Source organism: Pieris napi, chromosome 5 (genome assembly GCF_905475465.1).
Source record: "Pieris napi chromosome 5, ilPieNapi1.2, whole genome shotgun sequence".
NCBI lineage: Eukaryota > Metazoa > Arthropoda > Insecta > Lepidoptera > Pieridae > Pieris > Pieris napi.
In genome coordinates, this window is record NC_062238.1 from 10,054,979 (window position 1) to 10,127,067 (window position 72,089).

At 33.5% G+C, this 72,089-nt stretch overlaps 5 protein-coding genes and 1 pseudogene across 6 annotated transcripts; 3 read left to right on the forward strand and 3 right to left on the reverse strand.

The window, feature by feature from the left end:
• The first annotated feature begins 1,675 nt into the window (after window positions 1-1,675).
• Window positions 1,676-3,642, forward strand: LOC125049693 (probable nuclear transport factor 2). The gene is made up of 4 exons (XM_047649115.1): window positions 1,676-1,924; window positions 2,135-2,206; window positions 2,280-2,378; window positions 3,302-3,642. The coding sequence occupies exons 1-4, from the start codon at window positions 1,817-1,819 to the stop codon at window positions 3,413-3,415; spliced, it is 393 nt and encodes a 130-aa protein (XP_047505071.1). The 5' UTR covers window positions 1,676-1,816; the 3' UTR covers window positions 3,416-3,642.
• Window positions 3,643-4,168: 526 nt separating this feature from the next.
• LOC125049601 lies at window positions 4,169-11,030 on the reverse strand. The gene is made up of 7 exons (XM_047648990.1): window positions 10,705-11,030; window positions 10,359-10,498; window positions 9,931-10,093; window positions 8,762-8,980; window positions 7,670-7,828; window positions 6,253-6,387; window positions 4,169-5,499 (listed from the first exon to the last, which is right to left on the reverse strand). Exons 1-7 carry the CDS (start codon window positions 10,843-10,845, stop codon window positions 5,347-5,349), a joined length of 1,110 nt encoding a protein of 369 aa, XP_047504946.1. The 5' UTR covers window positions 10,846-11,030; the 3' UTR covers window positions 4,169-5,346.
• A 416-nt stretch (window positions 11,031-11,446) lies between these two features.
• On the forward strand, window positions 11,447-32,287 carry LOC125049488 (transcription initiation factor TFIID subunit 2). The gene is made up of 19 exons (XM_047648823.1): window positions 11,447-11,637; window positions 11,709-11,763; window positions 11,834-11,997; window positions 12,074-12,290; window positions 12,469-12,701; window positions 13,364-13,541; window positions 14,158-14,427; window positions 16,980-17,120; window positions 18,511-18,791; window positions 20,303-20,542; window positions 21,907-22,156; window positions 22,762-22,924; window positions 23,966-24,135; window positions 25,429-25,642; window positions 27,118-27,319; window positions 28,349-28,601; window positions 29,739-29,882; window positions 31,114-31,242; window positions 32,011-32,287. Exons 1-19 carry the CDS (start codon window positions 11,567-11,569, stop codon window positions 32,227-32,229), a joined length of 3,594 nt encoding a protein of 1,197 aa, XP_047504779.1. The 5' UTR covers window positions 11,447-11,566; the 3' UTR covers window positions 32,230-32,287.
• A 7,268-nt stretch (window positions 32,288-39,555) lies between these two features.
• Window positions 39,556-41,897, reverse strand: LOC125049690. Its single transcript, XM_047649112.1, has one exon. The coding sequence runs from the start codon at window positions 41,413-41,415 to the stop codon at window positions 39,688-39,690; it is 1,728 nt and encodes a 575-aa protein (XP_047505068.1). The 5' UTR covers window positions 41,416-41,897; the 3' UTR covers window positions 39,556-39,687.
• A 1,637-nt stretch (window positions 41,898-43,534) lies between these two features.
• On the reverse strand, window positions 43,535-46,202 carry LOC125049692 (annotated as a pseudogene).
• A 5,099-nt stretch (window positions 46,203-51,301) lies between these two features.
• LOC125049691 (kynurenine 3-monooxygenase) lies at window positions 51,302-69,893 on the forward strand. Of its 2 annotated transcripts, none has more exons than XM_047649114.1 (10): window positions 51,302-51,320; window positions 53,879-53,948; window positions 58,252-58,445; window positions 60,400-60,448; window positions 60,724-60,811; window positions 62,048-62,219; window positions 66,342-66,593; window positions 67,463-67,693; window positions 68,778-68,939; window positions 69,708-69,893. In XM_047649114.1, exons 3-10 carry the CDS (start codon window positions 58,350-58,352, stop codon window positions 69,774-69,776), a joined length of 1,119 nt encoding a protein of 372 aa, XP_047505070.1. In that variant the 5' UTR covers window positions 51,302-51,320; window positions 53,879-53,948; window positions 58,252-58,349; the 3' UTR covers window positions 69,777-69,893. The 2 variants fall into 2 exon arrangements, with proteins under 2 accessions (XP_047505070.1, XP_047505069.1); XM_047649113.1 differs by lacking the exon at window positions 51,302-51,320 and adding an exon at window positions 52,594-52,744.
• The last annotated feature ends 2,196 nt before the right edge of the window (window positions 69,894-72,089 follow it).

Sequence of the window (72,089 nt, forward strand, 5' to 3'; positions counted from 1 at the left end):
GTTCTCCTTATATTTAAGATGACCCATTTTAAAATGATAATTGATATTATAATAAATTAGGACGTCTGACTTAATCCTAGCCATTATCTATGTTACGTTACAGTCTACAGATTATAAAATCCATCTTAGGCTGTGGAATTTATATTGACAGTTGAAGTTGTCTGATGACTATGGCATCACGTTTTCATTTTTAGAAGTTGATGTCTCAGTAATTTGTCAAAATTTTAAGATACTATCAGCTGTTCACATAGATAGTTATAACCTATTCACCGATTTTTAGTCTGTGTTTAACGTACAGTATTGCTACAATAAGACATTCGCATATTTTACAGTAACATTACTTATTGCTGTGAGATGGGAAATCGGTGCATGGTTTTGGTGGGAATCGCTGTAGAAGTGAGGTCAAGTATGCCAAGAAATAGCGGAACACTAATGTAAGCAGAACCCCGGCCAGTCCAAGTCGCCCATATCCTAGACGTCCACCCTGGGACCTGCTGCAGCTACGCTCTCGGATACCCACTACCCATAGCTACAGCTGATCTAAGGATGCAAGGCAAAAGGCGAATATTCTGCGCCTTAAAACAGAATCCACTACCTAGGGAGGACACTCGCATAAACCAAGCTTGTCTGGAAACTCTAAGGTCTCAGCTCCACTACCGGACTAGCACAATCCTTTTTAAATTAAATTACCTGGAAAACCTATCTGGCACCGTCGAACCTATCCTTTGCATAGAACAACCTGTCTTTTGCACAAATTAACACTCTTCGTATAATTCTCGAACATGTATCAGAATGGCTAAGGAAAATTTATGTTACGTTTTTTGACTTTCTATTATATATAGTGGCCAAAAAGTCGCAAATATAGATGAGGTCATCAGCTGCAAAAAATTGTTCTACCGGAGGTCTCTAAGCTTAACCCCAGAGTTGCAGAGTTATAATTTATTTTGCGTTTTTATAAGAAAATTGACTTTTTTTACTAATTCTTATTAAAATTCGAAAATGTATTCATTCTGTATCTTTTTCATAATATCCACTAGATTGGTACTGAGATGGCTGCTGACATGAAGCAGCATGGTCGCAACTCTGTTACATATTTTGTTTCCCGCTGAAGATGACCAACCTAGTAAAGGCCATCTACAGGAATCATTATTGTAGAGTGATTAATGGTGGCCTCGTCTCAGACACATTGGGTGTCGATTAATGAACAAATTAATCAACATCTTAAAATACTTGGATGAACTTCTCCTAGATCATACGCACCGCGATATGCCACCCAAGCTGGTCAGCCTGGAATGCGAGGCGGGATACAGTTGCAGATGAGGGAAAGAGAGGAAAAAATTGGAGCGAGGTGAAATATGAGTACGGATGTCCTCTACCCCATCTAGAAGTCATAGGACATTAAATAAAAAGAAAAAAATCTTATTACTGTACAAGATAAGTTATTAAGTATATTATCTGGTGAAATTACAAGTAATAGGTATATTTTTATTTAAAATATACGGTAGATATACAGTAGATAAAGGTTGTTTTTAGTTGAAAAATTACAATTTTGTTAAATTTAGGTATTTCTTGAAATACAAGAGTTGGTTTTCTATAAAAATATAATTTCGCCTGTAACAAACAAAATATGACAGCTTCCACGGAGGAATATCCGTTAGACACTCGTAAAGATTGCAAATCGACACATTAATGATGGCAACATTGAGGTTTGCTTCAAGAAAGTGAAAACTGGGGCCCATCAAAGGCCAGAAATATACATTACAATTGCATTGGATTTCATACTTTTACCCGCATTTTCATTATAAAATACATCTAAATGGCACTCAATCCGCAATACGATGCTATAGGAAAAGGTTTTGTACAGCAATATTACACTTTGTTTGACGATCCGGCACAACGAGCAAACCTGGCTAATATGTACAATGTGAGTAATTTGAAATAGTTTATAAACGCTTAACTTGTTACAATAATATAATATTTAATAGCAAAGCCTTGAAGGGTTATATCACAAAACATTTTATTAATTTTAAGGTTAATATTTCCTTACCTACACTAAGCTCCCGCCGAAAAATTGTGGTATTGCGCATTCTACTTCTAGAAAATTCCTATCTGATGTTGGTCTTATTTATTTTAGGTTGAATCATCATTTATGACCTTTGAAGGTGTCCAACTTCAAGGTGCTGTTAAAATAATGGAAAAGTTGAATGTGAGTAGGATTGATTTTATTTGTTATGCTTAAGATATAGTGCTAAGGCTAACAAATAATGTTTATTTTTCAGGCTTTAACCTTTCAAAAAATTGGTAGAATAATAACATCTGTAGATTCACAACCAATGTTTGATGGTGGTGTTTTAATTAATGTGCTCGGCAGATTGCAGGTTAGTGACTTAATAATTCATTTCATAATTGTAACATACAGTTTAAATTGTAATAATATACAAAAAACATAATATGATTAGTATATTTTATATAGACAGATGACGATCTTCCTCATGGATATTTCCAAACATTTGTATTGAAGCCAATAGGAAATTCTTTTTATGTTGAACATGATATGTTCAGACTGGCTCTTCACAATGTATAATAATTTCAACTAGTAAGCAAAATAGTTACCTTTTTATATGCACTGTGCCATGTTTGTCACCAATAATTGTATTCTTACCTTAGTTCTGACTCAAATGTTCATAATTGCTAAGAGCCTAACACAATCAGAACATTATTATTGACTAGAATGTGTTTTTCTTTGTTATGATTTCTTTTAATTTGATATTGTTAGTGTATGGTAGACATGCATGTTATGTAGTAAATAATAATAATTTGTATTATTTAACTTAACTACAATGTACATACATGTATAATATTGTCTTGTACCTATCATATTATGAGACAGCTTTAGTCTCAAGGTCAAATACACCTAAGGTTTGTTCTATTTGTGTATGGTAAAACTTAGAATATACATACATAATACAGTTAAAATCTGTTATAACAACATCATAGGGACTACTCATATTTGGTTGTAAAAACCGATAGTTGTAACAGCCGATGGCGTTGTTATTAAGTACCTAATACAAAAGAATTTAGCCGGGACCTTTGATGTTGGTCAATATAACCGGTATATGTTCTTTTTAAAAAAGGGAACGGTCTTTTTAACTAGTAATAATATTATTTTAGGCATAATCATTGTTTGAGCTAGATTATAATCCATATAGTCTTTTATTCTTTTCATAGCTTTAGGAAAAGCTTTTGACAATTTTCTTAACCTATATGATTTCTTTAAATAATGAAGTAATTTTTTTTTCAGTGTGATGATGACCCACCCCACCCATATGTGCAAACATTTGTCTTAAAGCCACTTGGGGACTCATTCTTTGTTCAGCATGATTTATTCCGTCTTGGCATCCATGACATTGCTTAATTACTTTATTAAATCAATGCGAACAAACTCATGCTGTATTTGCTAACTATAAAGGTATATAAGATTAATTACTGCAATCATCGCCTATGAAATTCAAAAAATTGTATATTTCCCCTGAATTTGGTGTGATATTGGCTTAGATAACCTTAAAGATAATGTAGTCAATGAATGGCGTACTTTTTCAGTTAAATGTATACATTTTGTAATAATAAACAATTAATTTTTTAGACATTGTTTTCATTTATCTATATATATATAAATGAAACCTGTTTTCCGTTGTCACGACATAACATGAAAACGGCTTGACCGATTTGTCTGATTTTTTTTATAATATTCCTTGAAGTACGAGGATGGTTCTTACGTACAGAAAAATTAAAAAAAAATTGAGTGAAAAAGTCTAAAAACAACACTTTTCTATATTCCCATACAAAATATTCGTAATAATACTTAAAAGTCAATTTGAACTTTAATACCATATCACAAAGTTCAAATGTTAGTGGAGGGGTTCCGGGAAGGTACATTTTTATTTTTTGACATAATGTATTTGGTGTCTTATCAACTTTCTTTTTTTTTATCTTACTAACTAGATCATTCCCGAATAGCAGAATAAGTATTTAAAAAAAATTAAGAATCGACTGTTAGGCGGTACGATGTTCGCCAGGCCAGCTAGTAATTCATAAAAATATACAATGTGGTGGTGAATTTTGATGTATAATGAGTTTAGGTCCTATTTGGGAAAATAAAACATATGTAGACGCTAAGACAATCATGTATTAATAAATAGTCAAAAATAACAAACGAACCACTGAAAACAGGTACATTTTACCAATCTCAGAATTCAAGACTTGCTCTTAAAATCCTTAGACGCTACGAACGCTTAACAAGTTACTTGCACTACTACAAATTACACCGAGCCGCGTTCAGCCAAACTCGTCTAAGTGTATGACTAGGTTGCAGTGAAACGCTCCATCGCGGGCCAAGAGTCTCCGGCTTTACAAATCCAATACTAATTTTTTTTTCAGAAGGGCACTCACAATAAATACCGCCTCGGAATACTTAACATTCGATGACGTACTCGTCTAACAAATGTATATTAAAGCAATTATCAGATGTTTTAATAATATCAAATGTTAAAAACTATTTGATCCTCTAAGACTACGTAGCAGAGATCAAATTAAAATTAAACATGGCAAGACCAAACGGTCAATTTATATGTAATATTTGTACATAGCCATTATAGCCTCTATTGACAGTACTGTTCCATTACTACATATAACACAACCAGTCAGCGTAGCATCTTTCACAACACGAAAACAACTTTGGGATCATACTAACTTAATACTATGTATGAAGGGCGGAAATAGGTTTTATATGAAATAACCAGTTTTGACAATTGACAATGTTCCAAGCCGCACTCATACATAGTAAAATATTAAAACATCAACAGATAACTAACAAAATAACAAGTTTAATAACAATAGAACAGTACCACAATTTACATTCTTACCCAAACGTTAGGCGTTCAACACATATTTTTCATTTAGCAAGCGAATCTTAATTTTCAAGGATTTTGGTTTACGATCTTCAGCAAGTTGATACGTCATACTTATTACAACTTTCAAAAATTAATTCGTTCCCATAAGATCCATTTACAAAGAATTCAAAAATCTCCGTACATCACTTTGATATTATCTTAACGGCCGTATATTACATCTTCAAAGCATTCTTCGAGATTCCAATCGAATTAATTACATACAATTATAAAAACAGTTTTAGAGATAGTAATTAAGTTAATAGCAACTCATTGGATTTCAATTTGTTCAACAAAATAAAAAAAAACAGATTAATTCTACAATAAGTACATATTTTAAAGTAATTTTTGGTAATTATTTTGAGCAACTTGCCGAGATCGTAAGAAGGTGCGGTGGGGTTTAAGCCCCGCCCTTTTTACGTCCGCGTGATCCGACCACGCCTCGCAAAGATCGCATGGCCATGGCGCGGTTGAAATGACGCTGCGTTTTGTGATCGTCCGCCTCTCCTCCGCTGTCCACTGATGATAGGATCACGAGTAGTACTCCCATCACCTAAACAGTTTAATTATATACGTATAATGAAATGATTGGCGAAGACCAAAACTTAATATATATAACTAGCCGTTTCCCGCCCGGGCGAATTAAAATAGGAAATAAATAAAATTTTATGTGTCATTATTATTATTTTTCATATTTTTATTATTATTCTTTTTAACTTCCCGCTAAGAAAATTGAAAATTTTCGAAAATCTAGTTTTTAACAGATGTTGACGTTTTGAGGTTCTAGGAAGCCTCCCCGAATGTTTCCGCGGTGAAGTCCGTATGTATATATTTTCATAAAAGTAAAACAGCAATAAAAAAATGAAGGAACGTTGGAATTTAAAAAAAAATTTGCCATAAACCATCTAGGAAAAATTTCGCATCGAATGGTGGTAGTTCCATGTCGATACGATCAGTGGTTTAAGCGTGAAAGAGCCTCAAACGAACACCATTTTCTTTTTATATATATATATAGATATAGATAGAAGATAGATAAACCAGTGCGCCCTGACCGTTCCTAATTATAACTGGCCGTTCCATACTCTAATAGTAACAGGAATATTCAAATATTAATCACATTCAATTACCATTCCTTCTAGATTAATATAGTTTGCGATGGTGAAATAATTTCCAAATCGATTCATTACTTCCGGATATATGCCTAAAAATAGGCTCATAAACTATACCTCAGTTTTAGACACTATTAGATAGAGAAATATTTCTGAATCATAAATGTATATACATAATAATCTTATTAAAAACATACCAAACAAACAATAATAAGTAAGGTGTACACATGTACTGTGGCTTCAGGTATATTCTCAATATCCTTAAGCGCAGTCAGTGCTGGCTCAAAGTCTGGCCTGAGATCCAGAGCATGCCTTAAGTGAACAGCAGCTTCCTGAAACATGAATATGTCATTTATTTTCCAAAGATTGGTGAAATTAAAAAAATCCTCACAGCTCTAAATCTGTGTATATTCGAACTCTTCGGGAGACGCACGCTTAAGCTAACACATATTTGTAGTATCTAAAGCTTCATTCATATAATTACACCACAATTTAAACATATAAATTATTCCTTTTCTTGCTTATCTTTGGAGACAAGGTTACGCTAATAATAATAGATATATTATCCGCATCGTAACGTTTTACAAAAGGACCCTCCCAAAATACGTTACGTAATACTTGAACGCTCCCTTACCTATTTATACAAAAAATATAACAAAGTATATATTTATAATCAATTCTAAGTTCTAAGATTCATTGATCATTATCATATATATTTAATATAAAGGAAGAATAACAAAGCCATTATTAATAAAAGATACCAGTTTTTTTAATTATTTAAAAAAAAATTTAGTTATATATTTAAATATATCTATTTGCTGGTAATTTACAGTTACATTCAGCTTTGGGCCATCAACCAAATAGTTATTTTATATGAGATTATTTTACGGTGAAATTTCACTGGCCAAAATTAACAGGTTACAAAGTTTCATCTAACCCGGCACTTTAAGTGCTCGTTCAGACACGACGGGAACCGCGCGATTGTCAGATCGTGCGGTTTGAACCGCAAAAATGTCGACTGTTCAAACATTGGCGGTTAGTTAGCGATCAGTTTCTGTGGTTGATACAGAAAATAAAGAAAAGGCAGATTCAGAGAGAATCGACTGACACATGGCAAATTTGTAACACTATATCCCAATTTAAGAATGTTTGAGAGAATTTTTTTTGACTATTTGAGAATGTCAATAAAATCTTTTGATGAACTCATTGAACTAATCAGGGAAGATATTTCAAGCTCTGAAACACATATGAGGGCAAGCGTGTTACCAGAAGAAAAACTCTCCACTTCATCAATAAATAACTCAGTGTCGAAGCGATAGCGAGCTCACGGTGCTCTTGTTATGACGTGTTAATCGCGCGGTGCCCGCAATGCTAATGAACGCTGAGTAAGATCTTCATAGTAATAGAAACGCGCGGGAGTATCGCGATTCTATTTTCTGCCGGTTGGGTTGCGGAAACCGTGCGGTTATATTAACCGCGAATAATTACTTAATAACTCATACAAATAAGACCCGCGCGATTTCCATGCGATTCTGAAATCGCGCGGTTCCCGCCGTTTCTGAATGAGCACTAAGTGTACGGCAGAAAACCGCGGTACATATAATAACTAAATACCTGATAATGTCCATATGCCTTGAATATCTCTCCAAGGGTAAAGTACTGTTGCCACGCACTGCGATCCGGCGGTTGTACTTCGAGGGAGCGTCGCGTCAAATAGATCGCGTCGTCTAAGTACTGGAGGGTGAACAGAACGCGTCCTAGGTTCAGCAGTACCTAAAATCATACAGATATATTTAAAAGTTTAATATGAATAACAAAATTATTTAGTATTTTCCTTGGTTTACAAGTACTGGCTGCCAGCCATGTCAGTCAGACCATTAAAATTGAAAAGCACTTCGATTTATGTAAATTTTGTAATATGGATTTCAATATCCATAAAAAAATGTTTAATGAAAAAAAATACTTAGATATCATATGGTTCAGTTGTTCGTTGTCGTCTTTGAGAGATACAAAAATTAGATAAATGGTTTTAGACTTGTTTGTGTGCACGGTATTTAAAGAATCAGGAATTTTTATAAAGGGCTCGCTTAAGAAAACAGATATATAATCCTAAAAGGTTTACTATGTCGAACAATTTACTATAATGACGTAATTACTTAAAATAACTTTTTACGTAAAACCCTAATATACTGTAATTATTTATTTTTTGATAATGAAAATAATTCAGTGTGTTTAGAACCTTTATGAGGGTTAAATTTTATAGGTTTTGGTCTCATATTTTGTCGTTGCAGTGTACACCTGCTCGTTAAGTGTGTACTTGATTTTAAGCTATTGCATAGCTTCTATCGCGGGCTTCGAGCATGGAGACCGAATCCAGAAATTCCGTAACGAAATAAACCTTACGCGTTAGAGCGGGACAGAACGCATACTGCGTATTCACATCTCTCTGACGAGATCGGTGCAGCCAGTGTGCGTTATAGTGAGACTATATTATAGGCGAGTTAGTCTGAGTCTGGTACAGTGGTAGATTGAATTAATTTATCAAAGAAAAAAGTTGAATTAATATCAAAGAAAAAAAAATACTGCATAAATAAATAATTAGTGCCACAAGTTTTTTTTAATTCTATGTGCTTAATATTGGTATTTCTAAAGTAAAAAATCAAAAATTCTTCTATATACACAAATGTCATGGCACAAATAACATACCTCTGCATTATAAGGAGAAACTGCCAATGCTCGTCTAAAACATTCAATTGACAGTCTTGTATCACCTTTGATTCTCCAGAAGTTACCAATCTGATTGTACAATTGCACTGATTTAGGTTTTTCTCTTTTTGCTTTTTTAAGACGCTTCTCAAGTGTATTAATGTCTAACTCGGTTACACCGTTTTTGTATGTTTTTTTCCTTGTAAATATAAGGGCGATCTGTAATTATCACAGTCCAATTAATTACATAGTATTAAGGTTTGGTAGCATAGATAGTTCACCTGGATGGGATCCAACAGAAATATTTAGATTTTTTATAATTAGTAAATTGTGTACTAATAGCTAAATAAAGATGTCCTTTAATAAAGAATTAAATCACAAATGAGAAACAACATTAACCAGCTGCAGTTCCCAAAGTAAATTAATTATTGTGGGAACAGAATAGACAAAGAATTTTAGTACTGTCTATCTCAATCAAGAGATGCAGCTTTCTACAGATTGGTCTAAGATCCCGCTATACCACGACCTTCACCGAGATGCTTATTTAATGAAACTTATTTTATATATAATTTAATATGTCAATAAATATAATCCATATGGGTTGCCTAGCAAATTTCAGTCCAGAGTATGTTTAATTAATTAAAAAAAAAAAATTTTTTTAAACATTTCACCGGTATGATTATTAGATAAATTCTATACCAATCGAAAGTATGAAGCCCATAGAATATGCAAACGTTAGGTTGTTTTTAATCAATTAATTATTTATGTGTATTTTTTATGTGACACTAAAGTATGTATACATCTTTAGTATAAAAGAAGGTTATAGTGATACATATATAATACTACCCTGATTAAAAATATTGATTGAAAAAAGTTCAAAAAATTTACTACATGCAAATTATAAAAAAAAATTTTTTTTTTAATATTAATTAAACATACTCTGGACTGAAATTTGCTAGGCAACCCATATGGATTATATTTATTGACATATTAAATTAAATATAAAATAAGTTTCATTAAATAAGCATCTCGGTGAAGGTCGTTGTATAGCAGGATCTTATACTAGATGATAGAATATTTAAAATTGGTTCAGTTGTGCCATAGATACCTACATAGCTTGTCTGTTAGCTATGGGTGAGTTTGATTTATTCAAATACTTAATTACTTACTTGAGGTTCAGGTACATTTGGATGTCTATGACGCCTAGCCACTCCAACCAGGTTGTCATAATATGTAAAATTGACTGCTTTTCCACAATCTAAGTATTCATCTTCAGGTTCACCAGTATTGGTGTCTGGTTGATTAATCTCTTCACTATTATCAGAGGCACTTCTGTAAAAAAGAATAATCTATGGATGTGTCCAGTCTAGTCATTATAGTTAATAATCAATGAGAGAAAGCAAAGTTTTAATTTAATAAAAACATTTTTTTAAATCATCAACTTTTTTGAAAAGTAACTTTTGATTGACAATATTTAATACCCCACACTCCATGCAAGTCAGTAAAAACAAATACAATTAACAATAAATCATGAGTAAATAGCCCAAAACAAACCAAATACTATTGTTAGAATATTGTGTGCTACATATTAGTGTACCTCTGTTGCTCATACATCTGGCAGTCAGTGCAGAACATATCAAAACTGTGCTTTGTCCAAGTATTGCCATAATATACAGTTGATGTTATTATATTGAAAACAACATCTTCTTCAGTCATTTTAGCTTTTTCAGAGTCATCCTGTGTGCAAATAAAACAATTTCATTATAACTCATATAATATAATATTTTTGTAATAATAATAAAGTGAGTTTTTGACAATAAAGTTACCTCATTACACACAGAAAATAATAAGTTTGTTAAAATTAAACTGCAAGCCCTTCATTTGTAGCCGTAAGTGCCTTGAATATTGATTATATAAAACACATGAAATTAAACATGACAAACCTGCGATACTGTAGTTCCGTCAATAATCTGACCTTGTTCAGCATCTAATTTCCAAATATTTGAGGTACGGGAGTTAGTGACAATAATTTGAAACGAAAATATGTACAATACCAAACAGGTCAAATACGGCGAGTCTCCCATTTTGACTTGTTTTGTTAAAAGCAAACATGAAAGATATTTTGTTATATAATAATTTGCAATAACTTTCACACACAAATCTTTTTAGGGCACAGTAAGATGAAAAAGCAATAAATAATAATCGTAATGTCCTCTAGATCTTCCGTCTTTATTTTGACAGATGAAATAAAATCACAATAATCCATGAAGGCTAAAATTTAGTATTGCCATATCTATCCACTACAATTTTCGGGTCCTATGACCACTCTTCACATTCAAAGTGGAGAATTAATGCAAACTAAGTCAAAAATCATCACGAATCACGATCCAATACGTTTTTAACATACGAACTCGTATTTAACGTTGAATTGTCATTTTGATTCTATCCGCAAGATATTTTGCGAACGATGTGAACCACCATCTTTATAAAAAATCTAAAATTTTATTTGTAGAAATAATAGCTAAAATAATAATAATAGCTAAAGCTTTAACTTTGATTTTACACATAACATATATGGGATTATATCGTTTGCTGGCTCTAAAACGTGAAAATTAATGATCGTGGAAGGTCACATTCTACATTGTACTACTGTTTAGTGTTTACCACTACGATTATTCAATTGTCAATTGTCATTCGACTTGCTTGTAGCATATTTGTTTAGAATTTTTATTTTGAAATAAAAAATACTTTAATAAAAGTATACTCGACTTAGTGTAAAAACTCGTTTAGAAATGACCTAGCAAGATGAATAAAAAAGTCAGTGGAAATACTGCGAAAAAAGAGCGGACTGGTGATAATTGCCGCCCATTCAAATTATAAGTATCCCGATTATAAGAAAAATATCTAATTGCCCTACATAATTTTAATAAAACGTTTCTACTATTACAGCTCACCAGATATTAAGTTTAACAGGAATAAGTTTCGAGAGAAGAAGTGTAATTGTATGTAATTTTACTCCTTATAAAATGCAACCTGTCTTTAATGTTCTTAAAAATATGTTCAATATTTCAGGGTTTTGTTGAACTCACCATAGTGCCGTTAAAGGATAATTTAAGGTATATTCGTTTAAACGCTAAACAGTGTCGCATATACAGAGTGTGCCTAAATGATCAATATGAAGCAAACTTCCAGTATTTTGATCCTTTCTTGGATATATGTCAAAATGATCCCAATACGTGAGTGCTTTAAAGTGTTTACTAAACATTAGATAAAAACTCAATTAAATTCTTACTCATGTATGGATAATTTTAGGAGATCTTTGGAAGTTTTCTCCCAGTTTCATCTATCAGCAGCTCAGAAAATAGACCCTGATCACAATTCTGGCGAGCTTCACATCCAAGTACCAGATGAAGCAGCTCATTTGGTTGGTGAAGGGAGGGGACTCAGAATTGGTATTGAGTTTTCTTTAGAGTCTCCTCAAGGGGGAATGCACTTTGTTGTTCCCGAAGGAGAGAGTACATTGGTTGAGGTATATTACCATAGAGCTTACTATTATCTTTTTTCATATTTTTTAATGAGAATCTTGGTAAACATATTTCTAAATAATGTGTTTTACAAGAAATGCATCATTAATTTTCTTTTTAATAATGTTATTTTAATTGATTAATGTAGCCTTTGATATAATGAGTTCTGTGAATTGTTTTCAGAAATCTGCTCACATGTTTACATACGGCCACTCTGCAAGACTTTGGTTTCCATGTGTTGACAGCTTTGCTGAGCCATGTACTTGGAAATTAGAATTCACAGTAGATGAGTGTTTAACTGCTGTATCATGCGGGGAGTTACTTGATGTAGTCTATACACCGGATCATAGACGTAAAACATTCCATTATGTAGTTAATACACCTGCTTGTGCTCCGAATATTGCATTGGCTATTGGGTGAGTCTCTAAATATTTACTTAAAAATAATATAGTAGGAGTGAACTGACCCTCTGGTTAAGAGATCATATGAAATTTAACTTCTGAGAGTTATACTTACTACCAAAGGCCTTAGGTAGTCAAGTATCGTCCGAACTCAATAACCTATCTCAATCCATAATCCACCATCTGATATAGTAATCTAAATCCAAATGTTGTAAAAAGTGTGCCAATAACCAATCGACGGATTGTAATAGCCATCTGTCGATACAAGCTATCCATGAGAGGTTGTATCGGTGTCTGTGGATAGACCTTTGTATGTAAAATCCCGTTGACGAAAGCTCGATTTCAAGAGTTAATTAATATATATATATAATAAAAACTGTTTGTTATGTTTTAAATATACACATGTGTATTTTAATTTTATTTGTACGGTTTTATTTACTTTATTTGGTTTACATTGATTATCAAATATGAGTGTAAACTCGGTAAAATGGAATGGCAAGGAGCATTTTATCCCTTGCCTAAAATTGATTGTCTCCGTAGGGTTTAGTTATTGGGATGTAGATAGGAGATCCATTGACTGTCACGGTCCGATCTCAGATTGTCTTAATCTGAGATTATGGATTGATTATTGGGTTCGGGCGTATGAGAGTACTACACATACATATTATCTTTTACAGGCCATTTGAGATATATGTGGACCCACACATGAATGAGGTAACACACTACTGCTTACCAAATTTGCTTCAAATATTGAAGAACACGGTGAGATACCTGCATGAGGCATTTGGATTTTATGAGGAGACGTTGTCTACAAGATATCCATATCCATGCTACAAACAGGTTTTTGTTGATGAGGTTAGTACTCAAATTTTTGTTTTTCTAACTAAAAAACTAGTATTTTTTTTTGTAACATAAAAAAATATATTTATATAATCTCATTTGGTAATATTCTAATTATGAAACACAGACTTTTAATGGCATATTTTATATACATACTTCTTTAAGAGAATTAAAAAATTAAATTACAGCATTGTTTTGTTAGGAGAATATTATTTTAATTATTAAAGTACAATGTGTCCCGACCAAGGAGGTTTTAATTCAATTTAAGTACACGTACTCTGTGGTGAGCGCGCTCGCAACGCGCTGCTTCCAAGCCAATAGACCAATAACAGACTTTTTCCATTGACGCTATTCGTATATGTATGTACATTGGGTAATATTTTGTTGGATAAAACTTTAGTAGCAAAAATGTCAAGCATTACCGACGATACTGATTACGATGCGCGCGCACACCATCCCAAAAAACCTACACCCTGACGTTAGCTATAGTCAACATTTTAGTTTTTTCCATTGTTAGTGTCGTTTTTTCAACAAACGTCGAATTTTTTGAAAAGATTTTTATCTTGTTACGCAAAAGAAGTATAACTTCTAACGCGTGTACATAAGAACATACACTGTATTTATCTTTCAGACTGAACATGAAGCAACGGCCTACACCACAATGTCAATACTGAGCACTCACTTACTTCATTCGATTGCAATTATTGACCAGACATACATAAGCCGAAAAGCTATGGCCCAAGCTGTAGCCGAACAGTTCTTCGGCTGTTTTATAACTATGCAGAATTGGTCAGATCTGTGGCTTGCAAAAGGTATTCCGGATTACCTATGTGGACTGTACTCAAAGAAGTGTTTTGGAAATAACGAATATAGATATCGGATTCATCAAGAACTCCAAGAGGTAATGATCTATGGATGCTGAATTTTCTATTATAAGTTTTAATGTTATGTCGGATAGAATTGTTGAATTTTGAAAATGTTTGATCAATTTCGGTATCAAGGTGAGATTTTGAATTAATATAGAGTATCAATGGTGTTATTTCAATTTTTTTCTTAATTTGTTGTAAAAAAGTGTATGCCTAGTTTCTATTTCTCATTGGAAATATGTAAGAAAGGATGTGGTAAGTAACAAGACAGTTTCATAATTTTAAAATGATTTAATTTAATAATTCAATTATTATTTTGTTGATGGGGTTTAGTACTACAATATTCTGTATAAGGTCTATCAGGATGATTAAAATAAACGTGTGGCACTCGGGGACTGCCGCGGTAAAGCTATTGCATAGCATTTTTATCAACTTATGCAATTATTATTTTTATTATTTTTTGATATTAATTAAATCTACCACTCTACCAGACTCAAACTAACACGCCTATATAGTCTGTCTCACTCTAACGCGTACCGGCTGCACCGGCCGCGCTTACGCTACGTCACGGATCTCGCCAGAGAGATGTGAATACGCAGTATGCGTTCTGTCCCGCTCTAACGCGTATTGGCCGCACCTGTATTACATCGTGTAGTTTTTTCTTGATTCGATCACCGCGCTCAAAGCCCTCGATAAAAATCTATGCAATAGCTTAAAAATATATTTAATTGCATTTAAAACCCGGTACTATGAGAACATATATATAATTAGGATGGTACCGGTTTAGGGCATCGAAACTCGGTTCAATTTTGAAAACCCGGGTTTTCGGGTCTAAGAGTAATCAAAACCGGGTAGACCGGTTTTTTCGAGCATTTCGGTCTTTTTATTGATTTTTAAAAAAAATGCACTAATCTGCGTTTATATATCGATTTCCTACAATGAATACAAAATATAAAGGATGAGGAAGAATTTAAATAAATGAAACAGTACTTTATAAATTACAAAAACAGTTTTAATGTTTAAAAAAGTGATAAAATTTATTTTTTTCTTCAGAATATCTTAAAACTTAGTAAGTAATCTAGTCTTTTTTAAACCACAGACTTGCAGAGATTAGTTTAAACATTAAATGAATTATTTTGGTAACATTCACTTATTGTATTTAAAAGCTAATACAAATAAATTCTTCATAAGACATTTTTGTAGTATCACAATTAATTTTAATATTAATAAAGCTCTTCTTCGCATTAACAATTAAGTAACGAATAATTGTAGTCTTCTATTCTACTATACTTTAAATTGCAGTCGTTTGCTTAATAATTAGGTCTTTATATAATTAACTAAAATACTAAGTAAAAAGTAGTTATGCATTTGACACATTATTTAAACAACATAGCCATAAGACATAACCTCTGACAATCTGACCACTTTAGAAAAAAGAGAAGAACGCTCTCGCTGTCGCGTACCGCCATTCTCGAAGAGTGCTATTTCTACCCTCACAGTAGTAAGCTAATCGTCTGATGGTCAAGCTGATCCAGTTTCAGGAGCATTATTATCAGTAGCAACAGCTTGACTTAACTGTGTGTTCAGTTCCTCTTCATTTGTCGAAGTAGACAACTGAATGTCAATTTCTCGCAGGTCTTGGTCTGGCGCTGGTAAATTTTCAAGAGGTATATTTTGTTTTTTGGTTGTGCGTCTAATCAGATTAACAATTTCGTTTAGCATTTCATTACCTGTAGGCCGATAAAAACAGTTTTATCTTCATTTTGAATGTTCTCAAAATATTTACCCGGATTTGTCAAGTACTGTAGTGTTGCTTGAGTAAGTATTTTTTTGGCGTATCGTTTGTTCGATGCAGTTGCCATTTTGTTACTTAGTGGTGTCTTCATTTCATCCATTTACTTCAATGCAAATTTTAGGGAAACATTAGCTGTAAGTAATGTTGCATCGCGTCGACATAGCGCCTCGACGACAGTTTTAATAACATCCAATATTTTTTGGATCTCATCTTTATTTCTCCAGTCATCATCAGTAAATACAATATCTGTTTTTAAATCAATTAAAACTTTTAATTAAAAAAAAATTATCACCTGCAACACCCCGCACAACGCGCGACGAGCTTCGCTACACCCTCACCTCTCCACTGCTCCACACTTCATTCTATGAATCACGTCTTGAGATGGACGCGCGGAACGCGAATTTAACTTGCAAGGCTTGTTTTATTGGTAGGAACGTAGCAACCAAGCTACTTTTTACGTTTTAAATAATAACTTATCAAAGCGTCTTTTTATTCAATTTACTTATTATTGCATTCGAAGTGAATAAATAGCAATAACAAAAGTATTAAAAAAACCCGAAAAACCCGAGTTTTAAAAATTAAACCCGGGTTTTTTTGAAAGCCTCAGAACCGGGAAAACCCGGGTTTTTTCGGTCCGGGTAAACCCGGGCTCGATGCCCTATACCGGTTGGCCTTATTGCTTTTAAGCTTCCAGGCAGTGTAAGAAACAAAAATAATTTTGTATGTGTCAAATAACAAGACACTTTCATAAAATATGATTTAATTTGATAATTTAATGTGTTATTTTTTAAGGTCGTGCAATACGAAGAGCAATATGGTGGTATCGTGTTGGATCCTTGGCAGCCGGCAGCGAGTGGCGCACGCGTCGAATCCAAAGACGTCTTCTACTTCCCCGTGAGGAATGTCAATACTATGTCACCGCATTATACAGAGGTACTTCACTACTGCCTTTAAAATTAATGAATAAAGCGTTTATGACTTACATTTTAAAATATTTATGGTTACAAATAATATATATATTACATATACATATATATATATACAGTCAAACCTGGGTAAGTGAGAACTGGATAAGTGAGAAAACTCTATAAGTGAGAGTAATAACCGGGACCCGTCATTTTAAGCTCCCAAAACCTCTATTAGCGAGAAACAGAAACCTCTGTAAGATAGAGTCGTTTTTCCCTCATGCACCTCCGTAAGTGAGACTGCTACTTATCTTTACCTCTATAAGCGACAGTCGGGCTTTATTTATTTATATTATGTACTTTAAATGCGTTGGAGACGGTCCCCAGTACTTTGAAAACGCGGCGCGGCGGTTGTTGATCAAGCAATATTCGACAAAATTTATGAGTAAGAGATAAACATTCAAAATACAAAACAGAAACCCAAACGAAATTGACGGTATTTTTTAGTGTAAATTAGTTCTAAATAAAATCTATATGTACATAATATGTTGTGCACATTATGCACATAATTTTATCATATTACATATTTACTACATTCGTACTTAATGCTCCTCCTTACCTCTATAAGAGAGAAACGCTACCCATGTACCTGCATTAGCGAGAAACTCGGGTTAGTGAGAAACCTCTATAAGCGAGAATGAGATTGTTCTCCCTTGAACTCTCGCTTATCCAGGTTTGACTGTATATGATATATGTGTAATGTGTATATATAATCTTATAAGTTATAACATATTTTAATTTTACCTACATTTTTGATACTTCCTTCCATTGGGTAAATGTTTGCGCCCATTCTACTTATTGATTTGTATATATAGAAATTATATTGTTTAGTATTTTTTAAATTTTTTTTAATAAAAAAAAAAAGTTTATCTCAGAAATTGTATGTTATACAGTGTAAACATCATGTAACAAATTGTCCTAAACGCGGAAATAGTTACTTTGATTGGTTCTCCAGAGTATTTTTTTTTTATTTATTTTTTTTATGGCTCTGGCACAGTTTGTGCATTAGCCAGCGTCAAGTATGAGATTTTTATAATTCGTGCTTTTTGCCTTAGAAATTCGACCATGTCCTCCATGTACGGTTTAGGCACTCGCCCGATGCCGCACAACCCTCCCAAAGGCCGAGAACAAATTTAAATTAAATTAAAACTTGCCCTCGAACCGGGAATCGAACCCGGTACCCCTCACCTAACTGCCACTTAATAAGACCGCTAGGCTATGAGGCCCCCTAGAGTATTGTTACTTTCCATATACCGTCAACTTTTTTACGCTTATAAATTTCCCAGTGTTGCCATGAAGTATTTACACTGCATATAAGTTTGCATATTTAGTTTGATGTTGGAACCGTTTATTTTCAGGTTATGCGTAAAAAGTCCCATTTGGTTCTCCGTATGTTAGAACAAAGGATAGGCCAAGAGTTATTACTGCAGGTTTTCAATAAACAATTGTCGTTGGCGACAAATGCTGCCAATACTAAAATAGGCAGTGGCCTCTGGGGTCACTTGTTGCTGTCAACTAATTTGTTCGTGAAAGCTATTTTTACGGTGACCGGAAAAGATATGGCCGTGTTTGTGGACCAATGGGTGAGGACGGGAGGGCATGCCAAGTTTCAGTTGACCTCTGTTTTCAATAGGAAAAGGTATTTATTGCTCAAATTTAAAATATTTTCTTGAAAAAAAATATTGGTTGTTTGTAAAGTAGGTTTACGATCGAGATGTTTACGTGATAACGTCTTATTGGTGATATAAGTTTTTGGGAAGTAAGGAATTAATGAAGATAACAATTTTTTCAAATTTTAAATTACATCTATCGTTTTATTCACACTTTTGATGATAAATTTCGGGTGTAAAATGACAAGTTTACTTATTCGACTATGATATACATTTTTCTTCATACATTCACGGAATGACTGGCAGCGCTCGAGATGAGACGGGAGATCGGTCCGTCTCTCTCTCGTTATACCTGCGATCGCGCTCGTGAGGTTTTGGTGTGACACAAGTTTCTGAACATGTCACCCGACTAAAACGATTTTAAAGACGTTATCACGTCAAAAACCAGAAATGTAAATAACAAGAATTATTTTAAAATAATGTTTTGTTTAAATATTTAAATATCTGTTGGGTTAACGATATGTTAACAGATAAAATCCAAATTTAAAAAAAAAAGAAAATTAAGTTCGTTCGACCTCGACTTGACCGAGTTTATTGTAGGGTCAAAGTAATTGAATAACAATTCCTCTTTTTAGCCATATAATAATCATTTCCTTATGAATATATATTATATTTTAGCACCCCATACCGGCGCTGATGAATATTTATGTTTTAAATATTTAAGAAAAAAATATAGCACTTGTTACTCAAAGATTAGGTAGCATACTAATGATGAAGGAATTTGTAAAACCGGTCCAATTGTTTTTCTGTTTATTAAAAAAAAGGGTGCGTGTACTTATGTACGCGCGTAAGAAGTTAGTATAACTTCTTACGCGCTTCTCTTTGGCATTATCAAAAAGAGTTTTTGATTGCATAAAATAATTAATTACAATTAAATAATCAAAGACTGGAGTCATTATAGTCAATAAAGTTCAGTTTACATTTGCAAAATTAAATAAATAAATCTTTATTTATATTATACTTATTATTATTTTCTAATATTAACTAGTATTGATTTAAATATTCAATTTAAATCACTTCTGATTATAATTCAGACGCACATATACAATTCGCACTTATATAATAAAAACAAAATGAAAACACGTGTTTTAAATGTAGAAACTCAAAGTATGTGGATAAATATTATAAATATAAATACACAGTGAACAGAGGCGGGGTGCGTGCTAACATGCGCCACTAACTTCATTCTGTTAATTTTGTGTCACGGTGCGCGCGCATCGTAAAATTTCACTCTCATCAATTTTTCATAACGCGCCTAAAGAAGTATATCTTCAAAAATACAAATCATTTTTCCGTATTTAATATACAATTATACAACTTATAAAATAATTAATATTTAACAACACACCGCTGGCCATAAACATCCATAAATCCTGGCCATAAATCGATTAAATATCTAACACAGTCAATCACAACTGAGTGAAACAAAACAAGCATTAATAAACATTTAAAAAAGGCTATAAGAAATTTTTTTTTTCAGAAATACAGTGGAACTAGAAATACGTCAAGACTCCGTACACGAGCGCGGTATACGTAAATATGTCGGTCCGTTGCTCGTGCAGCTACAAGAGTTAGACGGTACATTCAAGCACACATTGCAAATTGAGAATACAGTTGTGAAATCCGATATAACGTGTCACAGTAAGAGTAGGAGAAATAAGAAGAAGAAGATTCCTCTTTGTACCGGAGAGGAGGTCGACATGGATTTGTCAGCAATGGAGTAAGTATTTTTACGATCTTGTGTAAAATGCTTTATTACGCGAAACAAAGCCTTATAATATAAAATTAAACAGTTTAGACTAAATTAGACGTAAAATAATGTTATCCAGCATTACATTATTGAAGTGAAACTTCTTTATCCACGTATGGAAGAAATTTTGTAGCAAAACGTCACGTTTTTCGGTTACGCGCCATGTTGCTTTTTGAAGTCCAACTTCTTTATCGGCGTTGGAAAAAAAATTACCGTCACATTTTTCGGTTACGCGCCATCTTTTTTATTTATTATTTTCTAAATTCAAAACGTATTAAAAACATAGACAACGGGTGAATGTGTATGCTTTGTTAAATTTTATGTCCAAAATTAATTGGTTGGTCAGCTGGTATTCAGTGTGACAATAAGTGTGATTTTGACATAATGGAGTCATAATTTGAGCTGTCTCTTTCTAACTTAGCCTTTGAAAATCATGACAGCTACAATATATGCTACAAATGCTCGTCCAACATGCCCACAGATAAATATAGTATAGCAGAGTATATTCTTCGAGATATTTAGGATTGATTATACAGTAGAACATCTATAACTCGAACATCAAGACTCAAATAATAAAATATATAATTTTCGACTTATGGAGGTTAACATTTATTCTTACTAATTTGAGTAAGATAGTTGAAATGAATAAAAATTCAAAATACATTTACATATTCTTCGAACTATGGTCGTAATAAGTTTCATATTATCGAGCTGTAAAGGTTTTAAAATAAAACATTGCTATATTCGAACAGAAGGAATAGAGGGAAGAATATGTTCTAATGTAATTGATGTGTATGTGTGTTAAATTTGTGACGTCATATTTTCTTTTAGGCACACAGTTTTTGAACGTATAAAAAAATAAAAAAAAGAGGTCCAATGAAATTTTTTCGAGTTATAGAGGGAATATACAGGGTGGCCAAAAAGTCGTGGATCAAACGCAAATAGGGGATAGATGAGGTCATCAGCTGCAAAAAATTGTTCTACGGGAGGTCTCTAAGCTCAACCCCTACAGAGTTATAATTTATTTTGCGTTTTATAAGAAAATTGACTTTTTTTTACTAATTCTTATTAAAATTCGAAAAAAATCTACATTCTGTATCTTTTTCATAATATCCACTAGATTGGTACTGATGAGTTCTTGCGTTAGACATCTTTTTGATCACCCTGTATAGTGTATATACCAAAAAGGTTTGCAGGGACTCACTGAATGTTTCGACTAATAGAGGGTTGAGATTTCGAAGAATTGGGGCTTGAAGGAAAGGGGCAATTTTTTCGAGTGTTGGAGGTTTATGACCTAAAGAGGTTCTACTTTATGACTACAAATACTTTTTCAGCGACTCCCCGGTACTATGGATTCGCTTAGATCCCGAGATGTCTCTTCTACGTAGCACTGTCATATCGCAGCCGGACTACCAATGGCAGTACCAATTACGTCACGAGCGTGACGTCACGGCGCAGAGTGAGGCGATCGACGCCCTTCATAATTACCCAGAGCCAGCTACGAGGATGGCCCTAACTGATGCTATAGAGAATGAACAGACTTTCTATAAGATTAGGTGTAGGGCCGCGCATTGTTTAACTAAGGTATGTTTTTTTTTATAACTCATAAATGTATACGATATATTTGCTTTTAACCTAACCGATTTAAAAAAAGAAGGTCAGTTTTAATATTTTTTATTATTTATATATATATATATATTTTTTATTTTTTTGGATGAACTGGATCATCGTCCATCTAATTAATAATCAAATATTTAAGTTTCAATGCAATTTGCAAAAAATTCGTATGTCCACAAATATCTCAGATGATTCTATCTCTCTATGATTCTTTATATTATAATCAGATTTATTCCAAATTACGAAACGTTCCTACTTTTATTTAATTTGTGTCAGCAGCATTTCTGTATTATATTCGTAGATACAGATACCGGCAAACATCTTGAACAAATGTCCTGCGCGATTTTTAGGTATCACTGGGAGTGGAGGTGGCGGGATAGTGAGGTGTCGATTGCGTGATTGGTAAATCTGTTGACGTTTGTGTCCCAGATGCGCAAACTTTCCCCCCACTCCTTTGTTTAATGCTCAAGAAGTTTGCCGGTATCTGTAATGTTGACACGTTTTCTAAATTGGTTACATACAGAAGCCTCAATTTTGAATTTTTATTTAGATTAAAAAACATTTCTGTTTAGGTGGCAAATGCAATGATAAGCACATGGGCCGGTCCACCCGCGATGCTGACAATATTTCGTAAAATGTTTGGTTCCTTCTCCGCACCTCACATCATAAAACAGAACAATTTTGACAATTTACAACATTATTACTTACAAAAAACCATTCCAGTTGCCATGGCAGGTTAGTACAGTGTTTTACTTAATTAATTGATAATTTAAGTTAGCCTGTGCACACATATTCAATTGTTTGGCCGGAAATTGAACCTGCTATCATTTTATAAAAAAGAATAAAAATTAATATATGGACTGAAGAACTTGTATCTTACAAGTTCTTCAATTTAAAAGTTTTTAAAATCGTAATAAGCCTTTAATAATAACAACTAATTATACAATATAATTCTTATTTAAATCAATTGGCGGGAAAACATTGAGATGACATTTCAAGATCCACAGACTATGAATTCTCTCGAAACGTCATTGCTGCAAATATTATAACAGGCTGTTTATACTACTTTAAAAAAATAACGTATTGCAACGTATTTCATTGAATTTAACATTCATATATATTTTTAACAATTTTATTTAAAAGTAATCGACCCGTACAGGCTTCGCACCGGTAACCGTGACTCGTAAACCTTGAAATATATCTAAAACATTTCTTATGAATCATCATCTTGATATTGGTGAAAACCGTAAGAAATTACGTAAAGTGATTTTTTTCACATAGCTTCCTATTGGTAGTGCAGATTGCTAACACACCACATCAAAAACTTTACCTGTTTATAATCTTTAATATATATAAATTACGCGTCATATTGTTTGTCCGCTATGGACTCCTAAACTACTTAACCGATTTCATTAATTTTATTTAAATTTGCACACCGTGTGCAGTTTGATCTAACATAAAAGATCGAATAGCTTACAGCTTAATTTATACCCGAAATATACTTACAATATTACAAATTATTTCTTCATTATTTGATATTCACAATTCTAACAGATGGCGCTGTGTTTGAAAGTACCAACGTTTCACACAAGCTACAATTTAATGGCATCTGTGTAAAAAAGCATGGTGGTCCCCATGACTGGTGTTATCCTAGCATTTCCCTTGAATAGTTTACTACTATGTAATATAACAAAAACCTTAGCCACAGCAACGCTTGACCGAGTCTGCTAGTATTAGTATATATTGTTATATCACGATTTGACACTATTTTTCCAGGTCTAAGAAATATACACGGCATATGTCCCCCGGAGGTGGTTCGGTTTCTTCTGGATCTGTTTAAATATAACGACAATTCGAAGAACCACTTCTCAGATAACTACTATCGCGCAGCTTTAGTTGACGCGTTGGCTGCTACTATCACTCCAGTCATATCAGTTCTCCAACCGGTAATATTTATTTTCTAAAATAATTAACCTAAGTTTTCATGAGTTTTTTTCCTTTTTCGTATATTTGTGTAATTTTTTTATCTTTTAAGGTTTTTTTTCTTTTTTAGTAATTATTTAAGGTGACTTAAACATGACAGTTTGGTTCTAGATTCAGAGACGAGACATAACTAAGTACATGAAATTCAACTTTAACTAATTATACAAATTATAAGATTTAATATGCACTAATTAGGATTATAAGCATGTGTTATTTTTTGGCCTTACGAAAATTGCGCCATCTATGATTACCACTAGGTAACTAGATATCGTCTATCGTCTAAAAAATAATAATAATAATTCTTTACCGATGAAGTTGGAGATTTGTATGCAAGATTTGGTATGCTGTTTTTATTTCAGCTAATTAAAGTACTGGCCCAAATTATCAATATAATTTTGTAATTTTGATGGCAGTTTATTTATCAGCTTGGATCCCCTTCCAATCTCGCTTTTAATCTGTCAATGTCAATGTCACTGTCAATGGTTACAGGCCGACCGCGAGGATCGTTTAACATAAGATTTAAAACGATTGAACCGGACCGTCTTAATGCAGACAGTGTTGGGCCCGTACACGTCGCATCGTTAGCGTTTCGTGTTGTTAGCGCAGCGATATTTCGTAGGAACGCATATTCGAAAACTGTACCTACTGTATATAATAAAAAACTACCACAAATTCACAAAAACAGATGAATTTAAAATTAAAACACCCTTGGAAAAAAAAATATTTTTTTAAATTTATAATTATATCGCCATAGATAATTAAATCTGTCAATGCTGGTTATAAAATCTCTAATTACATAGGTATTATTTATTCATATAGTTAACATAATTTACACCTTTGTTCGCGATGGTATTTATTTTAATTATTAGTTAAAGAATAGTTATCTGGATGGATGCGAAAGATACTCAAACTTTTTTTTATCACAAAACCGAGCAAGCACATGAAATTTAGTTACAACACTGTAGTAGAAAAAATAGCTGTTCACAGAGTCCAATTAGCAATTTCGAACCCAATATGGAATCCGGACTTCCTCCAATAGCAGTGATAGTAATGCGTTCAATAATTGTCGCACGCCTGTCGAAAATATGACAAATAATTTTAGTATTGACGCTTAACACAAGCACTGCGTGTGTGTATGATGGGTTTTGTTATACCTAACTAGCTAATACTACGGAAAACAATAAACGCTGAACTCTATAATAACAATAGTACAAATTACTTTTAAAATAGTTTTATGAGATTGATTTTATTTACAGGGTGCTCCTATAACTGCTGACTCATTATCAGCAGACACAAAATTAGTTTTAGAAGAAGTAACTCGAGTACTCAACTTGGAGAAAGTGTTGCCATGTTACAAAAATACGGTGTCAGTGAGCTGTCTGCGTGCGATACGTCGTTTGCAGCAGTGTGGCCATTTGCCGAGTATTCCCACTGTTTTTCGTGCGTATGCTCAGTATGGACAGTATATTGGTAAGTTTTTTATTACTTTTTAGCTTTTTTAGTTTTTTTTAACTTTTGAAAAAAAATTGATTGTATTAGTTAAGTATTGTAATATTTTTTTTTAAATTATGGCTAATTACTCCAATTTAGGTATTTTTATTAAATATACTATAATTGTTTATCAGTCCAATTTTTATTACTTAAGTTTTCGGTCGCAGCGTGTAATATAGTCCAGAGTTTCTAAGAATCATCGTGAGACAGCGCGCTGAACCAAACTACGATATTCTTCCTGTTTTTCAATATATTTCAACAATTTTCTTATTATAACAATTTTTTCAAGACACTATAATATCTATGCTCAAATCAGTGATGCGAACTCTTACAGAATGTTCCTCCTTAAGGACTAACATCAAATACCCCTAAATGTGGATTTAAAAACCCTACCTCTTTGAGAGGTAAATTCAAATATGCATTAAAAATAGATTCGAGAAGTATAAAATAGCTTTATTTTTGTTATTTCGATCTTGTATTATTTTAGCTTTTTGATATTTCAGTTATAGCTTATTTAGCCAGCTATGCTTGAAGTAATATTTTGGTTTAGTTTGTTGGTTGGGTTTTAGGGATAATATAAATTGTAATTAATCATGCTTCTTTTCAACAAAATAAAGTACCCCCTAAAAACCCTGGACAATATATTCCCCCTAAATTAGGCAAAACCCCCAAGTTGGCATCACTTGCTCAAATAGTAAATATAATCAATAACTGAACTACCTTAAACGAACGTCTATAGAGTCAATTATATTTTTGACGTGACAACGTCTTATAAATCGATGGAGCCGGCTGCACGCACGAAAAAACATGACTCATGCGGCGTTACCTCGCTCTGAGGCGTTACCTCGCTCTGAGGCGTTCCATTTAAAATTGACAAAATTTGTTTCTATGCGTACAAATAAATGTAACTTGTAATTCAATTGTGATTTCCATTTACCTCCTCTATACCCATACAAATACCTATCAAACAATTTTTTTTTTTAAATATGCAACCATCCCATCAATATTTTTTTATGACGTTGTCACGTTCAACTATCGTCAGTAAACCGACTTTACAGACAACCGATTTTTTGACGTGATAACGTCTTTAAAATCGTTTTAGTCGGGTGACATGTTCAGAAACTTGTGTCACACCAAAACCTCACGAGCGCGATCGCAGGTATAACGAGAGAGAGACGGACCGATCTCCCGTCTCATCTCGAGCGCTGCCAGTCATTCCGTGAATGTATGAAGAAAAATGTATATCATAGTCGAATAAGTAAACTTGTCATTTTACACCCGAAATTTATCATCAAAAGTGTGAATAAAACGATAGATGTAATTTAAAATTTGAAAAAATTGTTATCTTCATTAATTCCTTACTTCCCAAAAACTTATATCACCAATAAGACGTTATCACGTAAACATCTCGATCGTAAACCTACTTTACAAACAACCAATATTTTTTTTATTAGACGTGAGGTTATCGGCTTTTGAATGTCTCGTGGACTTTGTGCGTGTGGATGGAAAGCCGGAGGATCTGTCGAATTTACTGACAGCTGTCGAAAGTGATCCCGATCCGGGAGTAAGGCATGGCTTGGCCAGATTGCTGGTTTCGATGCCGCCTTTTGAACGTGCGCAAAGACATCGACTTGATACAGAAGCTGTGGTACACAGGTATGGTCCCCTATATTGAATAAACTCTCTCGGGTGTGGGCATATTATAGATTAGGGGCCGTTCAAGTATTACGTAAGTACTATGGGGAGGGGGAAGGGGGGAGATTTTCTTATTTGGTGATTACGTCAACAGTAATTATTTACTTTTTTACACATATTACCCACACATTGTCTTTGTTTGAAAACGAGGCATTTTCGAGAATTCCCACAAATAATGTTATTTGCGAGATGCGTTTATGTACTATTATTTGCGAGAGCTTTGCTTACTTTAGCTGACAAGAGGAGAGGGGGGGGGGGGGATAAATTGCAGTAAATCTGCTTACGTAATACTTGAACGGCCCCCTTTAGGCAATAATCAGCTAGTTAATAGTAGAAATAAGAACAATGTCACAGGTCAATTTTTTAATGTAAATGTAGGCAAACGGACAGAAGGCTCGCAAGTGCGTAGCCGGCCTTTAAATAAATGGTACCCAGTTGGCAGCTGGTTCCACATACTGCTAGTGCGTAGTTAGACTGATAAGGTTATTTAAAAATGTATGTCCATACCTACTAGACATTTTACAATTTACGATAAAAATGTAACAATGAAACAAACCTTTTAATAGAGCTAAATAAGAGCGTATTCTTCTTTCAAAAGCAGGCAACGCATCCTGAATCAAAATTCAAATGTCCATGGGTTTTTTTCATAGTTTCCAATCAGGTACTCGATCAGGCAGAGCCGAAAGGCTAGGCAGAAGGGGAGTCTCAAATCTCCCCATTCCTAAAAAGTCCTTGAGCTCCTTAGCTCACCTTATTATTTTTTATTTTTTTTAATATAATAGGCGGGCAAACGAGCTTGCGGGACGACCAAAAGGGGCAGTCTACGCAGCCCATAGACACCCATTTTTAGTGGGTGTGTTGCCGGCCTTTGAGGGAGGAGTAGACTCGCTTTTTAAACATTTGGAGAATTTTTTTATAAAAGAAATAACTTCAGAAAGAATGAAATTATGATTTCCAATTGAATAATTAATTACAATTTAATTTTTACAGATTGTGGAACAATATGAACAGCCATCTCTCAAATGATGCCAGGTTAAGATGTGATTTAGTAGACCTCTATTATACTTTATACGGATTGAAGAGGCCCCTGTGTGTACCCCTACCAGAGATACAGGCGATGATGAAACACATGCATAGCAAAGAGAGGGAGAGAGTCGAGAGAGAAAAAGAAAGAATTGAAAGAGAGAAAGAGAAGCAGAGGGAATTGGATCTAAAGGCCGTTATCAAGCAGGAGATTGATGATGTAAGTTTTTGTCATGTCATTGATGGTCTTCTGGACGATTCCTTTCGCCTGATGTTTCTCTTCCGACTTAAAGGAAGGATCCCTTTGATACATTGCCCTTTTTTTGGTATCTCCCTGTTGCCAGTTCTTCTCTTCCGTTCTACGCCCTTGATTTCAGAACTGGCAGTAAATGTAAACTTAGAAGTATTTAATGTATATTTCTTTTTTGGCGTTCATAAGTGTACATTGTGTTACCTGCATGAGTAAATAATTTCTTATTATTGGCCTGAAAGGCCGTGAAAACTCGGCGCGGGCTGTTTTGGCTTGGCCGGAATGGGCTTTTCCCATAGATTTATATCGTTAGATAGGCCCTTACCGCAGTGAGACCGCGCCGTGTTGTTCCAAAGTCGAAGTGAGTGAGCTCATTAACCTGGGATCGTTGGGATAATGTTCGTTCCCATACTCTTTCGTAACGGCTCGACCGATTCCTATGAAATTTTTATGCATAATTTTTTATCATACCTTAATTATGTACTAAGGCCCGTATTCTTGAACGTCAATCAGACTTAAATCTAGTTTCAAGAGCTGCCAAACGTATTGGACGGCGCTCAGGACTCTTGAGATACAAATGAGAATTAACCTCAATCATTTTTATAGGCATCTGTTTTTAATTATTCTAAAACCCGTTAAAAGTGTGCCATTTATAGTTTGTTGCATTTGGTCTGAGCTTTATGTCAGTTTCTTTACTTTTTTTCTTAATAGACAAGTACGTCAGATTTCTGTCTTCTATGCCCCATTCCTAACAATGTTATCCGAAAGTAATTAAATATTATTATTAGTGCTAGACAGGCTACTTCTAATTAATTTGCGGTATTTGTTTTAAAATAAGTGTTGTTTGATGATTTGCCATTTTAAAAGAGTACCGAGAGTTTTTTACGCCGGCTTTTTCTCCCGGCCTACACCCTCTGTCGTCTTTGCCGATGAGTAGGGATGCCGACAAATTCAAATTTAATGACGTGGAATAAGTGATACATGTATCTTATGTTCCATAATAAACATATTTTATTTTATTCAAAGTTTCCTTTTGTAATGAATGAACGGTTTGAGAACATTTAAGTCACTGTTCTGCAATTTCTAATTGAGCAATTATTTTTCCAGATAATAATAAAACGCGAACCGGAAATAATGGATCCATTGCCGCTGGATCCGGCAAGAGATCTTCCAATACCGGTGTCAAGTATCAAAGAGGAAGATGACAAAGTGGATATAATGAGTATCAATGATGACGCAATGGGATATAAGGTTACAGATTTGGATAATAATACTAATTGTATACTAATTAAAATCTCTATATATGTATAAAATTATCGTGTCACAATGTTCGTTCCCATACTTCTCCGAAACGGCTCGACCGATTCGTATGAATTTTTATATCTTTCAAACCCCTAAGTGTCCACCACTTTTTTTTTTTAGTTTTTTTTTGTTTATATTTTTTTATGATACAGCATACAAAAATACATACAGCCCTTTATTTTCACCCATCTACAATCAACCCCTATTTTTTATTATTGTAGATAGTTATTTTTATTGAACTGAAAAAAATGTTTCCTAGAAATAATATTCATGGCAAAACAACATTTGCCTGGTCAGCTAGCACATTATATGTAAAAATTGATTTGTTTTCAAAATACATATAGGTATGTTATCTAAAGCTGGCGGCTTCAACACATTTACACTTTGTGCTTGTGTAGTGTCTGTGAATAAGCGCGAGACGTCATGTCAAACTGAAATACAATCACAAATACATCACGAAAAGACTGTCCGTCTCTCTCGCGCTCGGTCAAGCTTATGAGTATAAAAGAGACAGTTATTGTTTTTCTTTTGCTACTGTTTATGTTGATCTTTACTGTTTTATATTATTATTATTTTATAGATGTTGATCTTTATTCAAACATTACCAGGGCAATCTCTTGAAATGGTGCACAATGTTTTTAATTATTTTAAGCATCTTATTAAAAACAGTTTAATGAAAAATGTTTATATTTAATTTGACATCAGATGCGACTGGGGTTTCTAAGAGGAGTATTGAAAGAATAGTTAGTGAAGTAAAAGTGAAGTGTGTTGATCTAGATGGAGCTTATGTCGAAAAATGAAAAATTATTTACACAAACTACTCTTTTACGTTCTTGGTCGGGCTTAGAACTTTTGGATCCACCCTCGTATGCCCATAATATTTATATGTATTTGACACATTTTTATTTATTTACAACCCACCCAACCTTACTAAAACCAGAGTAGACTAAAATATATAGCTTGGCAAAAAAGTAATATTTTTAAACATACTGTATAGTGAAATTGCATTAGTGTGAGTACTGTGAACGCGCCAGCTTTCGATAACCGACCTATACATAGTTATCTTTTTTAATAAGGTTTTTATTAATGAAATATTGCGATAACGCAATAAATTACATCAAATATTAGTGTGTTCTTTAGTTGTCATTATTTGTTTATATAAAAAAGTATTTGTTTTTAGGAAGAAAGCAAGCGTGACATGTTATCGGATAACGCAGCCCCACTACCGGGTATACCCGGGTCATCCGGTCCGATCGGGTTCGAACCGGGCATGTTTAGACACGATAAAGACGATCTTGGAGTACCTAAGGTAATATTTCCATTTACAAAAAATTCAAAATACATTGAACAAAAATTTCAGACATTTTATAACAAATATTTTTTTTTTTAATACTGTTGGCCTTGTATTGTAACACGCTCACACGCACGCTCGCACGTGCGCTCACACGCACGCGTTTAACAGTCGCTTGTATTGTAAAGAACACTATAAGTGAGGAAACCGTCTTAGACCCAAAAAGTCAGCGGCGTGTGTAAGGCATAGAAGGTTTTTGTTTTTTTAGTATGTTACCTACTTAATTGTTACAAAAACTGGTGTTTAAATAATAATAAGCAAACAAAAGACAAATATCAGATACAATAAATTTTGACGACTCATTGGTCTAGTGGTTAGTACCCCTGACTGCGAATCCATGGGTCCCGGGTTCGATCCCCGGCTGAGACGAACATCGATGTGATGAGCATTTGGTGTTGTGCTTAGGTCTTGGGTGTTTAAATATGTATTTATATGTCTATCTATCTATAATATGTATGTATATCCGTTGCTTAGTACCCACAACACAAGCTTCACCAGCTTAGCATGGGACTGGGTCAATTGGTGTGAATTGTCTTTAAAAAAAATGAATATGTGGTAATACTTCTCACCATGAATTAAAAAGTCAACGAATCACACATTCTTAATAGTAGTTTCATCATAGAGACCAAGCTCTTTTATTAAGTATATCTTATATAAATCTTATAGCTCTACGAACGAGAGTCTCTATGAACTTATTAGATTTGTTTAATTTAAAATCTTTTTCAGGCTAAGAAGAAAAAGAAAGAGAAGAAGAAACATAAGCACAAACATAAACACAAGCATAGTAGCAAAGACAAACTAAAGGAGCACAAAGACAAACTGTCCCGTCCGTCATCCACAGATGTTCTCAAAATCAAAGAAGAGACGCGAGAGACCCTCAGCTCATTCAGTTCAAGCCAAAGTCCCTCGGAGGATATATCTATGCCCATGAATCTAAGTTTTTAATTATATGTAAGGATAATAAAGTTTTATAATGACGAGATATTAAATGGTATTTAATTAATGTTGTTTTCTTCTATACTAATATTATAAAGAGGAAAGGTTTGATTTTTTGTTTGTTTGAAATGAATAGGCTCTGAAACTACTGGACTGATTTCAAAAATTCTTTCACCGTTGGCAAGCTACACTATTCCCGAGTGACATAGGCTATGTTTCATTTTGAAAAAAAATAGGGATGCTTACAAAAACTTGAATAATCTAACCTAAGGTGTAAAAAAATAAACATGTGTTACAATTTTTCAGGACACATCACTAGCTATAAAAAATGTCGCGACAGCATGTCTTTATCTTTTATAGTTACGTCACAATAAGCATCCTTTTATTATTTTTTTTTTATAAAAATACCACCTCTAGAAAAGGCTCTTTATTCGTACCTAGGTATTGATCCTTATCAAAATAATTACAATAGTTTCACATATTAGCTACAAATTAATGGCATAACCAACAAAAAAGCATGGTGGATTGGTGTTCTCCTACCGTTTCCCTTGAATAGTTTACTACTATGTAATATAACAAAAATCTTAGCCACAGCAACGCTTGGCCGAGTCTACTAGTTAATTAAAAAATTATATTTACAAAAAATATTTTGCGTCTACCTTATGGAAAACTAGCTGACCCGCCAAATGTTGTTTTGCCAAATTTCTAAGAAACATTTTTTTTTGATCAATACAAATAACTATCTACTATAATAAAAAGTAGGGGTTGATCGTAGAGGGGTGACAATTAAGGGTTGTATATATTTTTGTATGCTGTATCATAAAAATAAAAATTTTATCCAAAAAAATAAATTTTGGGGTGGACACCCCTTACCACTTAGAGGTTTGAAAGATAGTAGCCGATTCTCAGACTTACTGAATAAATAAAAAAAGGGTGCGTGTATTTATGTACGAGCGTAAGAAGTTATACTTTGGCATTATTAAAAATAGTTTTTGATTGCATGCACATAATTAATTACAATTAAATCATCAAAGACTGGAAAAGGAGTCATTATAGTCAAAAAAGTTCAGTTTACATTTGAAAAATTAAATAAATATTTATTATTATTCTCATTAAGTGTAACATAAATTCTATTATTATTCGAATGTTGTTTTTAAAATCTTCCGTTGGCAACTTCATTCTGTTAATTTTGTGTCACGGTGCGCACGCATCGTAAAATTTCACGCTCATAAATTTTTCATAACGCGCCTAAAGAAGTATAACTTCAAAAATTTCATAAGAATCGGTTTAGCCGTTTCGGAGGAGTATGGGAACGATCATTGTGACACGAGAATTTTATATATTAGATAGAAAATAATAACATTAATATTCTAAATATAATTCAGTAATTAGTAATTCTCGTAAATTAAAACTTATATTAAAAGTATATTCTAATGTTACCTTTCCAGTATAGTTACAGTATTAGTTCTTAAACAACTGAGGTTATGGCCTCAAGAAAATTGTAAATACTGTTTTTTTGATAATCAAAGGCAAATGTCGAATTACAATAAATTATTTCTACTAGTACTAGAGTATTACGTCACGCAATTTTTGAAGATTATTGACCTCCCCCCCCCCTTTACGCGCCGTAACGTTTTTCTGTACCCAAGTATAGTAAAACGTTTCATGACCACCTAGTGACTCTTTATACCTAAAGGTTTCAATTATGTGGTGTAAAATACTGGAAAGTCGAAAATAATATTAACAATAACGCGTAATTCAATCCCCGTATCGTAACGTTTTACGAAAGTCCCCCCCCCCCAATTCGTTACGTAATACTTGAACGCTCCCTAAGGCATATAACACGCTCCGGGGTGCGGTCTCTACCGAAACAAAGTCAACCTGATTTTCTTAAATATCAATTAAACAGACGCTTTACTTCTATATTAATAATTATAGTACTTCTTGCTTTATAATTAGGTACAGGGCATAATTTTCACTCGTGCTACAAAGTAACGCGTAGGTAGTAATAACTCCACGATAGTTATCATAGTTCAAATATCAGCAAGGTTAAAGGCAATAGTAATTACTTTAACAAAGTAATTTAATTCATTTATTAGTTTCCAGTCACATTAAAATTTAATTCTAGTTACACATTTCTATTATAATAGTGACATAATAAAAGGAAAAGCTTTATATTTATAAACATTAAATACAATATTCGTAGTCATCATTGTAGGTATTCTGTTGATAAAATATCTTTGTATTGCATTTTATGCACGCGTTGTTAAGTAATATTGTATTGACCGTATACAACGCAGAGCGGTTCGAATCGTCGACGACCAATTCCTCTCCGAGCGGCTTGATCCTTTGGCGTTACGTAGAGATGTGGGGTCTCTCTGCATCTTCTACCGCATTTACCATGGAGAGTGTTCAGAGGAGTTGTTCGGATTAATACCTGCAGCTGAGTTTCATCATCGGACGTCGAGACAGAATACGAAATTCCACCCGTATCACCTCGACGTCCGCCGTTCCACAACTGAGCGTTTTTCAAGGCAGTTTTTGCCGCGCACCACCACTATGTGGAACTAGCTGCCCACTGAAGTATTTCCGAACCAATTCGACTTAGGGTCCTTCAAGAAAAGAGCGTACCATTTCTTAAAAGGCCGGCGACGCACTCGCGAGCACTCTGGCATTAAGAGTGTCCATGGGCGGCGGTATCACTTAACATCAGGTGAGCCTCCTGCCCGTTTGCCCCCCGTTCTATTAAAAAAAAATATTGGTTGTTTGTAAAGTAGGTTTACGATCGAGATGTTTACGTTATAACGTCTTATTGGTGATATAAGTTTTTGGGAAGTAAGGAATTAATGAAGATAACAATTTTTTCAAATTTTAAATTACATCTATCGTTTTATTCACACTTTTGATGATAAATTTCGGGTGTAAAATGACAAGTTTACTTATTCGACTATGATATACATTTTTCTTCATACATTCACGGAATGACTGGCAGCGCTCGAGATGAGACGGGAGATCGGTCCGTCTCTCTCTCGTTATACCTGCGATCGCGCTCGTGAGGTTTTGGTGTGACACAAGTTTCTGAACATGTTACCCGACTAAAACGATTTTAAAGACGTTATCACGTCAAAAAAAAAAAAAAATTCAAAATAATTCAATTGTCTAATTGTAAATATCACTAATTCCTAAGATGGACTTATGGAACTGAGATAATACAAAATAGTTTGTTATCTACATATAACTTAATTAAATTAACAACTTTAATTTAAGTTTCAATTAAAACAATATTTTTTATCCTATTCTCATTTAATAAAAATATAATTTTGGTAATGAAAAACAACGGAAAGTTGCGTACCTGGGCCACGTGTTGCGCCATGACCGCTACCACCTTCTTAAATTAATTATAATGGGTAAACGGCGTGTTGGTAGGAGGAAGAAATCATGGCTTTGCAACGTTAGAGAATGGACAGGTATTGCAACTGCGGAAGAGTTGCCGCATCTGGCACAGGACAAGACACGCTTCAAGATACTGACGGCCAACCTCCAGTAATGGAGAGGCACTAAAAGGAGAAGAAGAATGAGAAAGATCTTTAAATATTATGCTAAACATACGAAAACGCTTACGGATTTTAACATTTAACACTTTATTATTTATTTATTAATTCTTGCAAGCATTCATGAAGTTTATAAAAATACGATATGATTCAAGCACCGCGCAAAAAAGGTAAAGTACAATTAACGGTTAACGGGTCTTATGAATACGTTAATGCTTCAAACTTGTCGTATTTATCGTATATTATGTATAAATTGGTATTATACGAGGATCGCTTGAATTATAAGTAGTGAATTACGAGATACAATAAACATCTCTTGAAGAAAATGGAGAGTAGGTACCTCCATTTTCTACATTGCAGTCGTCGGTGGTAGTCTGGTATGTCTATTTTTTATAAAATTGATTATTTTTACTTTGTTTTTAAATCTATCCTACGTTATATCGATTTAAAGAAAAATTGTTTACCTTGATTTTACCATTTTTTCGTAAATTCGCGGCAATATTTAAAAATAGTTCTGTTTAACGTGTTGTATATTTTAATAATGTTTAGTGATAGGAACAAAATATTTAGCTATGTGTAAGCGATGAATCGATTTAAATATCAAATGGCGCGGCAGTCTTTGAAACTTAACTGCCAAAAGTGTGTAAATGATATAATTAAAATAATTCGTGCACCAGTTTTTAAAACTATCCAATGTTATATCGATTTAAAGAAAAATTGTTCACCTTGATTTTTCGCGGCAATATTTAAAAATAGTTCTGTTTAACGTGTTGTATATTTTAATAATGTTTAGTGATAGGAACAAAATATTAGCTATAATGATTCGATTTAAATATCAAATGGCGCGGCAGTCTTTGAAACTTAACTGCCAAAAGTGTAAATGATATAATTAAAATAATTCGTGCACCAGTTTTTTTGATTTAATTGATTGAACTATGACGTCAATCAGTCGATAATATTTGTATTTTTTTTTTAAATTTCAAAATTCAATAACAAGTTACATTGTTTAAGCAGATATTGGAGTCCCTGAACTAAGACTAGGGAGACCTGTACATCAGGGTACTCCGCTCTTACTTAACGGTTTAAGGAATTTGTAACTTAACAATTGTTAAATCTATATATATATATAAGAAAAATGGTCTTCGTTTGAGGCTCCTTCACGCCTAAACCACTGATCGTATCGACATGAAACTACTGCCATTGGATGCGATATTTATGGCTATTTATTTTTAAATTCCAACGTTCATTCATTTTTTTTGCTGTTTAACTTTTATGAAAATTTATACATACGAGACTTCACCGCGGAAACATTCGGGGAGGCTTCCTAGAACCTCAAAACGTCAACATCTATTAAAAACTCGATTTTCGAAAATTTTCAATTTTCTTAGCGGAAAGTTAAAAAGAAGAATAATAAAAATATGAAAAAATAATAATAATGAAACATAAAATTTTATTTATTTCCTATTTTAATTCGCCCAACAAAGCGGGCGGGAAACGGCTAGTACTGTATAAAGAAAAATAGAAAGCTAAGACTAATAACTAATTGTATTTCCGTGCTCTTTTTATTCAATTGTAATGGGAGTCATTTTGCTGCAATATACTCAAGAGTCAATGTCAATCTATAATATTGTTCTGTGTTGTTTCTGGGTGGTCATCAATCAATTCAATCATCAATCAAACAATCAAAGTACTTACAGTGTTCGGTTGAGAACGCGACGGCTATCGCTGAGTTCGAATCGGGGCTGTTCACCAATGGAGTTGTTTTCTATGTCCCATTCAATACCGTCTTCACCATAAGGGCACACGGGGCCCGTGCCCAGGGCCCTCATTCTCAGGGGGCCCCGAATGACCGACTATCTCTCTCCCACATTTATTCTCAAAACATTTTTGTCGGGCACATACACTTTTTTCACAAATCAGTAATCAAAAAAGTTATCAGAAGATATTTACAAGGCATATACTACGCCATTATATCGATAACTGCGCCTATTTCTACTGTACTAATTAATAAGGATATAATAGAAGACTCAATAGAAATCTCGAAAGAAACCATTATCGTAATCGTAACCAAAAAACCAGCAGCGTTCTAATATCATTAATGACATAATATATCATACTGTATTTGATGACCTAAATGGTCATACTTAGTAATTTTTTTATTACAATTAGCTTTTTTTACTTTTCAAAAGGGCCCCAAATTCTTGTGTCCCCAATGGCCCCAGCCTAGTTTAAGACGGCCTTGTGTACCAATTTAACATTCGCACGTTTGGTGAAGGAAAACACCGTGAGGAAACCGGCAAGCTTGATTCAACGCTGATTAGTACGCTTGTTTATCCACTGGACCGTAGCAATGTGTGCTATAGATGCAGAAATTTGCATGTGAGGAAGCACCGTTGTATGATCGAGCGAGAAATTGTCAGTGAATCACGCGTTGGGGGCAAGAAATTGAGTCCCACAGTCTGTGCGAAATGAATTCCCTTCAGAAAAAAAGATTATCAGCCTTCTGTGCCTGACTGAGTCAACGGTGTGTGACTTTTTTGGGTCACCATATTAGGTTTGCCTGGAAGAAATCGCTTGTTAGCGATGAGGCCGCCCGTTGCCTAATAACTTATGTAACCTGCTTTTTTATATGTATGTTTTTGTATAAGGTAACAAAGTGTAAATAAATAAATAAAATCTATGGTTATTTCCGTTATTTAAACATAAACGTTTATTTGCTATTTTAACTATATGTTATATATTAAGTTATGTTTTTTGTGATAATAAAAATCCAATGGCACCACAATCCTATATCCTGAGTATACATTTTATGTGTCATTATTTAAATTCCTAAATCTTATTTTTTAAAGACAAGCAGGTCAAATAATAATACAATTATTTTTTTCAAAGCATTTATTCAGTAGGACAAAATTATTTGAACAGCATTCTCCTTAAAGTTAGTTATGCTATAATTTAACCACAGTGCTTTCAAATCGTTATTTAAATTATTAACGAATATAATCGCGAATTTATATTAGTCACCGTTTCTCTTATAGACAGACTGTAACAAAGTCGAAACGTAAACTGGTGTAAATAATTTAATAAATTCGCGTTTATATTGATTTACTTTTAAAAACACTAATTGAAATTGTAATTAACAATGTTTATTTACATAACTCAACATTTCGCATTATGTCTCTCCATGACACGACTGCTTGATATGTCCAGTTATGTAAATAATCTTTAACATATTTTACTATGTAGTATTGTAAGACAATGAATATAGATATTGTGCCTAAATGTTTCAGAATCCGAGAATTATGAAAATGTGACAAGGAATTTCAGTCACAGACTTTTTGAAACAATATTCAAGTAAGTATAATTACAGTGGATTATTACCCTAGTGTATATGGAGCAAAAATTTTGCTTAATCGATTTAATAACTAATTTCAGAAAATATAGGACAGTGAAAATTTTTGAAGTTATACTTCTTTTGGCGCGTTATGAAAAATTGATGAGAGTGAAATTTTACGATGCGCGCACCGTTACACAAAATTAACAGAATGAAGTTGCCCACGGAAGATGCTACGGCATTGGACATAATTTAAAAACAAAATTCGAATAATACTGACTTTATGTTACAATAATAATAAATATTTATTTATTTAATTTTTCAAATGTAAACTGAACTTTATTGACTAAAATGACTCCTTTTCCAGTTTTTGACTATTTAATTGTAATTAATTATTTGCTTGCAATAAAAACTATTTTTAATAATGCCAAAGAAGTATAACTTCTTACGCGCGTACACGCACCCTTTTTTTTAGATCTTTGGCATGATTAAATCTTTACTAAATAGCGTAAGTGACGTAAACTCTAAAAAAACCCACTAAAGTGCCTTAGACCCGTTTTTTATACAAATTAACAGAAAACTAGCCTAGATTCTAAAAAAATATTTATTAATTTCAACTGCAAATGTCAGAAATGAAATAATATAGCCCATAATAAGGATACAGAAAGCTACACGAACATCAGCCAATTTTAAGACTGTATAAAGTCTGCCTGTAGATAGGTGAACTGTTATTTGTCTTCCTGTTATATTAGCAAAATGTAAATAGAAATAGTGTTGTAACAGCCCACACTCAAAAAAGCGGCTCACTTTTCTTTGAAATACATCTCGTAGATAAAATCCTTTGCTTGCATATTGTACGTAAACCAAAGAGGGAGAAAATGTCCATGGATGTAAAATTTTATCACTGTCTCTAGATTTGTTTTGATAATACAAATAATAATCATATTCAGTTATTAGAGTGAAGTAGTCGTCCTGCGTCATCATTGTTTCTAAAACATTTTCTATTGTGAAGCAACGATCAGTTATCTCTCCAGGAAATGACAAATTATAATTGATTATATATTTATCTCTCAAATTATCCGGTATACACGGATTGAGTCCCATATTCGCTATAGCTGATACATTTGGGGAATCCATAAGCCGGTGTGATATAGTAGTAAGCAAACTGTATAAAGAACTACTATAAAAGCTTGTAATTAAAAAGGTGTACCAAACCCAAATGGTCAAAATGAATCTTAGTCTTTTTATTCTGAAGTAAGTATTACCGCCGTGTCCAAAAAAATAATCCAACAGTTCCAATCGAATCTGATTAATTCTTAAACCAAAAATATGACTTATTAGACTTATGGCTAAAACTACAAAAATATACGAATTTAATATAATTAACCAAGAATCAGATTTAAATGCAGTTAATGCTATTTTCCATAAATGTTGATTTTTACACGGTAATAATGACTTGACCATAATGTAATTTTGAACATAAATAGCGTCGCAAATTATAGTACGTTTGGCATTCAGTAAATATCCACCGATTACCATATCACCCTCTTTATTCTGTAAATATTTCATCGTTCCTGTCATTGTATAATTCGGAAGAAGCGTTCCCCCAATTTGTGTATTAAGAAAACGGTATTTCAACTTGATCTTAATTTTCTTTGCCATTATATTTAAAACGTATTGATCGAATGACGTTAAATACTCATCTGAAGATGATCTATGATCTTTAATTAACACATTTACTGTACAGTCTTCGAAATTTGTCGGTACAGTGTTTTCTAAATCATTGCAAGATGTTAGTTTGACTATTTTATCGTACTTATTCCCACAATTACCCTTTTTCAGTGGATAATATGTAAATATTACTTGCGTATGATTTTCATTAAGTATTACAAATACGTTAAATAAATTTAATTGTAGCAATTTATCAAAAACCTTTTTTAAAATCAATTCTGTGACTTTATGTGATATGACAATGATGAACTTCGCTCGTGGATTCCACATTTCATCATATTTTAACTTCCAATCAGACAAGTCCAGACTTTTTAGATAAATGATATAAATATTTGTTGTTAGGAACCATTCGTTGTGGTCGAAAGATCTTACAACATACGTAACACAATTACTGGTAATTGGAATGTATTTAATGTTGCTAGGTGATAGGACAATGCTTACTTGAGATCCACAATCGTTGCTGATTAAATCATTCACGCAGTCATCTGGTTTATTCGAAATATTATCATTTGCATTAAGTAATAGCTCCAAATCTCCATAGCATGCCACTACACAATATATTAGTAAAATCTGACTCTTCATGACAAAAAAAGTAACGCAATGCTGTCTTTTCTCCTAAAATATCACCGACAGTCTGAAAATATTCTGAAATCAAAGTTATGTAAAATAATGATGTGACAATTATTGGAAATGTCACTTGCATGAGCATTAGACGAAAATTAATGATCAAATACGAATACAGTAGTAATTTTTGTATAAGGACTATTATAATGATATGGTTGGTTAAAGAAACTATAAAGAATTTTTAGTATAATAATCACATAAAATATTTAGTAGGAACATGTTGTCATGTTGACAGCAATTACAACTCGATGTGTATTTTCTTAAATTTGATAAGTATAAATGTTGTTTTGTTTTTGAATTGTTTGTGTAAAATACGACCATAGTTGTACTATAATTGAGGAACCTTTTAAAATTAGGTACACTTTTTTATATTTAATTTCCTTGTTCCTTGTATTAAATGTTCTTACTTAAGATACTTTTTAGTTTCAGATGCCGCCGAATTATCTTGACACCTGGCCTCGCGGTAACTTCATCATGATTGCACTTCCAAACCAGGACTGTTCCTGGACGGTGAAATTGTTCATGTAAATTTTAGAAGCATTGACTCAGAGCAGACCCTTTGAATCAAACTTCCTTAACGGTACTTTCATCATACAGACAAAGGTTTTCTATAAACTTTACCCTTACCTTATCCTTATGTCTTATTATATGGACTTACACATTTTTTTCAGGCTAAAAAGGAAAAGAGAAGAAAAGAGAAAAAGAGAAGAATAAACATAAGCACAACCATAAACACAAGCATGGTAGCAAAGACAAACTTCAGGAGCACAAAGACAAGCTGTCCAGTCCGTCCTCCAACGATGTTCTCAAAATCAAAGAAGAGACACGAGAAATCTTTATTCAATATCATCCAAAGTCCCTCGGAGAATAAGACTATGCCCATGAATCTAAGTTTATAATTATATTAAAGGAGAATAAAGGGTTTATAATGACGAGATATTAAATAGTGTCCAATTGAAGTAGTTTTCTTTAATTATAAAATATATAAAAAATGTACCAAAAATATTCAGCTCTAATGTTACAGAAAATAATAAAATTATTGTTTCTTAATTCTATAATCATTAACCATATTTTAATAATTATTCTCGTAAAATAATAACTAGGTAACACTGAATTATTTTTGAAAATGAAAAACGGCTTAATGTAGAAAGTTGCCAATACTTTAATTGTTTTTCGAAGTAATCTCCGTTCCTCTCTACACATCGTCGCATTCGATGGAACCCCGGAGAAAAGCAGTGGGCCCATTCTTCGTTAGTTCGTTCTGTTGTTCTCTACTATGCCATTTTCGTCCGTTTTCGCCGCATCTTCAGGGCTCGTAAAGCAAATACCTCGAATTGTATCGTTAGTTTTGGGTTCGTAGCAGTTGCGTTGGGATATATCCAGCTTTCATCACCTGTGACGATGTCTAATACAGAATTTGAGTCACCGCCGTTGAACTTATCTAACATTTGGCGACACCAGTCCATGCGAAGGTGTTTCTGGTCGTCGGTTAAAGTAAGGGGAATCCATCTGGTACAAAGCTTCCTGACGCCTTAATGTTTGTGTAATATTTTTTGGACTTGACTCATACCAATGCCTAGGCTTGCCCGTATCTGCTGATAGGTCACTCTCTTATCTTCCTCTATCAAGCGTCGCACAGCACTGCTGTTATCTTCAGTAGTCGCTGTTAAAGGACGTACTTCACGCGGATCATCATTGAGATTGCTGCGTCCACGCTTAAACTCGTTAAACCAATTGTAAATAGTGGCACGAGATGGGGCTTCATCAAGACTTCATCAAAATCGCAGGCTATCATAGCTTTGTTGTTGAGTAAGCCCACAACGAAAGTCATAATAAATCATTGACCGAAAATTTTCAAGCATTAGACTGGGTTCACAAGGCATTGTCCTGCACGTTTTCTTTGTATTCGTTTTTGACGTGACAACGTCTTATAATTCGATGGAGCCGGCTGCACGCACGAAAAAACATGACTCATGCGGCGTTACCTCGCTTTGAGGCGTTCCATTTAAGGCTTGAAGTGCAAGCGAGAGCGCGAAGCGACAGAGAGGCACAATCGGACTCCGCGCTCTTCAGCGATCGACATCTGTCTCTCTCCTACTTGAGTGAGCGATTCGAGACGTTGTCACGTTCAACTATGGTCAGTAAACCAGCTTTACAGACAACCGACTTTTTTTAAGGTAATTTCACCCGGGTGTTCACACGGTAGATTTTCATTCGTGTAAAATAGCAGTCTTTCCACAGTTTTCACAGTGAGCGAGAACGAGACAGAGCTATATTATGTGCCACTTTAAACCGAATACGTTAAAGTTCATTCGATTTGCTTGACAAGTCCGTTGAGTATTCGTTTGAACGTATAAACGAAATAATTAATAATAATTAATCAATAATTTATTTAGTTATTGTTACGATTACGACTGATTTTAATATTCTTCAATAATTGCAGCACTCCCATTTGGAATTCTAGGACTTCGTCATCGTCGAACTTGTCTAGTGATGGTATTATCCCATTAAAGAATGAAAGATGTCTATTTATTGTATTAGGTTCATTATTTGAATAAGAATCCATAAATTTCATCATCTTTGCATCTAAAGGATTAACTGCATTTTTCATAGGTCTTTTAGGTAGGTATACTTTTTGGTATTGGGCTCATTCTGGGCATATTTACTTGTGTCTGTATAGAATTTGCTTCCGATGTATCATTTCCTTCAGAATTGTTTTTCTGGTTTTTAGATTCAGTGTATTTATTTTTGCTCGTAACATTGCTTATTGTCTCTTTAGGTTCTATTACCTTCTGCAGAAAGGATAGTTGTTTACTATAAACATAAGGCTTTGCCGTTTTAGCGCCACTTCCTGACTTCTTACGTTCTTGTATTTTTTTATATGATCGATTATAATTATCTCTTATATGAGTCCACCTCTGAATAATCAGTTTCACTGTAAAAGACAAACATGGTAAGTTATACTGAAATACTTCAGGGCGAGCACAAAGTGCCAAGACGTTTGTGACTTGACGTTGATAATATATATAATAGGTACGTGTTAAAATAACTTACCGATTATACAATCAACTTATCGCTATTTTTTTTGTCACGTCATGTCACGGTCACTTTGGCTCTCTGTCTCACCCTGGTGAATACTTAACATAATTATGGGTGTTTTCTCTTTCAGGTATTTAGCATCAGGATGTTCTATGAAAGATTTACACTATGCATATAAAGTTGGAGTATGTACTATAAGTGGGATCATCTGTAATGTTTGCTGGACACTGTGGAATCTTCTTCAGGAAGAATATCTTCAAACGCTTTGTTCAGAAAATGAATGGATGAAAATAGTAGAAGGTTTTGAAAGAAAGACGAATTTCCCTCATTGTCTAGGTGCCATTGACGGGAAACACATAAATTTTTTAAAGCCTGCTCATAGTGGATCCATGTACTTTAATTATAAGTATTACTTTTTCATTGTGCTACTTGCAGTGGTTGATTCTGACTATTATATATTATGTTGACATAGGATCATACGGTAAACAGTGTGACAACCATATCAAATCAAATCAAAAATAAAAAAACACCATCTTATAGAAAAAAAAGATGGTTCGCTGAATATACCCAAATCAAGACCATTATTAGAAGGAGGAGATAGTATGCCTTATGTATTTGCTGGCGATGAGGTTTGCTCTACATAATAATTTACTACGTCCTTTTGGAGGAGCACATTTAGGTTTACGTGAAAAAATCTTCAATTACCGCCTTAGCAGGGCAAGAAGATATCTGAAGTGTGCTTTTGGTATCTTAGCAGGAAAATGGAGAATCCTACATAAGACTATTGATGTTTCACCAAGTCTAATGATAGAAATCGTAAAAGCATGCATAGTATTACACAATTACGTGCGCGATCATGATTAAGACAGGCGTGCGATGCGTGACACAATTTTGAAGAAGTGGCAAATCCTCTACTATTTGAAAATCTTCAATGTGCGTCAGTTTGAAACGCTCAAGCGAAAAGCGTCAGATCTACTTTTAGTCAGTATTTTTTCTTAAACGATGGATAACTAAGTAAAACATTAATAGAGTTCAGTAAAACATGTTTTATTATTACATACTAATAATAAAAGGTACGTATGTATGTATATTGTATACATATCGAAGGCTTGTCTTGTTTTTTCTTCCTTTTTCTCAAAAGTCGGATCAATAACTATCATAATTTCCTTCCAAGCAGCTCGAGTGGAGACGCGATTTTTATAGAGTTCCAGAGTTTTATCCCATAAAACAGGCTTTTGTTCCACTAAAGAAATTATTTTTTCACTATCTATTGAAGAGTCGTCCGCCATTTTGAAATAAACAATACGCTCAACCTCTCCGAAAGACGCTCAGGAACCTACTAAACGCTTGTTCGGTTGCTATGCGATAAAAAACGTGTGAACATCGTGCCGTGTGCACGAGACAGAGCTATATTATGTGCCACTGCAAACCGAATACGTTAAAGTTCATGCCGTGTGAACCACACACACAGGTTCATTGTCACGTGTAACAAGAGTTTTAGATTTGCCGCCAATTCACAAAAACAAATGACAAATGAATGCAATATACTACATTAGGTTACCAAAGAGTTCTAAAATTGAAATTCAAAAAAGTTTTCATAAGCTATGTTTCTAACTGACCAATTCTAAACACTTTCAGTGTTACCCACGTATTAAAATGTTATGCTTCCAGTATAGTTCACTATCAGTCCTTAAATAATTAAACATATAGAATGTGCAAAATTATTCGGACTGAATTAGTACTACACAACAGATTTTAAAGAGCAGCATGCTATTTAATTTATAAATATAGACTTGTCACCCTCGAAATTATACACCGTAATAAAAGAAGGGCGGGTCAAAAATCGGCATCATCCACGCCAGATCCTACAGCAAACCACTATACTCAGATATACCCAGAGAGAGAATATATTGATATAAAATAAAATATAAATAAGTTTTTTTTTTCGCCTTTCTGCTAACTGACAACGTACCACTGAAATGCGAGTAAAATTTACGAGTCTATCTGTTGTCTATGTTTTACGATTGTCTCCTGTTCCGGGCAATAGCAACAAAATATACTTTTAAGTCTAAATAGAAATCAGTTTCTAAGTAATAAATAAATCAGTGGCAAAACAACTTTTATAGGTCTGGGCCTCGGATTTCTGTATCTTTTTCATGATCATTTGTTAATCTAATAGGCAAGAAGGTGATCAGCCTACTGTGCCTGACGCACGCCGTCGACTTTTTGGGTCGAAGGTTTTCCTCACGACGTTTTCCGTCACCGTTCGAGCGAATGTGAAATGCACACATAGAAATATCATTGGTCCACAGCCGGGGATCGAACCTACGACATCAGGGATGAGGGTCGCACGCTAAAGCCACGAGGCCAACACTGCTTCTAACTAATAGTATAATATAAATATGTATATATATCTCACTCCTAACACTTTGTAACTATCACAGGTCTTAAGAGTTATGCGAATGTTTTGATAGTAAACATGATAATTTACACGTGTTAGAAATATTTCCATACCAGTTAAACATAATATCTTATATATTATATGTTTAATACATAGATATTATGTCATACGCAAATGAAGTTTAAACTTAAACATCATACACATACCTTAATTTCTGTTAATGTAGCACCATTATCTTAGTACTATATTGAAAAAATACGCGTTAAAAATAATTCACGGATATTATTAATACTTTTGACAAGGAAATAGATTAGCGATTATTTTTTCCTAAAATAAAGTTCAAAAAAGAGAGTCCATATTTATAATTATGGCTAATAATATGTTGACTTTATTTTCTACAACACTAGTGAAGAGCTTAAACTAAGGTAATGTTTAAATGTATCTCGCGAGATTATGAACTGTCGAAAGATTGAGAACTCAACGTACTGCTTACAATTTAACGTTTTATTATTCGGTAGATTGTAATCTATCGAAGTGAGACCGTCAAATTGTAAAACGGATCGCACATCGCGCGCTGATTGGTTGAACGGAATATGCCCCGCGCCACCATATTTGTTTGTTAATTCGTTTGTTGTCGAATGTAAATTGATTGTTTTGATGAATGTAAATTGATGTCGTGTTGAAAGTAACTCACAGCTTTAGAATTAGTTATATGAAATTGTTGGGAAGTAAAATTAATCTGTGATTGACCAAAGAAGTTTGAATGATAACTAAGTTAGTGTTGGAAAGTGCGTTGCCGGCCTTTTAAGAATTGTTACCCTCTGATATCTTAAAATAAAAATAATAAATCCCTAAGTTGAAATGGTTCAGAAATACTTCAGTGGGCAGCTGGTTCCTCATAGTTAGGTAATTATGTGGAATATGGGAAAAGTGTTTTATTTATGCCAAACACAATTCTTTAGTCATTGAGTTGCAATAAATGAAGTGAAAAGACAAGACGTGTTTATTTTTAAATTTAATATTATTGTGGTAGATATTGAAAATTGAACCATAAGTGAGCGAACATTTGGTCCTTCGAGACGGATTATCGGTTCTATTTCCATGCACTAAGACTATAATTTGCATTTGAGAGCAGAGTTGGCCTAGTGGCTTGAGCGTACTCTCATTCTTAAGGAGATGAGATTTTCTTTCTATGTGCGCAATTAGCACTTTCTGCGGCACGTCAAAAACCCAAAAATTAATATGATGTGTATGGGCTAGTTGATCTAGTTCTTAGGGTACGAAATTAAACACTCCAACGATTGATTCACTATAATCCACTTTACTGGGCTAAAATTGGGCTAGCTGATGGCGACGTGTATCTCGTTCGTATATACTTAATATTAAATTTCTCATGTAAATAAAAAATAATTTTTGTAATGAGAAATAAAGTTCTTTAAACATTACTGACTTTACATAAACTGTATAACTTCAAACTTGAACAAAGGAATTGCCTGTGCGCATGTGTCACAACCTCTTTTATAATCTATTCCCTAATCCGCTCGACCCTCCTACTTCTGGGAGATGTTCGAGTGAATTCTTAAACAACCGAACGAGTAGTAGTAGAAAGATTCTTAAGAATAGGTTTCATAAAAATGTTTCGAATTTAATTAAATAAATATGGTCTATTAAATAATAATAATCATAATCGAAGAAACGGATCTAATCTGAGGCTAAGACAATTTAGATTTTAGGTTTATTAGTACATATTAAGAATATTTATTATTTTTGGATTAAATTTTTGAAGTATAGATAGATACTTCTTTAGGCGCATGAGGGTAAATTTTTTAAAAAACGTCACGAAGATGTGCAGCGTTTTTATAAAAGGGAGAGAGTGATTGAGACCAATTGAGAGAGAATGAGAAGGAATTACAGAAATTCTATTTAAAAATTAAAATTTCGTAAAGAGAATTTTTGAAATGTATTTTATTTATTATCGAAGAAATATTTTTTTTGACGTGATAACGTCTTTAAAATCGTTTTAGTCGGGTGACATGTTCAGAAACTTGTGTCACACCAAAACCTCACGAGCGCGATCGCAGGTATAACGAGAGAGAGACGGACCGATCTCCCGTCTCATCTCGAGCGCTGCCAGTCATTCCGTGAATGTATGAAGAAAAATGTATATCATAGTCGAATAAGTAAACTTGTCATTTTACACCCGAAATTTATCATCAAAAGTGTGAATAAAACGATAGATGTAATTTAAAATTTGAAAAAATTGTTATCTTCATTAATTCCTTACTTCCCAAAAACTTATATCACCAATAAGACGTTATCACGTAAACATCTCGATCGTAAACCTACTTTACAAACAACCAATATTTTTTTTTCTTAATTTTTGTCACTTAATATTTTAATGACAATTAAATTCCTAACATATCTTCGTTTTTCGTCCCTCCTTCTAAGTGTCGGAAATTTAAAGTTTTAGATTTGTAAATATGAACTAGAGTTAAAAATTAGTTTGCCAAAGAAGTTTCACTTCTGACATGTGTACTTTGTACGCACGCACTTTTTTTATTACCACCGTATAAATTAGTACATTAGTTTTTAAACAAAGCTTTGGTGGTTTCTTAATGAGCAATATTAATTGGGTCTTCTGCGGCCGTCGAAGCCGATTATACGCAACCTGAGACGACGGCTTCGGATCATATAGCTGACCGTTTGAATTACCTTTGTCCTATTTTATGTATTTTAATCAAATTACTTAAGCCTTATAATAGAAAAGAAAATAAACATTATTTATTTACATTTAACTTATATATATCAACAATTGCGCGGCAATTAGAAAGCGTGGCACGTGGATAAACATTCATAATTATTAAATATGTTACTTCAAAAATATAATTAAAGACAATTATCGAATTATAGATCAAGGTACATTCTTTATTATTATTAGATTTCACCTAATAAAAACTTCTTTATTGATTCCAATTTGTGTCTTGAGTATATTTTTTTATAACAATAAAGAGTTTGTCATACATGTACCAAGTTAAAAAAAACATTAAAAAATTAAAAAAACTGCATTATTTGCATCCATTTAAAAATGAAGGCGTATCTCTGGCCCTGTGTTTGATCTCTAGGGATACAAAAATTGTTTATAGCTAGACTAGCCTGAGTGAACCGGATTGCCCTAAATTATGTATAAAACAGACGCGTTACGGAAGTTTAATAATTTTGCTATTCAAATATGATTTTTATATTCGTGCTTATACATATATGTATATAATTGAAAAGTTCACCAAGGTCATACTTGTCACGGGTCCTTTTACAAAGAGAAGTTATCAAAGTCCAAATATCAACAAGGTTAAGGTAATATTAATTACGTCAGAAAGTAATTACTTAATTTATTAGTCAACAAATCGACGCAAAACATTTTTCATTTCATTTAATGCCACAAACAGATTTCAATTATATGCAATATCATTTAAACAAGGCTTGGAATGCAAGCGACGTAGTCAGAGAAATAAAGGTGATTATTTTTCCGACCCAAATATCGGCCAATAGAATTGCACCATTCGACGTCACGTGGTACAACCTACATGGTATTATACTGTAAATTTTTTGTGAAAATTTTCTCTGTACGTTGCTTCAAGAATAGTATTAAGTAGTTGTTTTATTCATTATGAAATTCTTATTTGTTAACTGTACATTTCGTCTCATGGTGCAATTCTATTGGCCGACATTTGGGTCGGAAAAATAATCCCCCGAATACCACACGAGCTTCAAAATTATAACTGACAATTCGATTGGACTAACGCTTTTTACAAACCTCAGGGCTTATCTCTCAGGTTCAAAACGTTTTAACACACGAGTCAGACTTACGCCCAAACCCAATAACCTATCTCCATCCATAATCCACCACCTGTGATAGTAATCTTAATCCAAATGTTGTAACAAGTGTGAAAATAACCAATCGACGGATTGTAATAGCCATCTGTCGATACAAGCTATCCATGGGAGGTCGTATCGGTGTCTGTGGATAGAACTTTGTATGAAAATGACATTCGTTTACATTGATTATCAAATATAAGTGAAAACTCGGTAAAATGGAACGAAAAAGAGCATTTTATCCGTCCCCAAAAATGAATTGTCTTCGTAGGGTTTAGTTATTGGGAGGCAGATAGGAAATCGATCGACTGACACGGTCTGATCTCAGATTATTTTCCATCTGAGATTGTGGATTAATTATTGGGTTCGGGCGTTAGCGCGTAGTCGGACTCCCGTAAATCGGAGCGTCTCAGATCCGGCGCAGTTATAACGCTCTTTGCATTCCATATTGCAGATCAATAACCACTAAGCGTACTTTGCTTTTGTTTTATTTATTTTAAAATCTCCGTAATTAAAATACTAACCACACTTACGAGTCTTCTGGCAATATCAGGTGAGTCAGCCTGTTTGTCCTTGGTTTATAAAATTAACTATTAAAGTTGTTTTTTTGCTGTGAATCACTATCACAATAAAAGAAAGTCGCTTTCTCTGTCCCTACGGATCTTGATGCGGTTTTTTTAAATAGATAGAGTGATTAAAGAGGAAGGTCGATATGTATAAATATAATAATATAATAACATCCATTGAATAGTGGAGAAATACTGTTATTTTTGAGGTTTCTAATGTGATATCGTAAATAATTACATTGTTTAAAAAAAATGGCAAGCAATAAAACATTTCTGTATTTGTACAAACAATTATTTATGTTATATTAATGAAATCCTAACTAACTAAAGTTAACACAATATTATTAGGCAGAACGAAGTTAGCTGGATCAGCTAGTAGCGAATATGTTACAATTACATAACCAATCCGAGGAACTTCGTCACGTATTGGTATACGTCAATGCAATCATTTTAATTTGGCCGCTCGACTAAAAACTTATACTACACGTATTCTATTCGAACGATGTATGAGCATAGATCAAAATACTCCCACGAGCGCTCCTTAACATTTCCATTCAAAAATCTATCGTGACTTTTCTATTGCGCAATAGTTATTAGATTTTACAAATAGTTCGCAATCAACAAATGAGGTTTGCTTGATTGCGGATTAAAACCTTACCATAATAATATATATAAACTATGTAATTAGGCTTAATTAAAAAAAATATTACACAATATTATGTCAATGAATGGAAAAACTTTATATACCTAAACAACAAATGCATCATTCGTACACATGTAATTTGAAAACAATCTAAAGTCATCATTGTAAGTATTCGATTGATAGATCTATATTGTATTATATGCACGCGCCGTTGAGAAAACAAAATAACAGGCGTCGAATTGTAAAAACCTCTTTTTAGATGCATTTATTTTTTTATGATGTATTTATTTATGCGGTTTTAATCTACATAATGTTTAACGTAAACATCCAAGACATCAGTTTTTCTTTATTAAATGAGCTTGAAGGTTTTAACGACTTTGGGGTTATAACACTAAAAAAAATATATTTTGTAATGAGAAAAAAGTTCTTTAAACATCACATACGAAAATGTATAAGGATATTAGTAATTAATACTTTATTCATTCATTATTGCAACATTAATTAAGATAAAAATACGATACAATTCAAGCAACACGCAATAAAGGCAAGTAATATTTTCGGTTAACGGGTCTTATGAGTACTTTAAGGCTTCATCGTATGTACTTGTCGTATTTATCGTATGTTATGTATAAATTGGTATGTCCACGAGGATCGCTTGAATTATCAGTAGTGCGTTGCACGAGATACAATAAACATCTCTCGAAGAAAATGACGTTAGAAAATGGAGGTAAAAAGCCGCTCAATATTGCAGTGGTCGGTGGTGGTCTGGTATGTCTAATTTCTATGAAATATATAATTATTGAAATTTTTTTAGATCATTCCAATTTTGTATAATTTTTTAAATATGTAATTAGTTAACCTTGTATTTTATATTGAATTTCGTGCTTTAAATCGAGTCCTGGCCTCGCGTTGGACATTTATTATTTAAATATTTTGAAAACAATATAGACTGTGTGATTCAAGGATGATGTTCTAATGGTAAAAAAAGTGTTGCATTCAGTCTAGTATTTTGTAGTTACAGACACAAATTTACAAATTCTTTCCTTTGTGTAATATTACTAGAGATGAGAACAAGTTGATAAACCATTTTAGCTTGCGCTCGGGATCAAATATAACTTAAAATTGTTAATTTTTGCTTAATTTTTTATATTTTTTTATTTATTTATTTACATTGACAATTTCATCTTAAAAGTTTGACTTCACCGATAAAAATTTAAACGTGATCGAAGAAATGGTCAGAATTATCAAAGATCATAAGCGTCATTCAAATTATTTATTAAGCTTTTTATAAATATATATTTTTTATTTTTCTTTGGTTGTTAATTTTATCAATGACATGTTCAAAATTTTCCACTGGTACGAAACATTATGAAATAACCAATTCGTATATCGAGTGTCATCGTGTCAAGTGTCAAATATGTTAAATTCCGCGGAAATTCTAGGATTTCAGGTTCTGGAATACGGACTCAATAAAGTCTTACTTAAATCATGTTTATATAGCTGTATATTTCCTGGTGAATTTTAGTATATTTGCCAATACTCGAGACACGAGAGCTTTCCACTTTAAACATAAATAATAAATAAGTCTATCACTGTTTTGACTTAAAACTCATCTATCTCTTTCTATCACAGCGTGAACTGACGGAAAGAGTAGTTTAGTTGTTATCAGGAAAGAAGTTGTACTATCAAAGACTTTTCTATAATCTCTGGTGGCTTAATCAAGATGCCTTAATAGTAGTGTATCTAAAAATTTGAAAGCTGAATTTGTATGAAAATTTTTCGACAGTTTTTCATACAAATTACGAGTAAGTTTTCGACTTTTTACATACATGTTACGGCATCTTGATTAAAACCCTGGATTGTAAATTTTTTAGACTATGACCAATTAACACTTACTTCCAGGTAGGATCTTTAGAAGCTCTATATTTGGCCAGAAGAGGGCACAATGTTACGCTTTACGAATATCGCGAAGGTGAGCAACTTGAATAAAAATGTTACACAATATATTTCCGCACAAGCCATAATAGTTATCTTATCAATTTATTATATTTTACACTAGTTTTAGAGAACAGCTTTTTTATTGTCTCCTTTATAGGGATACTCTAAATATATACTCGCATCGCCCGTGCTTCATAGCGATTTTAAAAATTTTTTTTTAAATAATATAATAATATATAATAATAATATGATTGGACATTGGACAATTCACACCAATTGACCTAGTCCCATGCTAAGCTGGTGAAGCTTGTGTTATGGGTACTAGGCAACGGACACATTCAATACATATTATAGATATATATATACATATAAATACATGTTTAAACACCCAAGACCTAAGCACAACACCAAATGCTCATCACATCGATGTTTGTCTCAGCCGGGGATCGCACCCGGGACCCATGGATTCGCAGTCAGGGGTACTAACCACTAGACCAATGAGCCGTCAATAAACACGTATACACTAAATCAATGTTAAAGTTCGTTTCAGTGTGTTAAGCGAGAGACGAGTCGATAATGTTCTTTTCAAAGAACAAACCAGCTTAGAACCCCAATAATTATTGTTGTATATTCTATACAGCTCTTGTCTGATGGGAAATAGCCCCTTAGTATATTAGTGTAATGGTCATTGTTTTAACACTGATAAGAACATAGTTAATTTATTGTAAGAAAAAAAACTTGATAAAGCTAAAAGCCGTTGTCTGTTTTAACCGACATAAAAAAATATAGGTGACCTGTATGATATTGTTGGATAATATTTAAGTATGCACGTTTGCAAAAATTCCTAACTGTAGATATGTCTGTTTGTATAAATTTCTCAAAACGAGATAACTTGGGAACAGACCGGCAGGTATGGGTACCCAAAGATTCTATTCTTTACATTATAGGAATCAATAATATTAATTGTTATAGTCAAATGTATAACGCGGTTATTTTTATTAATTACTATTATTTTGACGTGATAACGTCTTTAAAATCGTTTTAGTCGGGTGACATGTTCAGAAACTTGTGTCTCACCAAAACCTCACGAGCGCGATCGCAGGTATAACGAGAGAGAGACGGACCGATCTCCCGTCTCATCTCGAGCGCTGCCAGTCATTCCGTGAATGTATGAAGAAAAATGTATATCATAGTCGAATAAGTAAACTTGTCATTTTACACCCGAAATTTATCATCAAAAGTGAATAAAACGATAAATGTAATTTAAAATTTGAAAAAATTGTTATCTTCATTAATTCCTTACTACCCAAAAACTTATATCACCATTAAGACGTTATCACGTAAACATCTCGATCGTAAACCTACTTTACAAACAACCAATATTTTTTTAATTGATGACAATTGTAAGCGGCTTTGTTAAAACCAAGTAATAATAAGTCTTTCAAAATAATAATGAAACGAATGGCAAAAAGTACCTACTCAGTATATCTACTTTGATATGTATGTATAAAATATAATTTACTAGCTGACCTGGCTAACTTCGTTCCGCCCTACAACCTTATAATATCGTTGTTACTTTAATTTAACTTATTTTAGGATTTCATTAATGTTAAGTATTACATTAATACAACTTTTTTGCAAATATAGAAATGTTTTATTGCTTGCCATTGCGAAAGAAGAATGGCAGTTTTACACATTAGGCATCTTCTCTCTAGCGTCAATATGGCGATACTGCATGTTAAGCACTTTCTGATATCCAACATCTTTTGATAAGGATCAAAGCATGGTCATGCATCTCCTCCAATTCGACGTAAAATGATGCGTAGTTTTGTCAACAGATGGCACCATATGGTTTTTGCATTCGTAAAATTAATTAATTTATTTATTGTTATTTGATAACTTATCCGATATTTTATTGCTTATTCTGCTATTCGGGACGAAAACAAATCCAACAAATCAAAAACCATGGCAATCGGTCCAGCCGTTCTCGAGTTATAAGTGTTGTAATAAACACGACTTTCTTTTATATATATAGATTACTCTGTGATTGAGATGAATCTGTTGTCAGAAGTACTAGTTTTCGAATCTAATACTAAAAAAAATCCACAGACGAATGTACCATTCTGTTTGACCAATTATCTTCAAGCGAAACGCGCGAAATGTTTTCTTTCATTTTCATTTCAATCATCTTTTGTTTTTATAGTCCGCCAAGTCGCCACACGGAGATAATAGTATTCTATCTATTATATCCCGATCGCGAGGCCGTCGCCAGTCTTTAAAATTAAGCTCTTTTCATGCGGGATCCTATGTCGTTTCGCGTCGGAATTAAATGCTGTGGCAGCGGATCCAAAAATTGGCTGTTCGCAGCAATGTTTAAAAAGCGTTCTTATTAATGGTTACTTATTTAATGGTGAGGCAAAACCTTTAGCTAACTATAAGCGACGAATCGCTTTATAGGCCAGTCATTATAGACATTCGAAATCGAAAATTTGATAATAATTCCAAAAGTTTTCAAAATGTTTAATGTTTAAAGAACTTTATTTCTCATTACAAAAATTATTTTTTTATTTACATGAGAAATTTAATATTAAGTATATATACGAACGAGATACACGTCGCCATCAGCTAGCCCAATTCTAGTCTAATGGGCCCATTCTGATGTGTGTCTTTAATGCCCTTTTGAACTGATCAATCACGCTAATGTTACGAAGCTTAGACGGCAACCGATTAAACAATTGCACACCCTCATACCCAATAGATCTCTTTAAATAATTTGTGCGCGGCTTTGGCAAGATAAGCAAACTCGCTCGACGAGTATTGCGTGTAGTGGTGTATTTGATTTTATTAAATGATAAGTTACTATGTAGAGAGTTATTTAAAATTTTTTTAATAAGGATACAGGTGCTATAAACATATAGTTGTTTAATCGTCATAATTTTAGTTTCTTGGTAGATTTTATTAGTAGGTGTTAAAAAATTGTATCTGAATAGTGCTTTTATTAATTTATTTTGTAGTGTTTGTATTGTAGAAATTTTGTTTTTGCATGCTGTACCCCATATTTCAATTAGGTATATGAAATGTGGCTTGACTAAACAATTATAGATCAAATGACGTACAGATTGCGGAATGCATTTAGATATTGACCAAAATCAATCTTATTTTATTTTCGATATATCTGTCAAATTTGCAGAACTTTTGGAACGTTTTCCTTCAGTTTAATAAAGAAAAACATTAATTTTTAATAACAAAAAATGTTCCGTACACTTAGGTTGGTTGCAAATTTTATACGTGATATGAAATATTATATCGAAAACTTCCCCAAGTTTGCAGAACTTTTGGAATTTTTTTCACGACCAAAACTTATTTTTAACAATGTTCCGGACCGCAGAGCAGGTTGCAAAATTTTATAGTTTGTTTTAATACCACTCCCGACCTTACATCAAAATTTGAAAACTTTTGGAATTATTATGAATTAATTGTCTTGACTGACTGGTCTATTATATCAAATAGCGTGCCACTCTTTGAATTGCCAAAAGTATGTAAATGTCAAAATGATATTTTTCTTACAAAACCGGCACCTGTTTTCTTGATTTGATCGATTGAACTATGACGTAAATCAGTCGATAATGATATATTTCCGTTTTCTTGTTATCTAATTGTAACGGGACACATTATGCTGCAATATACTCAAGGGTAATGTCAATGTCAATCGTATGGCCTTACACTGCTTCTGGGCGGTCTAATCAAAGAATCAAAGTACATACAGTGGCTTGAGAGTACGATTATCATCCTTGAGGTGATAGGTTCAAAGCGCTCTACACTAAGGGATCGTTCAAGTATTACTTCACGCAAGTTTAGGAGATTCTTGCCCCCCCCCCCCCTCACCATGTAACGCGCCGTAACGATATTCTTCTGTAATCAATAGTAAAACGTTTCGTGACCACCCAGTGACTCTTTATACCTAAAAGTTACAATTTTGTTGTGTAAAATACCGGAAAGTCGAAAATAATAGTAATAATAAATAACAATTAAATAAAGAAATAACGCGTAATTCAATTCTCAAGTTTTACAAGAGGAATCACCCCCCCATTCCCCCCTAATTTCGTTACATAATACTTGAACGGGAAGAGTTATTTTTAAAGTGCAATATGTATTTATAATTGTATGACAATTCAAAAGTTTGAATACATATTTTTGTGTATGTCCCTTGTTGTAGAAAAAAAATCGAAATCACAAACATTCTGACCCATTTCGTTGGGAATTATGCGCATCAATAAAAATGCTTCAATAATAGTACACCCTCCATATAAATAACCTTATTTTTTTATCGGTTTCAGACATACGAAAAACCCCACAAGTCAAGGGTAGATCCATCAACTTAGCATTATCAGTCCGCGGACGCCGAGCGTTAAAGGACGTCGGCCTCGAAGATATTATGGTAAAAGAACATGGTATACCAATGAGTGCTCGAATGATACATAGACCGGATGGATCAACATATTCAATTCCATACGACGCTCGTACAAATCAGGTACTGTGGAAGTAATTTGTAAATTTATAGGTACGAAAATATTAGAACCTTGGCCGATTGGCTTGCGACTCTGGCCGTTGTGTTGTAGGAACGGCGTATGTGCCCATATGATACTAATTTGTACGGTGAAGGAAAGTATTGAGAGGAATTAAGTGCGTAAGACTGAAAATTATATTATTCATAGATTTCGGATTTGTCCGCATTCGCATTGTCCTACCTAATATATTTTGGTAAAATGTACATCTTAATATAGTGAGAACAATTTAGTACAAAAATTTCAATTTACTTAAAGGGGTTCCCAAATCTAGCAATGCGAATAAACGCATTTTTATTTGTTTTATAATTATTAAATCATATACGAAATACCATCCGTATCACCTTGCCGTCCGTGAGCGATTCTTAAGGTAATTTCTGCCGCGCTCCATCGCTATGGTGACCCAGCTGAATACGGAAGTATTTCCGAACCAATTCGACTTAGAAAAAAGCGTACCAATTATTAAAAGGCCGGTAACGCACTCGCGTAAATAAATAAGGTTCTGGATTATATTAATTATCCAGAGCGGTAGATCTCTATGTATTTTTTTATTTCTGCATCTACTTGTTGATTTTGTCATAAGCAGCACCATTTCACACAAAATAATCATTCATATTAGAATCACATCCTTTATTTAAAATGATTTTTTGTAAAATAAATAATAATGATTTAAATAAATTAGATTAAAGGTTCGTACATAAATTTGAATTAAATTAAGTTTATAATTCCCACGCAAAGTCTACTTACGTCAAATGTATGAATTAATTCAGTCTATTACGTCAATAATAAACATATTTTAATGTTACATATTATGTATGATCTGCAGCGCCTTCCTTGACAAATAGGCAATTCATCACAATATAAATATTTTCATTGAAATAGTTCCCGAGAATCTAGAACGTAATCAATCAAACAAAGTCTCAAATTTTTAAGTAGTAAACAGTGGCGTAACAATAGGGCGGCAGGGCTGGAAAAATACCACGGGCCCCCGACCCAAGAGGGCCCCTGCTCAAGAGATATTATGTTCTATGGATGAATGTGAAGTCTCCAATAAGCAATGGGCTAGCGTCGGGACTACAGACCATTCCCTGTCGCCTAAGAGAGGAGGCCTATGGCCATTAGTGGGACATATACAACGTGTAATTGAGTACGCTGAAAATCTCGAAGTTTATTCAAATTAAACGTGACGATTTTAGATAGGGCCCCATCAAAAGAATATGCCACGGGCCCCAGATGGTTACCCACTGTTAGTAAATATATCATAAATATTGGTGGAATTCAGAAACTGGTGGAATTACAAGGCACATTTAAGAGTAGAAAACTAGTATAATATTTGTGATTTCATATTGCAACTTTTAGAGAAGTTTGCCTTGTAATTTGGCTATGAGCACTCTCGAATCCATCTTCATATTGTTAAATGAAGTCCGTCGGGGTCGAACGTCTGGTTTTTCACATACTAGTTTTCACATAGTAGTAATGTCAATCCTGAGGATGATTAAGTTACAAAATATGAGACCCAGACCTAAAAAACCACTGCCACTGGCTTTTTTTCAATGTAATGAAAGATGGTTGCGGTAGCAATAAGTCACGTGTTTAGTGGGTAGCGCTGTTATAGCGAATCCCATACTAGCACACACGGAAATGAAAAAAAAAAGTTAATGAGCCTTCTGTGCCTGACACACCGTCCACTTTTTGGGTATAAAGCTTTATATCTATAGTAATTATCGTTGTTTAAACACACTTTGTTTATTAGCTACATTACCTATATGTTACATGTCTTTCGGCCGGATTATTTGTTGACAAGCAGACTTCTTAGAAATTAATATCCCATACATCCCATATAGAAAGAAAAATTCATAAGTCTTGATACGAACGAAGGGATACATTTAAAGTGATAATTAATACAATTATAATTTTCAGAGCATTTATTCAGTAGGACGAAATTATTTGAACAGCATTCTCCTAAAAGGTAATTATCATATAATTTAAATACTACAGTGCTTTTAAAACGTTATTTAAGTGATTAAAGAATATAATCGCGAATTTATATAAGTCACCGTTTCTCTTATAGACCACGACTGCTGTTACGCACGCGAAACGTAAACTGGTGTAAATAATTTAATAAATTCGCGTTTATATTAATTTATTTTTAAAAACCCTAAGAAATGTATATTATCATAAAAAATATTTAAATATATAGTAGTGAAAGATATTTAATACAGCTATTGTGCCTTAATATTTCAGAATCCGAGAATTATAAAAATGTGACAAGGAATTTCAATCACAAACTTCTTGAAACAAATTTGCCAAATGGCGAACTATCTTTTATCAAGTAAGTACAACTACAGTGGAATATTAACCGCAAATCCGTAATAATTAACGTAGTATATATGGAGAAAAAACTAAGCCTAACCGATTAAATTAACTTATTTATGACATTTATTGACATTATATAGGACAGTGAAAAATAGTTTTTAGATCTTTGGTATGATTAAATCTTTACTAAATAGTGAAAGTGACCGTTAATTCTAAAAAAACGTGATAAAAGTGCCTTAGGTCCGTATTTTAAAACAAATCTATACGACATTCTAAAAAGATTTTCGTTTGTTTTTTCAAGAATAAATCAGTTGAGGAATATTTTAAAAAACGGGACCTAAATCTTACCTTAGAATATTTAGAAATCAGCCTTACGATTCTGTAACTCACTTTTCGAACTCGCACAGCGGTTTTCGCAGCGGCGGTCGCGCTCGAATCAGCCGTGAAGCTGTCATTTTACGATTTGGCATTCTGATAAGGAAGGAAAGATCTAGTAGTTTATTGTTTCATTTGAGCGCGACCGCTGCTGCGAAAACCGCTGTGCGAGCTCGAAAAGTGAGTTACAGAATCGCAAGGTATTACACTATAACACTAGACACGCAATTTGTTAAATTACTTTACCCTATACTATTAAGTATAGCCTCTTCACAATTTTGCATTTTTTTTGAATTTTATTTTATTTTAATCCAGTTGCATTAACTTAAACACAAACACATCATTTATATTTCCAATTACTTATATGTCTCTATTCAACACACGTATAAACAATTTGACAGAAATAGACGAAAGAGTCCATTTGTTAAAAGAGTTTTAGTTTAACACATAATCGGTTACATTTTTAAAATATCTTTTTCCGCCATTAACCATTATTATAGTTGGTATGGAAAAGTCATTGATGCACAACCAAGGATTGAGAAAAGTATTAGCTTTTAGTATACAATATTAATATTGTATTGTTAATCTTGGTGACTTAGGGAGCGTTCAAGTATTACGTAACGAATTTTGGGAGGTTGTAAAACGTTACGATGCGGGGCGGGGATTGAATTACGCGTTATTGTTAATATTATTTTATACTTACACCACATAATAGTAACTAAAGAGTCACTAGGTGGTCACAAAACGTTTTACTAGACTTGGGAACAGTACTATACTTGGGTACTGAAAAACGTTACGGCGAGTTACATGGGGGTGGGGGGGATCGATAATCTTCAAACCCGAATTAACTAATATATTTAATTCTATTCAATTTCAGAACGGATACGAAAGAGAAGGTTTCGGTAAAAGCTGATCTTATAATTGGTGCTGACGGGGCATTCTCTACTGTCCGCCGAGCGATGCTTAAACAGCCCTTATTTGACTTCAGTCAGCAGTACATAGAACACGGTTACTTGGAATTGTGTATACCGCCCGGTAAAGATGATGGAGTAAGTATATTATTTACATTTCATGCGCCACAATTATTACCATTAGAATAGATTAAAATAACACATTACAATTCCCTATCACAAAGATAAACGGATGTTTAGATTTTAGTTTGGTATAGATTATTTGATATATTATTTATGCTACCAAATCTGATCTAGGCGGTTAAAACAACATAATATTTAAGATGTGTATTTTCCATAAATACATTCAACGAGAAAAACTACTATAGAAATGAAATAGCCCGTTAATAGGATATAAAATGGTAGTTGGAGGTCCTGTAACGAAAGCACTTTATATTTTTGTTCGGATTGATGAGGTTGTTTTGAGAAAACTTTGCTTATCAAGCTGTATATGTGACTGTCTTGTATAATACCAGATTCAAATATAGCACTAACTATTCTTTTAAACTTTTCTTTTAAGAAAAAACCTTTGTTTGTGTAAAGAGCGTAAATTATATTGTTTAACATATCTTTTTCATCAAAACGAGTATTATAGTGATAAAGATTGTTGTGGTACTGCGAGTAATCTGCTACGGTGTAATAGTTTTCACGCGTGGTTATTGTATTTAATACATCTTCAGTATTTTTACATTCCGGTACCTGTTCATTTGGGTGTGTTGAGTTGTATACTATATCCAGGTACGCGCGAATCGAATCAGAAATGCAAGCCGTGTATCCATTTTGTTTAAGTTCTTCAATTCTGGACGACTGTGGCTCATATCCTGGTTTAGTTAATAAAGAAAAGATTTCACTGTTATAAAAACTTCCAATAAAAAAAGTGAAGAAAACCCAAAATATCAAAATTATTCTCAGCTTTTTCACTTTAAACAAATTCCGATCGGAGTGGCCAAAGAAATAATCAATTAAATGAAGAGGAATTCTGCTAGTGCGTTTTATCTGAGAGCAGTAGTAACTGATAACCATTGTTAAGACAGTCATACAAATAAAAGCACACGCAATTAGAATCCAACTTCTCATCCTAAAGATTCTGTAAAATATTTTCCAACGTTTTGGTCCTGAGTTAGGTACCAACAGCTTTATATTTGTATATTTATAACCAGACACAAAGTCGTAAATCGCTGCTCTTCTTGCTGTGAGAAAAAATCCTCCAAAAACAATATCCGCTTGCCTTTTTTGAAGATAATTTAACATTCCGACAGATGTATAGTTACTCAACACTTGTCCATCGTTAGTATCGTAGTCTTCAAAAGAATATTTTATCTTGACACCAATAGCTTCTGAAGTCACATTTATGAGATATTCTTCTAAATATTGTATGTAATTTATATATGAGTTTTTATTCACAATTTTATTTCCCGTTACCAAAACTGTACAGTTTGATAAGTCTTTTGCGATGGGAAAGATGTCATTGTTAACGCAACTTCCTAGGTATTCTAATTTATCGTAATTTGAACGACAGTTGCCATCTTTAAGAGGATAAAAAGTCCACGAACCTTGTGTCTTATTTATTTGTGTCAATACAGTTACATTAAAAATATAATATTTTAATAATTTGCGAAAGATTTGCTTTAATTCAGGATATTGTACTTCAGATGTTGTTACAAACAAAAATTTCGCATTTGGATTCCAATATTTGTAATATCTCATTTTCCAAATTGAAGGTCCTGTTTTATTTATCTTATAGTAGATAAGATATAAATCGGTATTAAATGGCAATTCGATAGGTTCGTATGTTACAATGACATAATCATAACAGCTGCTATTTATATTAATAAAATTTTGGAATTTAGCATCGGGAACGACGATAGTAATATGAATTCCGCATTGGTGTTCGGTGATTAATTTTTTTACACATTCTGAATTCAAATTATCCTCGTCATTATAAACTTTATCAAGAAAAACTGAGCTGTTCACTAAAGATAATACACAATACTTTACCAGTATGATCGGAAAAATAAGCAGCACTGTTTTCATTGAACCCATTTTTGTACGATTAATTATTCTAGATATGATACCTTGTTTTATAGTATTGGATATCGTGAAAGGTAAATAACAATTATTCATAAACAAATAAGAAACCCGTAGTTAAGTTCGGTAAACATGAGCTGCAATTATACAGCAATAGTTACAGAAATTACATATTAATTACAACAAATGTTACCAAAGTCCAAAGTGAAATTTCAATCAAGATTTGTATGGCTGTAATTTATTTGGATCGTGGAACAAGCTACTGACCGTGACATTTGAATTTGTAAATATTCCGTATCACCTCGACGTCCGTCGTTCCACAACAGAGCGTTTTCTAAGGCAGTTTTTGCCGCGCACCACCACTATGTGGAACCAGCTGCCCACAGAAGTATTTCCGAACCAATTCGACTTAGGGTCCTTCAAGAAAAGAGCCTACTAATTCTTGAAAGGCGGGCAATGCACTTGCGAGCTTTCTGGCATTGTGAGTGTCCATGGGCGGCGGTATCACTTAACATCAGGTGAGCCTCCTGCCCGTTTGCCTCCTAGCATAAAAAAAAAGTCGACAGAATGAATTAAAACAAATACTTATAGATAATTGCAATATTTTCTTTGGCATTACAAGCATGAGTTATTCAATGAAATAGCAGATAGATTTACGATTGTATTATGATTTTAATGTTTACATTAACAACAGATTTAAAAATTTCAACTGCAAATGTAAGAAATGAAGTAATATAGCCCATTATAAGGACACAGAAAGCTACACGAACATCAGCCAATTTTAAGACTGTATAAAATCTGCCTGTAGATAGGTGATATGAACTGTTATTTGTCTTCCTGTTATATTAGCAAAATGTAAATAGAAATAGTGTTGTAATAAGCCACACTCAAAAAAGCGGCTCACTTTTGTTTGAAATACGTCTCTTAGATAAAATCCTTTGCTTGCATATTGTACGTAAACCAACTAAAATAATACATAATTTTTGTATAAGGACTATTATAACAATATAAAATAAATAAATGAATCAGTGGCGCTAGAAAAAGAGCTCTCTTTAGGTCTTGGCCTCAGATTTCTGAATCTGTTTTATGATCATTTCTAAATGTAATAGGCAAGTAGGTGATCAGCTTCCACACACACGCCGTCGACGTTTTGGGTCTAAGACATATCGGTTTCCACACGATGTTTCGTTCACCGTTCGAGCAGATGTTAAATGCGCACATATAAAGTCCATTTGTGCACAGCCGGGGATCGAACCTACGACCTTAGATATAAGAGTTGCACGCTGAAGCCACTAGGCCAAACTGCTTTATTATTATAACTTTATGGTTGTATATGAAATAATTTTTTGTATAATATTTCTTAGTCATATAAAATATTTAGTAGGTATATACACTGTATAGTAGCGAAAAGGACATGGTTTCGTCGAGTCATCATCAGCCTTGCGATTCTCTAACTCACTTTTCGAACTCACACAGCGGTTTTCGCATCGGCGGTCACTCTCAAATCAGTCGTGAAGCCGTCATTTTATGATTTGGCATTCTGATAAGGTGGGAGCTTGTAGTTTATTGTTTATTAGAATACCAAATCATAAAATGACTGCTTCATGACTGATTTCAGAGCGACCGCCGATGCGAAAACCGCTGTGTGAGTTCGAAAAGTGAGTTACAGAATCGCAGGGCAGCACTTACAACTCGATGTGTATTTTGTAGTTCATGTAGTTGTATTTATTTAATTTGATAGGTATAAATGTTGTTTTGTTTTTGAATTGTTTGTGTAAAATACGACCATAGTACTTTATTAATTTCGATTCAAAATCAATACTAACCTTTGCACTACACACTCTTCTTGTTCTGTAAGTTGTCTTACTTTAGATACTTTTTACACGCTTTATATTAGCTTCACATGTATGTATGTATGTAACCGACTCCTTCGGACTCGATTTTGACCCACTTTTAACGGACAGATTTAATTCAAACTTTGCGCACCTGTCTAATATCGATGACAATGCAATAATCCGAAAAAAAAAAGAAAAAAATAATAATTAAAAAATAAAAAAGTAATAATAGTTAAAAAAAACTAAAAAACACGCTTTTAAATCACATTAAACTAAAAAGGAATTATTTTTCACTTTTTAATTTAATGTGCTTTAAAAGCGTGTTTTTTAGTTTTTTTTAACTATTATTAATTTTTAGTTTCAGATGCCGCCGAATTATCTTCACATCTGGCCTCGCGGTAACTTCATGATGATTGCCCTTCCAAACCAGGACTGTTCCTGGACGGTAACATTGTTCATGCCGTTTGTGAATTTTAGAAGCATTGACTCAGAGAGCAAACTTCTCGAATTCTTTGACAAATACTTCCCGGACTCTGTCCCTTTGATCGGCGAAAAGAAATTGATCCAGGATTATTTTAATGGGTCTCCCTCACCGCTTATTACAGTCAAGGTAAATTAATTTCTAAGTTGTAAAGTGGATTTTCTATTTATTTTATCCTTTCAAGCTTTAATTGAATAAATAGTATTTAGTGTTGCACTTCAACGGATTACCTTGGAGTTACAATGGTCTTCAAGAACCTCAATTAATAGGAGAAAGTTTTGTTGCATTCATTAATTTGGTTAGTATAGTCCTAAGTCAAAATATCCACGAAAAGTCTTACAATGGTAGATATGTAGCGAAATGTATGTATATATACCTAAACTACTATTCCGACCGCTTCGGATATACCTATACTACTTTTCGACCAGCTTCTAGCCACTAGGGTGATAGAGTGCTTATACTGGTAAAGGTCCCCATCCATAAGTCTGCTGCTTTTTCTCCCACGCCATAATGACCTTTTTTTGCCGCTTATTATTTGACAAAGTACTTTAAATATACATTAGCCAGTGGAATTGGATCACAATATCTTCCCTTGCATTAAAAACAAAAAAATCATCCATCTATAGTGATTTTTGGGACAATTAGTGAATTTTCAAATTTAACCATAAAATATTAATTAAATCACTTTCATCATATCGACATCATCTATCGACTCATGTAGTGGTTAGTACCCCTGACTGCGAATTCATGGGTCCCGGGTTCGATCACAGGCTGAGACGAACATCGATGTGATGAGCATTTGGTGTTGTGCTTGGGTGTTTAAATATGTATTTATATGTCTATTTATCTATAATATGTATGTATATCCGTTGCCTAGTACCCACAACACAAGCTTCACCAGCTTAGCATGGGACTAGGTCAATTGGTGTGAATTTTCTTTAAAAAAAAAAGACATAAAAAAAAATCTTAACACAAAATGATTGTTTTTATTGTTTCAGTGCCGTCCGTACCACGTATCAGACAAGGCTCTTATAATAGGTGACGCATCACATGCAGTAGTGCCATTTTATGGCCAGGGTATGAACGCTGGCTTCGAAGACTGCACAATATTGGATCAGCTATTTAAAAAGCATAGTGACAACCTCGCTGATATACTACCAGAGTTTTCTAATACAAGATGGAAGGATGCATTTGCAGTTTGCGATTTAGCTATGTACAATTATATCGAGGTAATTTTCGAGGATTTTTAACGTGGCGTATATAAGGTTCTATATGAAGTACGCTGTTCCCATATACTTCATATTTATGTGTGCACACAAGAAAATTATTAACACAGTATATCTAAAGACTGAGTGCAGGGGGCTGCCTTGTCGTTTGTAAGCGTTCCAGGCAACCTTGGATAGAAGCACAAGGAGTAGTGCAAACAATAAAATCATTCCTATTCAGACGACAGCGCCATCGACACTTTCTATTCCGACCGCCCGAACTAACTTGTTTCTAAAATTGAATCAAGACAGGAGAAGGTTTCTGTTTGGGGTAGTAGGAACTTTCTGAAGTGTAGGCCTACAAAGACTCCGGTTTGTTCATTTTCAGACACGAAATCTCCCTTTGTCGTGTCTCCTCAAGCAATTTAAAGGTGCTCTCCTTAGTACTTTACACAGCCTCAGTATACATAGAGTTGGCATATTGATAGAAGTCCAATTCCGCAGTCATCTGGAAGGGGCTTCCAAAAAGCGGGGTGTTTTGGGTAAGCAGTATTTCACTGAGGTACAACGTATGCAGGTCTTCAAGGCTCAAGTACGACCTCATACGTAATACTGCTCACATGTCTGGGCTGGTGCTCCCAAAGACCAGCTTCTTTTGACGAAATTCAACGAAGAGCTTGTCAAATTGTTAATCTCCAATATATTAATAATCGGCTTGATTCTCTATTTCTACGCAGAGAAATAAAGAATCACGTCTCTATGCGTTTTATATAAAGTGTACTATGAAGAGCGTTCTGAAGGTGTTTGGGTTGATCACTCCTGTCTTGTTTCATCGTTACGCTCATCGTTACATCATACGTTCCGCTTCTCAAGGCATATTCTTTTGGGTTCTTCCATGGGAAATACGATCTCCAATTATTAAAAAAACAGAGCATACTCCTCCCTCAAAGGCCGGCAACGCACCCACTAAAATGGGAGTTCATAGGCTGCGATGACTTCCGTTTATGGGCGTCCCGTTGGCTCCTTTGCCCCCCACCCATCTGATAAAACAAAAGAAGGTGCATTTTAAAGCTTTTATATAGGAATATATTTTAATATTGCATTTCAGATGCGTGATCTCGTAACAAGACCATCGTATAGACTCCGCAAAGCAATGGACGACATGATATTTTGGTTTTTGCCAGATCTATGGGTGCCTCTGTACAACTCTGTTACATTCAGCACCATGCCTTACAGTGATTGCGTCAAGAATCGCCAATGGCAAAATAAGGTATGTATTTCCTCAGATATGCGTCTATACAATGTTAGTTTCTGACAGTTCGAGTATTTACTCGAACTGTATTACTCAAAAATGATTTCATTTTTGAATAATATACGTGGTCATTTTCCTAACCAGTACGTCATGGAAACATTAACGTATAAGGGGGTAAATGCCATTTACCGCTTTATTCGTAAGAAAATCGCTCTTTCTGTCACATTGTATTTACGCTTTGGTGAAAAGGAGAGACAAAGAGTGCTTCGGTTGGAACGGTGAAATTGGACTGTTTTATTTATTTTATAAATAAGGTGTTAAGATAGTCCCCGCCGCAGTTTATCTTCTGGGAGAGAAAGCGTCTAATTGTATCAAGAGTACTGCTCTTTCTGTTAAATTGTATTTACGCTGTGGTGAAAAGAGACAAAGAGTGCTTCGGTTGGAACGCTGCAATTGGACTGTTTTTGATAAATAAGGTGTTAGAATAGTCCTCGCCGCAGTTTATCTTCTGGGACAGAAAGCCCTAATTGTATCAAGAGTACGGCTGTTCTTAAATTGTTTGAGTTCTATTAGCCTCCCTAGGCATTATATGGCCCCAAAAATTACTTTTCTTTATACTTAATACTTTACCGACTTACTTGGTCATTATTATCTACTGTCTTTGATCTCTGACATACGTCTATACCAAAACTGAAGTTTATTTATAATTTTGGCCGATGTTGGAAATCGAACCCAGGGGCCACAAGTGCCATGTACTTAGATATTAATCTGAAATTCCTGTTTCAGGTGTTGGCTGTATCCCTTTTGTTGCTTGGTATTCTTACATTCATACTTTTCTGTTTTTATCGGCGATAAATGGCGATAGATTTATAACTTATAATTGTGATATTATATTATTTGTAATTGTATGTTTGACTTAAAGATGTAAACGTTATATTAATTGTGATTGTGTATTAAAAAAGATGTTAATAACCGATTGTATTTATTTATAGCCTTATAAAATATTATTAGCTCCTTAGGGTACTGCCAAGTTTGCTCTTTGGTTTTGTAAGGAGATATAAAATTCGATTGAAGTAACAATGTGTGACATTTATTACAGGCAAATATCCTGAGAAAACTAGCTTTAGTTAGCATCTATAGAAATTTTCTTATCTATAAAAATAAATTATTAAAAAATAAATGCAATCAGATAAATCAAATATATAATACAAACTATATATTATTTATGTATATTTACAAACCCATAAAAAATAAAACAATCGTCAACAAAACGTCAAACACAATTTGACGGAAAAAACAAAAGAACACTAGTTAAAAAAGGGTGCGTGTACTTATGTACGCGCGTAAGAAGTTATACTTCTTTGGCATTATTAAAAATAGTTTTTGATTTCATGCAAATAATTAAATACAATTAAATAATCAAAGACTGGAAAAGGAGTCATTATAGTCAATAAAGTTCAGTTTACATTTGAAAAATTTAATAAATAAATATTTATTATTATTGTTTTACATTAAGTGTAACATAAATTCTATTATTATTCGAATGTTGTTTTTATATTATGTTCAATGCCTCTTCCGTGGGCAACTTCATTCTGTTAATTTTGTGTAACGGTGCGCGCGCATCGTAAAATTTCACTCCCATCAATTTTTCATAACGCGCCTAAAGAAGTATAACTTCAAAAATGCATGCAATTTTTTCAAATGAAATAGAAAATATAAAAAAAATTCAACCCAAACGTAATATTTGTATTTCAAAATACGTACCAGTATCAATATTTTCTTTTATGCACCACACAGATACAGAGTGCTCTTATATTGCAAATATTTTCGAGATAAAAAACACAAAAAAACTATTCGATGGCAAACTGAGAGGCGTTCCCAGCTCCAAACGAGCCACATTCCGGAAAAAGCGACGAATCGAGTGTTCCGACAAAATTAATTGGACATAAATATTTGACAAAAGGAAAAATACACTATTTTAATTAAAATTTATTGCTTTCAAACTCTATACACTTCGTCGCCATACTAATTATGTTCTTTGTCAGATCATTTTTCTTTTTGGAATTAGAAAATTCGCTACAACGAAAGACAATTAAAGTAACTTCTAAAATCTTTGGCCACAGATCAATCAAGAGCGATTACGAACTGTATCAATGATTGACGACTCATTGGTCTAGTGGTTAGTACCCCTGACTGCGAATCCATGGGTCCCGGGTTCGATCCCCGGCTGAGACGAACATCGATGTGATGAGCATTTGGTGTTGTGCTTAGGTCTTGGGTGTTTAAATATGTATTTATATGTCTATCTATCTATAATATGTATGTATATCCGTTGCCTAGTACCCATAACACAAGCTTCACCAGCTTAGCATGGGACTCGGTCAATTGGTGTGAATTGTCTTTAAAAAAAAAATAAACAAAAAATGATAATTTTTTTGTCAAAATTGACGCTCATACAACGGAGAAAATTGTGAGGAAATATTCATTAAACATTGTCTTAAATTTAAAAATCGACGTTTATCACATATAACTAATCATTTGAATAATAATTATGAATACAGTACAAATTAATCTGAAGTCAAGACTGTATTTGTTTACTTCCAAACCAAGCTAAAGCTTTCTCTCATACCTATTGGCTTCCATACATAAAAAGAACAACCAAATACCCACATGGATTGGTCAGCTAAGGTATTTTAATTGGCGGTTTGATCAAAGCATGTACAAAATATCTGCCCGTTAGAACCTCCTAAATATTTGGACGATGTTTTGACAAAGAAAAAGTCTAGTTCTTGACTCAACCCTACTCTTGGTGGCCCATTAAATCGCTTGTACTAAAACTAATTAAGTTATATAAAGGACCTTATATATATGAAATTGACGTTTTGTCATACTGGCCATTTTGACCTCAATATCTTCTCTTTGGTTAGGAATTCCAAACTCAATTTTTTACAGCTTGTTTTTATTTTCCCGTTATATTTTTTATTCTTTGCGTCACTCTATTTATAAAATGAAAAACGCTACAAAGTCCTTGTAAGTTTCCGATTTTAATGGAGAACTTAATAATTATCAAACCTAACCTAAAATAAAAACTTGATACATTGTGTGTACAGAGTAATAATATCCTCCGTTGTTCCCAGGAAGTAGATTAAACATATATTTAAACTATTG

Excerpts from the sequence above, each read along its gene's own strand:
- LOC125049693 (XM_047649115.1), top strand. The coding sequence starts at position 1,817 with ATGGCACTCAATCCGCAATACGATGCTATAGGAAAAGGTTTTGTACAG. Across the intron at positions 1,925-2,134 it reads ACCTGGCTAATATGTACAAT|GTTGAATCATCATTTATGAC; the intron begins GTGAGTAATTTG and ends TATTTATTTTAG. Across the intron at positions 2,207-2,279 it reads AAATAATGGAAAAGTTGAAT|GCTTTAACCTTTCAAAAAAT; the intron begins GTGAGTAGGATT and ends TTTATTTTTCAG.
- LOC125049601 (XM_047648990.1), bottom strand. The coding sequence starts at position 10,845 with ATGGGAGACTCGCCGTATTTGACCTGTTTGGTATTGTACATATTTTCG. Across the intron at positions 10,499-10,704 it reads ACGGAACTACAGTATCGCAG|GATGACTCTGAAAAAGCTAA; the intron begins GTTTGTCATGTT and ends ATTTGCACACAG. Across the intron at positions 7,829-8,761 it reads TTTCTCCTTATAATGCAGAG|GTACTGCTGAACCTAGGACG; the intron begins GTATGTTATTTG and ends GTATGATTTTAG.
- LOC125049488 (XM_047648823.1), top strand. The coding sequence starts at position 11,567 with ATGAATAAAAAAGTCAGTGGAAATACTGCGAAAAAAGAGCGGACTGGT. Across the intron at positions 12,291-12,468 it reads GAGAGAGTACATTGGTTGAG|AAATCTGCTCACATGTTTAC; the intron begins GTATATTACCAT and ends AATTGTTTTCAG. Across the intron at positions 31,243-32,010 it reads ACGATCTTGGAGTACCTAAG|GCTAAGAAGAAAAAGAAAGA; the intron begins GTAATATTTCCA and ends AATCTTTTTCAG.
- LOC125049690 (XM_047649112.1), bottom strand. The coding sequence starts at position 41,415 with ATGAAGAGTCAGATTTTACTAATATATTGTGTAGTGGCATGCTATGGA.
- LOC125049691 (XM_047649113.1), top strand. The coding sequence starts at position 52,601 with ATGTATAAATTGGTATGTCCACGAGGATCGCTTGAATTATCAGTAGTG. Across the intron at positions 60,449-60,723 it reads GAACAGCATTCTCCTAAAAG|AATCCGAGAATTATAAAAAT; the intron begins GTAATTATCATA and ends TTAATATTTCAG. Across the intron at positions 62,220-66,341 it reads CGCCCGGTAAAGATGATGGA|TTTCAGATGCCGCCGAATTA; the intron begins GTAAGTATATTA and ends ATTAATTTTTAG.